We start from the raw sequence: 72,089 nt of genomic DNA, 5'->3' as shown, positions 1-72,089 counted from the left end.
ATGAACTAGATAACAAAGTTTATCAACCTTTTATAGATAATAAAAATAGTAAACTATTCATCTACCATCAAATTGCAATTAGAACTCGCAGCTCCCAAAGCCTGTCCATTGTTCAATTTGTTATACTTTTATGCTATATGTGTTTTCTCCTTTTTTGACTGCCTTTTTGTTATCAGTATGCTATTTAAGGTTGTAATCTCCTCCCAAACAGTAACTAAAACATACATTCAAGAAATGCAGTGGAGTTTATTAAATATAAGTCACTACTAAATCTTTAAAACAGGTATAAGTTAAAAGTAATATTGGAATGTTGATTATTTCAGGAAGTTGATATCCTGAAATTCTGTGTAATATAATTGAGCTGTAACAGAATTTACTCATAGGCATTTCAAATGATGCAGAACATAAGGTCTGAGCTAGTTTATTCTCTGCTTTGAAATATGCAAAAAATCTTGAAACTGAGCTCGTTTATTCTCTGCTTTGGAATATGAAAAAATCACCTGGACCTGCCATCACACCTGACACATTCTTGCTTATAGTATGGGCCAAATATCATCTGATTGATTGGCATACCAAATATAGGTACTACAAATACAGATAACTGCGTGAATGTTAAAAGGATGTTTCTAGTTAGTTGCTCAACTTCAGTTGAACAGTGACAATCATACGTTAACTTGAAAACTATTTTAAGATAATGCAACCTTTGTAGACAGCTATCTAATTTAAGTTACCTGATCACTGAATCTTAACTTTCAAATGGGTCCTTGGTTTCCCATTTTGTGTCACTTTAAAAAATTCCTTTCACTACCAAGACTTAATGGAGAAATCTCATGATGTTTTGATCTGTGGAAGATTTACAAGAAATGCTCAGAAACACCTGTGTTCACACACACACACACACACACACACACACACACACACACACACACCCTCAATTCATCATTGTCTAATGATTGCCTCCAAGCAATTCTCTTACCCAAGAACTAATAGCATTAGTGTGTCAGGAGGAACTCATATCTTCACAAAACAGCTATGTTGCCTCCAGAATTTTAATTTAAAAAAAGTAGGCTTTGTGATTATGTGCATATTCAACAGGTGACATTGGAAAATGTGAAGCACTTTCGCCAAGGAAGTCCTTTGCAGTTAAGTCCCTTGGTTTTTTCCAGCTGCAAAAACACAAATGTTGTTCTGACTTGTCCGCATGTTGAGAAGCATCCTTTGGTACTTGTTCCAACTGGGATTTTAACACAACATTGAGCTGCTGAATCAGGTGACTCGATCTAGAACAGTGCCGCCCCATAGAAGCAGAATGCTAGCCTAAAGTGTGAGGAACGTGTGCGATTTAAAATTTTCTAGTATCTACATTTAAAAAGAAAAAAAAAAGAAATATGACATTAGTTTCACTAACACATTTTATTTAATACGATATAGCCAAAATATTATCATCTCAACATGCAATAAATATAAAAATAATTGAAATATCTTCCATACTCGGCCTATGAGATCTTGCATGTAATAGAAACTTAAAACACATGTCAGTTCGGACCAGCCACATTTCAAGTGTTCAGTGGCCACCTTATGGTATTGGGTATCTCAGATCTAGAGATCCTCCTTCTCTTATCATCCTTCTAAAGAGCAGCCACCAAAAGCACTCTCGGACGATGCCGGGGACGCTGGTTCGTGCCCCGGTCTGGGAAGATCCCACGTGCCGCGGAGCGGCTGGGCCCGTGAGCCATGGCCACTGAGCCTGCGTGTCCGGAGCCTATGCTCTGCAACGGGAGAGGCCACAACAGTGAGAGGCCCGCGTACCGCAAAAAAAAAAAACTTAGTTAAAAGGATAGCCATCAAACTCTAATCATCAAATCACATTCCATCATTTCCTTCCCTCTCAAGCCAGTAAACAACAACAACAAAACCTAAGTTGTCTCGTAACCATGGCCTGGGTGTTTCCATATTGCTATAGAGACACATGTCAACAACTTAAATGATAGCCACACAGGAGAAATGGGAAGGAGTTGGGTGTGGCCCCTCTGTCTCAGCAACCAACGGCAGAGATTGTGAACCCATGCCATGCACAAATGCAGAAATCATAATTGGAAGGTGGATGGAATTTACTGCAGTCCATGTGTTCTACTTTCCATCCTCTCCTGCATGGAAGCATTGCTCCCCAAATACGCCTAACACGCAATACAAGATTCTGTGCAGGGAAAAATACTTCCTGATTTCATGCTCCACAGCATTAAGATTGATAGGTCTGTAATTTTACCCAAAGTGCAGCAACCACAAATGTTCTCTTTTTCACACATAAATATTTAATCCCTGTTAAAAACATGCTATGCTACATGCCAGAGTAATATCTTAGTGTCGTGGGTTTCACAGATTAATTGTAAATTGGCAGGATTGCAGTAGAGCCCAGCTCATTAGGTTGTGGATATAAGACATCACCAAGAAAACCTGTTTTCTATACTCCTGAGCAAGGAGAAAATGAAAAACTTTGGAACAGAAGTATTTGGGAGGTTGTGAATAGACACAGATTTGGGGTGTGGTACAGTTTTCACACAAGTGGGTAGCTTTATCTGATTTGAGTTAAAGTCTTAGACAAGTAATTTATCTTCACTCATCTCATCTCTCTAAATGTATAAGAGAGACAAGAGGAAGAGGAATTGGAGAAAGAAATTGGAAGAGAAACTTTTGAGTTAAAAAATCGGTCATACCCAATTGGAGATCTAATAAAATGACATGGTGGAATTCGGTTTGTTCCTGTTGTTTTTGTACTTGTACTGATTTAGGAAAAAGCCCATTAGCTACTCTTCCTTGAGTGGCAATACATCTGTTTGTTGTCCATTCTGATGAAAAGTAGAAGTATAGTCTCAGATATTTTTGTAATATTAAAAAATGACCATAGTGTGCCCATACTTTCTTGAATAATGCAATAGTGCAATGCATAATGTTTAGGTGAAACTTTAGGTGATTTTAATTATATTTAAGCCTTTGATCCTTTTCATCTTAGTACAAGAGATGAAAACAAAACCAACTTTCATAGAGAAAGATGTCTTGATAAGTCTGAACTCAGAGTTGAGATACTTGGTTTGACAAAGGATTAGTCTCTGATTAGAAATGTATTTTGTGAAAACAGAACTGAAATTAGGATTGTTCTAGAAATAAGAGCAAACATTTATATAAGCACACGCATCAGGTACTGATTATTCTAAGTGCTTTGCATTATATTGGCTTTGATTCTTACAACAACCATCTGATGTAGGTACCCTTGTTTTCTTTTAGAGATTAGAAAATGTAGGCACAGAGAGGTTAAGTAATTTGTTCAAGGTCACTCAGCTTGAAAGTTGGAGCTGGGGTATAAAATCCAGGCAGACTGGAACCAGAGCCTGACCCCAGCTATCTCTGTGATGTGTGATCAACATGCCCGTGGGTGGGCGGAACCGTGTTTCCACAAAGTCCTTACACTTAACATCCTATTGGACTTTAAAGTAACTTCCCCAATGCATCCCAAATTTCTGTCAATATAGAACCCCCCCAAAAAAATCCCCATAATTTTCAAGAGGCCCTAATTAAGTGCAAATATTATCAGAAAAACATAAAACCTATTATAGCTTACTTAGTAGCACAAAATGTTTGGCTGCTTTGATGACAATTTTTTAAAAATCCCTTAGCTATAAGGGATAGAATGGTGAAGAAACTGAACACAGGACAGATAAGAATTCCAGAAAAATATGAAATCAGTGTGAGGTTATCTGAGAAGAAAAGGATAATGAAGAAATACAGCATGTAAGCAGACTTAAGATCTGTCATCTATATATTTAGCCAAACCCAGCAAGGCATTAAAAACTCAAACCTGGGCTTCCCTGTGGTGCAGTGGTTGAGAGTCCGCCTGCCGATGCAGGGGACACGGGTTCGTGCCCTGGTCCGGGAAGATCCCACATGCCGCGGAGCAGCTAGGCCCGTGAGCCATGGTCGCTGAGCCTGCGCGTCCGGAGCCTGTGCTCCGCAACGGGAGAGGCCACAACAGTGAGAAGCCTGCGTATCGCAAAAAAATAAAAAATAAAAACTCAGACCTAATGAACATTAAACAAAAAGTGAAAGGTAACTTAATCTAAGCATCTCAGTTTTGCATTTCTCAATTTTTTATTCAGCAGATATTATGATATAATCATGGCAAACTTTGAACATATATAGACAAAACTCTGTTCCAAACATTGTGTTTGGATTATTTTATTGAATCCTCACATAAATCCTGTGCAAAACAGAGTATCATTATTCCCATTTTAGAGATGAGAAAGCTGAAGCACTTGATTTTATCACACCCTAAATTTTATAGAGCATGCAAGATGACTTTCTTAAGGTGAAACTTAGTAGACTCATCGAGTAAATAATAATGAAATTAAGTTGAGATCATTCAGATCTCCCATTTCTCTTCAATCCATCCAAAATTTGTTGCCTTTATGCAAGGGCCATTAACCTGCCCTTTTGACTATAGTATGATTTTAAAAATAAAGAATTCATATGTATATGTATAGCTGATTCACTTTGTTATAAAGCAGGAACTAGTAACACACCATTGTAAAGCAATTATATTCCAATAAAGATGTTAAAAAACAAGAGAACAGAAGTAAAAGAAAATAAAAAATCCCTGAATACAGTACATTTAATATTACTATATGAATAAATGCCATTATTCCATTCAAAAACTTTTGTTTTAATTTAAAAAATAAAGAATCCTTATATCAGAAAGTTTTATGGGATTGGAGAGGGGTAGGAGACATTTTTATATGTTTTGTCTTTCTACTATCCACTTTCTCCTTCCCCCTCCTTAAAAACTGACCGAGTCAGAAAGCACTTAAAAAGTTTTACTTTAAAATGGAGTGTGAGAGTTAATTACCATTGAACACCCTGCAATTGGTTCGTGTGGGTGATCACAGACCGCTTCACAGAATCTAATGCAGAGACAGACACCCCCTCAGGCTCAGGGGGTGGGGATCACCTTGCAGTTCCTGCTCAAATAAGAGTTTTGAGGAGGAAGAAACTTCCCTTTTAAGTTTAGCTTCCTTTGGAAATTAACTCCGAGTCTCCTTGAAAAATACTACTATTGCAACTCAGGATTAACTTTTTATAGACCAGCATGTTACGATGTATCATCAATGGCTCTTAATCTTCTTGGTGTCATAGAGAAGACAGAGAGAAAGCTCATGGAATTTAAGAAAAATCACCTCCTCAAAAAGGCACATATATACACATATGCAAATTTCAGGACTTTTTTTAGATGAAGGCTATCTGTGCTATGTCCTCTGTAAAATATCATATACACAGATCAAGACCCATTGAGTTAAACCAAAGGCTAGGCTAGGAGGTACTAAATGTAAGGGGATGGGGAGGTATCTTTGGAACATCTAAATTCATGGAACAGGAGAGTTCCTCACTCCTAGTTGGATGTTGGACCATATCATGAGAAACGTTGATTTTTAAAACCTCCGAGAACAATGGAGAGGAATTCTCCTTCAAGCACCTCACTAACGGCCAACTCTTCATTTTGTGATGAAACGTCCTTTTTCAGTGACTCTCTCTCTTAGGAATATAGACAAGAGAATGAAACACGTTCACCAGTAATAGAAGGGGAAAGGGATGTTGCTAATTAAGAGCAGGGCAATTCAAACTTCTCCTTAGCCCTGGGGAGGAATACCCAGGTGTGCTGAGATAGATATGCCTGGAAAAAGAAAAAGAGACGCCCTATAGTAAACGCACCGCGCTCGGCCTTCTTTCGTGAATTGATTTTCCCACTGGGTGACATCTTGGCAATTTCTGTTACCCAACCAATGATATAACTAAGTAGATGAAGCTGGAAGCTGGGTCAGATAAAAAAAGACTGTTTAATCTAACAAAAGCAGCCTCAGTCTTTGCCATGAAGGGAAGCAGATTTAACAGGCAGTAGCAGATTAAATAGGAAGCTGAAACAGGGGAGAAAAATCATATTAAACCATTAAAAAATGAAGATAGTAGAATGTCACAATGCCAATTATTTGGAGCGAAAGCACAACACTACCGTAGAACTTTCAACAATAAGATAAATTATATCTGCTTTAGATGTACAAAAATAGGTCTTTTGTTCTCTGTATATATTTTAATTTAAATGCTATTGTTTAATTAATAGACTGTAACTTCCTGCGTTCCAGAAAAGCGTGTAAGGTCATATGAGTATTTTAGGCCTCGGAGTCACTTTTGAATATCAAAAGCCGGGACAGCCAATGTGTTTCCGAGTTTGGAACATAAGTCCATATTTGAATTACCTGGGGTATTTTTTAAAATTCAGATTCTTAGGCCCCACTGAACCCGTTGAATCAGAAACATAAGGAGGAAGCTTGGGAATCCGCATTTTAACAACCTCCTAGTAATAAACCTACTAAAATATGAGAACTATTCACTCACACCCTTACTTGGAATGCTTACTCCTGCACTGTTCCGAGTCCCTACATTCACCCCACTCTTCACCCTACTGACAGCCCAGAGTGTAGCCAAGAGCACAGGTGAGGGTGGCCAGAACAGGGAGGGGGCGGGGAGAGCTCTTCCTCCCCGAATCTCACTACAGCTGCTTCCACTTAACGAGATGCTCCGTCCTGACACCCCAGCCCAGCTTCCACACTCTCACAGCAGTGCTGCGTCTCACCCCCAACGTGGAAACGCCCAGATAAAGACACCAAAACAAAAAGGATGTTTTATGTCCAGAGACCCACCCATCTCTCCTCCACAAAGGCAGGCAAACGTTTACCACATCGATGTGGAAAAAGGAAAAGGGAAGGGGCAGCATCGTAGAAACAGATCTTTTGAAAATCCCTGTCTGCTTCACCATTATTAAAACTATAGTCAAATTCCCAAGGGAAGGAAAAAAAGACTGTTGGGAGGCAACAGGATAGAAAAGAAAAGAAAAACAAGAAATCCAAGTCTGTCCACTCCGAATAAAGAGGTGGCCTTAGAAGACAAGCTTGACCAGGAAGGGTCATCAGGGGTTCCATTGGGAAGAGGTCCCACCCTGCCCCACCCCCAATTTCGTGCTCCACAGTGCAAACCCTCAGTTCCTGCTAATCACGTTGCACCCGCACCATGCTGCACACTTCAGCTGGCAAGGTGACTTGGAAGAACCTGGAGACCGTCCAGCTCATTGCTCAGTGGGGAGTGGCAAGTTCAGAGTGGGCAGAAGCCTTCGACCAGGGTGGAAATATTCTGCTGTCACAAGAGGAATTCTGTGCCTTTTCTTGTAAAGCCCCTCCCACCATCAGGATTCTAGAATTCCTAGAATTCTAGAACTAGTATTGTCACAGATCAGATGCAATCTGCGTTTTCAAGTCTTTGGTTAACCCGAAATAGAGCCATCACTGATTCCTTCACTCATTTAAATTACCTCTGTGAAATGAGTATCAGTTTTCTGAAGAATCGAACTGCTTTATCGTGACCAATTTTTGTGTGTCCAGCTGCCTCTAAACTCAGAGGTTAGTGGAGGTGTCGTGCAAACCAGTGGGCTTTGCATGCAAAGAAATCTGAGTTTCAATCAGAGTCTTGCCATGTACTAACTGCATGATTTAGAACAAGTTATTTAGTCTCACCAAGCTTAAGTTTTCACATCCATAAAATGAGGATGATAATATCTAACTGGCATGGGTTCTTTTGAGCATTTAATTGACAAATATTTATTGAACTCTTCTGTGTAGACTGTGCCACGGCGGGGCAGACCCACAGGAAATCAAGCAGTTATGTTACCATGTGCCCAGTGCTCTGATGGGGGCTGGGGGTGAATACAGAGCTACAGGACGTAGTGAGGAAGGTGGAGCATGGGTGGGAGAAATGGGTGAGCAGGGTCCAAAGGTACAAAATTCCTGTTATGAGATGAATACGTCCCGGGGATGTAAGTACAGCGTGGTGACTATAGTTAACAGTACCGTATTGTATATTTGACAGCTGCAGAGAGGAGACCTTAAAGTTCTCATCCCAAGAAAAAAATGGACCGATGTGTGACCATGGATGTTCACTAAACTTATTCCGGTAATCATTTTGCAATATGTCCAAACATCAAATCATTATGCTCTACACCTAAAACTAGTACAATGTGGGATGTCAATTATATCTCAAAGGAATAAAAGAGCTACAGGGACATGTGGAAGGAAAACCTCAACTGTTCTTCAAAAGAAGGAATGTACAGGGAAGACTTTGCAGAGGTGAGGGCGTCTAAAACAGAAGTCTGCATCAGGAAGGAGGGATGGGTCCAGGGAAGAGCAGAGAGGACATCAGAACATGGCAGGGAGGCAAGTCAGAACAGGGCACAGGGGTGGCTGGCAAGGGATCAGCAGACAGGAGAGAGGTCAGGGGTGAGGGTGGAGTGAGTGGGCGAGAGGAGACTGGGTTCCAGATGGTGGAGAGGTGAGAAGCATTCGGATCCAGGGGGGCATTTCCCACCAGGCTGAGTTAGGTTCATGTCCTGAAGACAATGAGAAGCCATGGAATGGTGACACCACCGGACTCTCCATTTAGGAGGGTGGCTCTATAGTGACGATCGGCTGTCCCGTAAAGTATCTGGCACATAGCAGCTTCCAGTAAGTGATGGCTGGTATTATTTCTGAAATCGTTTGGCCTTTTATTGATTAGAAAAACCCATGTGTTCTGTTTAGGGGGTATTTGTCATGTGAGTTCTTTCTCACTGAGGTATTATGTGTGTTGTTTTTAACTTGTCATAAATTACGTTATTGGCGTCCTACACATCGACAGGAACGGTGGAAGCAATTCTGCATAATATAACAATTTAACGTGGGAAAGACAGCTCTCCAACTATTGATGTTCTTCAAACACACCCAGGATTGAATGCACAGTGGTTTCTGGTTCTTGTACGTCTACCATTGTAAGAACCCCCTGCAATTCAGATTGATATTTTAAATACTTGACTGTTTTCAGTAACAGCCAGGAGAATTGACTGATCACCCTCATTACTCATTATTGTAACCTAAACTTGTCCCTTCCTTCTGCCGTTCACAGATGGAGTAAAACCTCAGGCGTAAGCCTTAAGCAGAACAAACCCACATGCACCCAGGTGCAGGTGGAAACTGAAGGCTGAGAAATTCCAAAGCTATTTTCTTGTCTTCTTGCGATGCTGGGTAGTTTTGCTTTTGAGTCAAAACAGAATCACTTTGGGCTGTAACCTTTTTTAAAATGTTGAGTCTGAAATTGAAATCCATCTACAAGGTACCACTCATAGTATACACAGGGGAGAAGTGTGCTTAGGTCATTTATTTTGTCCAGTAAAGTTCTCAAGGGATGGGTTTGCATCATTGAGCATCTTGATCCTTGGGGAAATGTTTGAGAATCATCTATTAGCTTGGAAACATTAGTCACAAACTAGAATCACCCCAAGAGAGACATGCGTGAGTCACTGACTAACTCCAATAGATAAGCCAGCATATCAACGGAGTCCTACCTGTTTCCTGGTGAATCACTCCACAATGAAGTAACTGCTCGTTTGAAAAGACTGCAACGCTCAAAAATCACCCCTTCTCCCTCCCCACACCTATTGTTATTAATTTGCACAGGTCTGCCTCAATTTTTCAACTCATCAGTGTTCCAATACCAACCAGAAAGTTATACTGAAAATTCCCATTTTCTTTCTTTTTTTTTTTTTTTAGCTTTTATTTGAGTATAGCTGCTTTACAATGTTGTATTAGTTTCCACTGCACAGCAAAGTGAATCAGCTATATGTATACATATATCCCCTCCTTTTTGGATTTCCTTTCTATTTAGGTCACCACAGAGCATTGAGTAGAGTTCCCTGTTCTATACAGTAAGTTTTCAATTTTAGACATAGTATCAATAGTGTATATATGTCAATCCCCATCTCCCAATTCATCCCACCCACCCTTCCCCCCTTGGTATCCATACATTTGTCCTCTACTTCTGTGTCTCTATTTCCGCTTTGCCAATAAGATCATCTAAACCATTTTTTAAGATTCCACATATATGTGTTAATATAGGATATTAGATTTTCTCTTTCAGACTTACTTTACTCTGTATGACAGACTCTAGGTCCATCCACATCTCTACAAGTGACCCAATTTCATTCCTTTTTATGGCTGAGTAATATTCCATTGTATATATGTACCACATCTTCTTTATCCATTCCTCTGTTGATGGACATTTTGGCGGTCCAGTGGTTAAGACTCTGAACTTCCAATGCAGGGGATGTGGGTTCAATCCCTGGTCCGGGAACTAAGATCCCACATGCTGCATGGTGCAGCTAAAAGATTAAAAAAAGAAAGAGAAAAAATTCCCATTTTCTGTTTGTTTTTTTTTTTTCTCTTACTTTGGTTACTCTTTGAGAGTAGCCACATTATTCACATGCATTTTGCAAATATGTAGCAAATGCTTTTTAAACTTTTAGCACTGTGTTAAGTAACATGGCTATACAGGCCATTGTAAATTAGTTTTTGAATAAGACAAAGAGACCTATGCACATTGAAAAGGTCTAAAGAGATAAGGAAAGATTTGTGGGTTGTTTTGTTTACTCTCTTATTATTATATAGTTTCCTATATTCTTTTTTTTTTGGCTAATAAGAATATTACCATTAATGATGATGATGATACTAATAATATTTAAGGGGTGCTTTCAATGTCTCATGAATGCTTCACATTTACTATGTTGTTTCATCCTCCCAACTCATCTATGAAGTGGTCGGTATTATTAGCTGCAGTTTACAGATGAGGAAACTACAATGTTGAGAAATGAAATCACTTGTTCAAGGCCACACAGTTAAAAAGTGTTGGATCCACTGACTTCCAGACTCCAGGTTCTGTTCTCTAAACCTTTACGCTGTGCCACGATAAATGCAAAAATAAATGAAATGTGTAAACCTGACTCAAAAAGAGAAAATTCTAGCTGTAGAGAGAAACATTTATACATAAAATATTGAATAACGATATGAAAAAATGCAAGAGCCCCAAAAAAGCAGATGCCCAGTGAATAGTAGAGTCATCAAAAATTCAAAGGGAGGCACGATTCCAGCAAACTGGAGAGGTCCGGGAATGTTTATGGCTTCGGAGACTGAGTTGGCTGGATGAGGATGAAAAACAGGGAGGACACTGCAGACGATGCAGGAAAGGGGGCTGAGCAGGAGAGAGAATACGGGTAGAGAAGGGGAAATAAGGTAAGAATGAGGGTAGCTGGGGTCAGGCTATAAGAGGCGTCCAATGTCAGGGCGTTTGCCTTTAGCCAATGGGAAGCCTGAGCGGACACCAAAAGTGGCTTTCTGGTGTCACTGAAAGACCACGGGCTTCAGAGTCAAAGGTCATCAACCCCAGATACCACGGTGTGACCTCAGGCAAGTCACTTCATCTTTCTACCCTTCAGTTTCTGTAAAATGGAAATTAAAATTAAAGTATTCACCTTGTAAGGTATTTTCTAGATAAGAGATCATTTACATGCAGCATAGAACAATGTACTTAGACTGTGGTAGCTTTCCAATAAACAACAGCTATCTTTATCCTAGTTTTAAGAAATTTGCGCAATGATGTTTCCATTGCCTAAAATAGTTTTGATCTTGCTTATAATTTCCCTCAGGCAGAGATTTGTATTAATTGCCAAAGATAATGCTACATTATTTTTCTCTAAACATGAATTGATTTTTTTCTAATAAATGTATAATAATTTGTTCATAATCCCATTGTTCTAATATTAACATTTTGGTGAGTTTTCTTTGATTGGTTTTTCCCGAGTGTGATATTCTTTTATTTACCATGATCATGATATATATCTATATATATAGAGAGAAAGATATAGATATATCTCCATTATTTTTTATTTATGTGTTACTTTTGCTAAACAATATTACAAAGATTGATCATTTATTTTACCAGACTCTATTCCAATACTTTTAATCTGTTTTCCAAAAGTAAAGTTTCACTCACAAGTTAGAGATTTTTCCATATTAATGCAGAAAACACTTTAAAAAAAATTCGATTAAAGTCCAATTCATTGTTCTATTCCTGAAAGGAAATTTCTAGACTAACAAGGTACAATTCCTGCCCTCACCCTCACAGAGCTTCCTAGGGCAGAAAATATAAGGTTATAAATGGTATAAAATGATGCACCACAGGATCTGAATGCAATTTCAGTGGGTGTCCAAAGCTATTTTTGCCCCACGTTGCACACTTTTGGATGTCTTGCAGGAAGCATCCCTGGGTTTTCTTAAGTGAGGGTTCCTACTCAACTGGATGGATAAATCCACGTGAATACGTGACCAGTGTTACCTTACTCTAGAGTCTTTCTTCGCCCAGGAGAAAATGTGTGCACTTCTCCACTCATCCACTTCGTCTGTCATTTCTGGTCATTCAAGTGAACATCCTGCGAAAGAAAGCAAGGCTTTGAAAACAGAACAGAGTTCTTTTTTGGGGGATATACCACATTGACAGAAATATACTCCAGAGAAATTGAATGAAGCTTTTTTTGGTTCCTGGCACAGCTTCTTTAGTGCATCAGTAAGTGAAAAATGAGCAGGAAAACTCCTGACAGTAGAACGGGGGCGAGGAGAGCCTTCGCCTCCAAGCCAGTGATTAGATTCTACTGTACAAACAGGGAACCGTCTATGAACTCCTCACCTTTGAAAGGTAAACACCGAGAAGGAAATACTCCTCCCACGTGCTTTGAAGCATTCACCTTGTAAAAGGAAAAAGGACCTCTTTAAAGAGTTCTTCATGCAGAGAGAAGAGGAAGTCCTTTGAAGTCCAGGATAATTTTGGGTCACCACGAAACCAACTGTGCTTCTATCTACAAGCCATCCTGACCTTTGGGACCCACGACAATAGAACCACAACCGGGTTATTTCTTTGCCAGTGTGAGCGAAACCAGAAAATAAAAATCTCCAGGAAAGATGCAAAAACTATAACCACCCAAGAGGCAGCTCTCTATACCCTCTCCCAGCTCCCTCTCATTCCTTAGCTAAAAAATAAACTATCCACCGTGGAGAGAGTAATCAATACATCGAGATTTTTTTTCTCATATAAAAAAATTATTATATGGTAGAAAAGATACACCTTTGTGGATTTAAGGGCTCTAGATAATATAACATGTCTTGGCTTTCGATTAATTAAGTCCTCAAAGTCAGGACCCGACCCAAGAGTTAAGTACCCCTCTGATTTAAATTTAAATAGTAAATTAAATAACCTATTGAAAGATCTCTAGGAAGAGCTCCGTAAAGACAGCTGGAAAATTCCTGGGAGGATGGACCACTTGGGAAATCTTCTATTGATCCTTCTATTTGTCCAAATGGTTCTCAGGACCAGAGCCCCAAAGCCTACGTAGCTAATTCAATCTTTGATACTATCTCTCCTTCAGAGATTCTAAGCCACAGTGTATGGTCACCTTTCCTTTGCCCACTCACAGCAAGGAGAAGAGCGTCTTAAACCATCTCAAAGATCTATGCATGGGTTTAGATGCTTTGCACCAGAAACTGTGAAACAGAAATTTTAGAGAAATGGAAAAGCTAAATATTTGTATTTTAATTTCACATAATTATACAGCTACTGCTCTTGCTAGAAAGGGTAAGTTTTATTTTGACAAAGTATCCGTGTGGCCCCCAGTCCTCTCCAGCTTCTGAATGTCTGTGGCACTGCCAGTGGCTTTGTTGTCACTGAGATAAGGGGGACAAGGTCATGGAATTATTTGCCTCAGTGACCAGAAAGCTTTGACTTGTGTGAAGTGATTATCAACACACAGTGCATCTCCTCATCCTGGCTAGGAGTCACCCAGTGTCCCGGGGATGGCAATAAAATGGGCAAATAGAACCAAATTAGACATGACATTTTTTTATCATACCATAGGGGCTTAGGACTTTATAAAGTCTATGATCATTCAATAAGTATCGTCTCTATTTTTAAAAATACCAAGCACTGTATGTAAATAAGTCAGGAGATATATGTAGCCTCTTGCTTGAGGACTTCAGAGAAAAATTCTCAAAACCTTCCTTAATGGTCAGTATGGCTTCAAATGATGTGGGTCACTTTTCTTATATCCTATTTCTAGGGAGAGTAGCCTAAATCCATACAAGGTGGTTATAGGACACATAAAAGTACATACTTTAGTTAGCAGAGAGGACTTAGATCATTCCATCTCAAGATGTTGTTCAGGTTGTAGATATAAAGAGGTTCAAGAAGAGGTTTTTTTTTTTTAACAAATTCCACAAATATTTGGGATTGATTATATGCCAGGCACTATCTTTTCACTCGTGGAAATTACAGATTAGGAATTCAGCTGAAAACATGGATGATCGATTCATAAAGGTTTACACAAGTGACGTGAGAAATACTCCACGGATATTTTCTGAGACTTTGAGAATAATAGAGGGATTTAATGAAGAGGCTATTGCTCAAAATACTGACAGTGTGAGAGGTGGAATACCAGCTAAATGGAGTAATGGTTTAGTCCTACGTGACATTTTTATTAGTCTGTTTTATCTGTTACATCCAATTGTATTCCTACTGTTATGAATTTAAATCTTTATTTCTCACCTTTATATAGTGTCTTCTCTCATCTGAGCCCCATAACATCTTTGGGGATAGCTATGTATACCCACATTTTACAAATGAGGGAACTGAGTCTCATAAATGCATAACAATTTTCTCAGAGTAAAAGTAGCTAATAATTTGTAGAAATAAAACTTTAGTCCAGTTAATCCAAATTCAAATCCTATCAATTCTCCTTTACATGCATTCTCCAAATGACAGATAGATCATATTCCAATACTTTGTTTTGGAATTTAAATCTGAATTTAATCTCTACAGAAACAATATTATAAATGACAGCTAAGTCCCTGTTTAGTTCAGGAAATTTATCCTGTACATTTATACAGTTTATCCTGTAAAATGAAAATGAATCATTGTAAGCTTGTTAGGCAGAATTCTGGGATCTGGAAATAAGAGACTTGTGATGACGGCCCTTCAAACTACCAGAGGTATTTGCATTTTTACAAAAGATACTTAGTATGCTAGAATAAAGCTGTAATTGGTGAAATTACATGTAATATTTCAGAAGGAGGTGGAAAGCAAACAGCTGGTGTGGGGAGAAGATAGTTTAGGGCTTACTTAGAAATCTACCACCAAGGTCACTTCCACTTAAGATACTCCTGATTTTTTGTAGCTTCTTTCCTCCCACCACTTAAAAAAAAAAAGTTAATTGCAAAATATAACACATATATAGAAAACACACAAAATACAAACATACAACTCAAGGAATTACCATAAATTGAAAAAACGTGTAAACTCTTTTTAATTTGTTGCTAAATGCTATAAGTTTCCCTCTAAATTCCAGTTGGCTCCATCTCACAAACTTATCTTGAGTTTTCATTTGAATTCAATTCAAAACATCTATTTTCTTTTTGATTACTCCATCGACTTGGAGGACAATCTTAAGTAGATCTATCTTGCTGTTTTATTGATGATGAATTATCCCCGCTTTTGTCTGAAAATATGTTTTACTCCTGAAAGATATTTTCAGAGGGTATAGATGCCTGGGTTGCCAGTTATATTTTTTTCAGCACTTTAAATATATCATTCTATTGTCTTTTGGGGTTTTTTTCTATTGAGAACTCAGTTGTGAATCTAATTGTTATTCTTTTAAAGGCAACCTGTCTCCTTTTTGTCCCCTCTGGCTGCGACTGGCTGTAAGATTTTTATGATATACCTAAGTGAGGTTTTCCTTTCAGTTATCTTACTTGAAGTTCATAGGGCTTCTTGAATCTGCATCATGATCCTTTTTATCTTTTTTCAGCTGTATCTTACCACTATTTAACCTAAAAATAAGTTGCTATTAAAACCATATATGATCATCTTCAGATACTTTAGTTTGAGTCTAGAATTTTTATTTGAATTCTTGCTACATTTCCCAGTTTTCTATCAAAGTTCTCAATTATCTTTTATCTCTTTGAACAAAGAAGGTAAAGCTCCACTAACGTCTACCTTTCAACACTCCAGGATCTGCAGCACCCACGGTTTATTTCTGTTATCTGATGCCTCTGCTGGTTTTCCTTCATGTTGTCTTATCTCCTCATGTTCGGATTGTTCTAGAAAAAACTTAAGACCAAGATTGATGTCATCTTCCTCCAGAAAGGATCTATTTGTTCAAGTCTGAAAGATGCCCAGAAGCACTAATACTCCAGGAAACTCTTAATCTGGTATTGTGGACTGAGATGGTACAAAGCTGAGCTTCTCTGATTATAGAACCTACTCTTGATTCATCCATATTCCCAGGATGCAGCCCTCAGGATCTTCACTAGTGTAAGAGTTGTTCACAGGTGACCATATCTGTTCATCAATTCCTGTTTCTGAGCCTCGCAAGACTGTCAAAAGTGTTACTTGCTCCCTTGATATTTGGGAGAGAAAGAAGGGAAAACAGTAGGGTTAAAAACAACCCCCAATATTGAGGTTATTACCCTAAATTTTCATCCTCTCCCAAATCCTGGCTTAGTAATCCATCTCCTATTTCTCTCTCCAGTGCATTCAAGCAGACTTTTAAAACTGTTTTTTCCAACTAGCAGGGGCTTGGTTTGAACTATTTATCATTAGCAGAACAAAAAAATAACCCTTTTCGTACTTGCCTTTGTCTTTTTTTTTTCAGTTGCTGCTGTGGCAATGGAGACTAAGAACATTGGCAAACTAAGTTTGCGGCTGGGAGTGAACAACTGTAGGAATACAGTATCATTTATAATTTGAATGTGTGCTGTTTGGAACCTTCCCAAATAATTGAAGTCAGAGTTACTTCTTACTTTATCTTAATTTAAATAAAATAGGTCAACCCAAGCTCAAGATTGCTCTTTCTGAAATCCCAGTGACTCCTCTGAGAGACCTATTGAGCCCTTCCTTAAATGACTTAACATTGTATTTTAATTGTATTGTGTCTATAAGTACTTACTCTTTGAGTAATTTTCAAGGTACTCTAAGAGTGAGACTATATCCTAAAATTTTGTTCTATCTCCTTCTGGTACTTAAGACCATCCATGTTATTAAAACGATAGGCACTCTTTTAAAAGTTCACTGAATGAGGCTTGAATACCCTCCCTGGCTCTCGGGAAGAATCCCAAGCTGACTTTGTTGCCTTTCAAGATCTACATGTCTGCCAGCCCCACCCTCTTCACCTCCATCACAGACCTGCTTCCCCAGTACCTAGCAGCAGAGAGTCTCTGTTCTAATCCTACTGAACTGCCATGCCATGAGTCCCCAAACTCACTACATCCTCACAGCTTATCTTTGTAAATTTGATTCCCTCTGCCTAGAATCCCTTTCTGTCTGTCCTACTCTTTCTCTTCCTATCACTTTCCCTAACACCTACGAATTCCAGCTCAGCCATGAGAACTCAGTTTAGACACTACCTCCTCTGGGAAGCTTCCCTGATTTATTGGAGTAAATGCCTATTGTAGGTGTTCCGTCTTACTCACCCCTATTACACTGCTTCCAGCACTGTATTATAATAATCTCTTTATCCGTATGTCTCCTGCGCTTGACTATAAATTTCTCAAGGGGCTTATAAATCCATTGTTGGTATAGTTATTGCTTTCTCAGGTCCTAGATTCTCAAAAAACATTGAGTAAGTGACTCAATAGAGTAATAGATGGAATGAATTAATATAGGCTGAATTAATGTCAATTGTTGAAAATTACGCAAATGACAGATTGTAACAATATATGAACCAATGTTTTAGAATATGTTGTCGGACCTCAACTGGCCATGATTTTTTTTTAAATGTATACATGTCAAGGAAAATACTTGAAGAAGAGAAAAAGGTAAATGCAAGTCCATTTTTAAAAGAAGGAGAAAGAAATATTGGTCAGCTTAAAACACAGTGCCAGGGAAGTTACTAAGATAAATCACCAAAATGATCAATTTGCAATCACCTAGGAGAACATAACGGACTGGGTAGCAACCACCATGGCTTTTAGAGGAACAAATCATGGCAAACCAATTTAATTTCCTTCTATGATAGAGTGACAGGCCTTGTAGATAAAAAGGATGCAATAGATGTAATCTCTCTAGACTTCTGTAAGCCTTTGATTCTGTCCTACCTGACATTCTCATCAACAAACTGGGGAGATCTAATCTAAACCACACAACTATTCAGTGGGTGCACAGCTGACTGGACAGAGGCATCCAGAAAACATTCGTCAGTGGCTTAACATTAACCCAGAGAACAGTATTAGCAATAAGCCTTGCTGTGGGACCCGGGATCATTTGAAATTTTTACAGTTAAAATGAAAGGTAAAATTATAAATGTAGACAGGTAAAATTATAAATATAGGCATGTGTGTAACAAAGAATATGTTTACACAGGAACTTCTGCAAACGTACGTGGAGTGAAAAGAACGTTTCTGCATAGAATTACTTGGCATAGAACACATGGATCAGCAAAGAAATAAATACTTTGCGAGTGACCTATCTTCAAGCTAAAGAGATTGCTTTAGATATGAATTATAGTCCCAAATCTGTTACAGTAACCGCAGGTGTTATAACCCTACCACCACCACTGCTTAAATTACTTTCCCAAGTGAAATCTCTGCTAATCAGTACCCTGACGTCTGCTTCTATCATCTGTTTGTTCTGTGTCTCCGTGGACTGCTGGTTCCATCTTTTATTCCTTTTCTCAGATTCCACAGCTGTTGAAATGATCATTTCAGCCCAATCGTTCTTCTTCTTGTTCTGTCTCATGATATCTGACCACTTGGTCTAGCCATGTTTTCCTCCCTTGCCCAATAACTGGAAGGTGCAGGTAAATGAAATACAGGGAGTGGAAACTCATGGTAATAAAGAAGATTGGGAACAACACTGAAAGATGAGGTGATCATCAGAGTCATCTAGGAATTTTTTTAAAGGACAGTTTCAGTTGGTTTGGGGGTGGGTCCTGAAAAGTGATGGTTGAGAGAGTGGGCTAGATGGAGTGGGCAACTGAAAAGAATGAGCAGAAAATAGAATAATGTTAGGAATCCTGTTTTTGAATTAAGACAAGAACTGGCCAGCCACCATCATCAAAAAGATAAGCAATAACAAACAGTGGCATGGAAGTGGAGAAAAGGGAACGCTTGTGTATTGTTGGTGGGAATGTAAATTGGTGCAGCCACTATGGGAAACAGTATGGAGGTTCCTCAAAAAAATTAAAAACAGAACTACCCTATGATCCAGCAATTCCACTTCTGGGGATATATCCGAAGGATACAAAAACATTAACTTGAAAAGGTATCTGCACCCCTGTGTTCATAGTAGCACTATTTACAATAGCCAAGATTAGGAAACAGTCTAAGTGTCCATCCTTGGATGAATGGATAAAGAAGTTGTGATATATACACATACAATGGAATTTTATTTAGTCATAATTGGGGGACAGATGACCTTCACACCTAGTCCCCAAATTCCTGTTCATTGCACATAAATTGAAATTATCTTGTCAAAATTGATTCTATTGAGCAGAGTTCTCTGTGCTATTTATTGAATTTGGTGAGTCTTGTTCTTTCTTCTTCCCTCCCACTCCCCCTTTTTAAAAAATTACTTTGCTTAAAAAAATAAAATTAAAAGGATTTTACACATTTTCAGAGTTGACAGAAGTATCCATTTTGTTTCCAATATCCCTAACAAGAATAAGCTTTTAAAAACTTAAGAAGGAACATGATTAAGATCTTTCTTGTCTTGGTACAAGTTTCTCTGATATTGAAGTTTCCAAAATCTTGGATACAAACAGATTTCCTGAGTAGGGAGTTTCCACATCCTGTCCTCTGGTGGCCTTTCTGTCTGGATAAGACTGCACCAACATTCAGAGAGGACAGTCCTTTAGGGGAGCGTGAAAGGCCTCCCAGCAGCTGTACTGCCACTATTTTTATGCAAACTCATGGACTAGAGATAAGGAGAGGTCTGCTCTCCTCTCTGGGGAAAGAATCTTCACTCTAAAATGGCCAATTAGATTGAACGTCCCTTCTGGAAAGAACAAACTAACAACTAAATGGAATTTATATTATGTAAAGAAGAACAAGTTAGATTTTGTTGAAGATAACTTCGGAATTCATTTATAGGACTCTTTCTTCCTGGAAATAGTTGAGCAAGACTCCAGAAGTAAATATTTCAGGTACTGATAGAACATAAGACCCGAAATAGAGAATTGAGGTTTTATTGAGAAAGTACAAGCCAAAAATATTTTTAAAGCACTCTGTCCTAGATATCTGATCAATATCTCAGTTGGTAGCATGACAGGAGAAAAAGGGGGTGGGTGGGTAATTCATTCAGATCTTCAATTTGCTTTGTACATATAGATTACAGTAGATGGTCCTAATTGTACTTGTGATAGGCTTAGTCATTTGTGAGTTACAACATTTCACCCACATACTTTACGTTAATGAATTGTCACACTATTCCTATAAAGATACTAAAAGTGATATTATCACTTCTAGTATCATCAACACAAGGTCACCTAATTGAATATTGGGTGAACTGTACCTAAACCCAGGCCTGTGCTTCCTAAGAGAGAGCTCTCCTATATCGTAACAGTTTTTATAACTGTTGATATATGTTGAATATAAGTTCTCTGTAAAGGCTGTAAATATCATTCTCATGAGGCTGCCTTGTAAATCCTAAATGTGCATTGGTAATGAATTTGATATTTATATGCTCTTAACAATATAAATTTGGGGGTGTGGGAAAGAAGTGGCTCTCTGTCCTTCAATTAGATGACTCAACAAACCCATGGCTGGTAAAGTCTGAGCAAGTGAAGCCTGGAGATGGTGAAAAGGTGAGATGGGGCCTGAGGAGTTATGTAGATAAAGCCAGTGATCTGGAATTACTACCTATGAATTAACCTGCTCTGGAGAAAGAATTATGTTTCAAGTTGTAAAATATGGTGACAGTTTTACTCAAAGTGGCCTTTAAGTATTCCAGTTGAATTCAGTTCACTTTATAGACCTGAATTAATTCATTTTAAACACAGTCCACAATAAAGTGTTATTGTACCATTTTGCTCCAAGGAAAACTGAGTTTCAAAAAAGGTAAGTAGATTAAAATATAATGTAAAGAATTGGATTTTAAAATGTATGAATCATAGTTATTAATTGGTAACAGTATTCAAAAGACAGAAGAAAAGTTTAACTCTTGGCTTAAACTTTGGTTAAGGACACAAAGAAATTCTAACCTCAAAATATAACTAAGGAAAATATCTAATGAGGTTTCTTTTTCTTCACTTTATAAAAGAGGGGGGGCACCTAACTTGGAGAAGAAAGAGGAAATAGCAGATATTGATGACAAAGAATAGATGAAGGAAAGAGATGGTAAAGCAATGTTCGTGGTCACCATTGTATTTCACACATTCAAAATTGAGCAGAAAAATCTCAGTTAAAGACAGGAAGTTAAAAACCTACCATCACCTTTGAATGCACTTTGATATTTTAAACTTCTTCTCCACCCCTGACATCCTCCCTGGTGCTTCCTTGGAATGCTGACCACACTGGTAAAGATTGGAGGCATCTACTGATTGCAAACTCAGCTCATTGCTTGGACCCAAACAGAAAACAGAGCATTGGAGTGGTGAGAGGTACCAGACCAAGGTGTTATAAAAATGCAAGTGTATTATACTGATGAGAAGGGAGGAAACAAGAAACTGGTGAAAGGAAAAACTGAACAGAGCTCAGACTCTTGATAGAAGGGAGAAAAAATGTTAAGCAGGAGACTGCATGGAGGATGCTGTCAGTATTTTAAAGATTAAAGAAAAATAAAATTAAGGATATGAACTTGCAACTAGTAGATAAACAAGTTCTGGAGCTCTAATGCGCAACAAGACAATACAGTAACTATAAACTTCACCGTTGCTAAGAGAAGAAATCTTAATTGTTCTCACCACAAAAAAAAGAAATGATAGGTGATGGAGGTGTTAGCTAATGCTAAGGTGGTAATCATGTTGCAATACATAAATGTACCAAATCAACATACCATACACCTTAACTTACACAATGTTGTATGTCAATTATGTCTCAATTTTAAAAAAGAAGGAACATGATTTGGTCAAGAATCAATGAGGTTGTGAGAATGAGGCAGGAATGCCTTAACAAAACACTCATAATCACTAACAAGAATTTACTCAATGTCCAGCTCTGCACTGAGCCTTTTCCATGCGTTACCTCCATTCAATCTTCACCAGAAGCCCATGTTTTTACAGCTTTGGTGCTGAGGAAAAAGAGGCCCAGAAGCATCACACAGCTATCCCAGAAGCACACAGCCACTCAACAGAAAACCCCTTCTGGAGGAAAAAGAGTAAAAATAGATAATAAGCATAGCTAAAATTTATTGAACGCTATTATGTGCCAAGCATCATTCTAAGCATTTGATTGGTCTTATCTCATTTAGGACAACAACATGATGAGGCAGCCACTATTTTATCAATGGAGAGACTGAGGCACAGAGAGGGTGAGTTGCCCATGGTCTCCCAGCTGATGTACAGCTGAACCAGGGTTTACCCTGACTGAAGGCCCTTCAAATAGTTTTCGCTATAATACCAACCTCACAGACCTGTGAGTATCTCAGTGATTTGACATATGTAAAATGTTTAGAAATGTGCCTAGCACATAATAAGCATTGAATAAATATTAACTAATTGTATTATTATGAGTAAGATCATACTCTGCTGCCTCTTCAAAATGCAGAATACAAAGCCGGTGATGAATAAAACCAGGACAAATCAATGTTCTAGAAAAAATTCATTAGAAGAGAATGGGCAACTTCTATAAAAAAGTGGAATATTCAAGGATAATGCAATTGAGATTTGAGCACCAGAGGGTTTGAAAGCTCAGGAAAATGTATACAGTATACTGGAACATGAAATTAAAGAGACTGATTGGCCAGGAGGAAACTGAACCAAAAGTTGCTTGGGACAGAGCCTGTGGTTGGAAATCTAGCCCAGGAAGATCAGCTTATGCAAGGATGTTGGCTTTTGAGGAAAGGAAAGCAGTGTAGCATATTCCTAGATCTCCCTTCTTCCCCATACCACAGGCTCCTCCTCATCTTGTCCTCTGAGTTCTCAGGAAAAAGAGACAGGAGACCTTCACTCTTTCCTTACCCTATTGTTACCAAGGAGGAAAATTCAAGCCATCCAGGGCGAAAAACCTAGAGGATGGACAGGAGGGTCAAATCTGTGTGTGCACACCTAGCTGGTCTCCTGCTCAAGTCCATCTTAATAAATGTTGGCCATGATTTATCTTTCCTTTTGAATAATCAGTGTGTATTCCTGGTTTGGATTTTTGCAAGATAAAGGATGGTTGATCTCTCAGCCTAAGAGTCAAAGAGCAGAGAATTCCTATTTGATCTTTTGACCTTGCTTTGTTGTCCAAGATGAAATTGTGTTGACAGGAAAGCTACGATCATGGGCTGGCAAAGCTGTACCTTCACCCCAGCCTCATGCTCAGAAGGACCCTGTGCTTGATTACAGGCTCTGCTGTCGCTGTCTTGAAATCTTAATAATTTTATCTTGGAAGGGGTGTTTTGTAAGTGGCATCCAATGAGACAATGGAGAATATATGTGAGCAGAGGTTTCCTCCATCCCTTGTCACCTCAAACGGTATCAAATTTGTGGCCCATGATGTACGGAATTCAGAGAGACTGAAGGAGAGTACAAGGTAAGCAAGATATGTTGCTAGAATGTGTACGTGTCAAAAAGTAAAATAAAAACAGTAAGCTACATACGCATATGTGAGTGATGAAATATTCATTATGTAATTTGGTGCATACTGGTCAAATGCTCTTATACTTGCACTGAAAGCTGGCATTGCACAATATAAAGATGAATGGTAAAATTCATGCTAATAGTTTAAATTTTTTATGTTTTCTTTACCTAGAATGACATTAAATAGCAAATAACAACACGACCAGTGGAGACAGAGAGTCTGTAGAAGAAAGGGGAAAAAGCTTTATACTTTATGCCTTTAATGACACTTTTTTCCTGATTTTTGAACGAGGCTCTTCGTGTTTATTTTGCACTGGATCTGCCCAGTAGCAGCCCTAGTTGACAACTTGCACGTGCCCGAGAGCGAGAGGGTTTCTGAGGCATCCCCCTTTCTTTTTTTTTTCTTTTTTTTTTTTTACTATACGTGGGCCTCTCACTGTTGTGGCCTCTCCCGTTGCGGAGCACAGGCTACGGACGCGCAGGCCCAGCGGCCATGGCTCACGGGCCTAGCTGCTCCGCGGCATGTGGGATCTTCCCGGACCGGGGCACGAACCCGTGTCCCCTACATCGGCAGGCGGACTCTCAACCACTGCGCCACCAGGGAAGCCCCCCCCTTTCTTGTTTGAGTTCACTCCCATGTGTCCTGAGTCACACTCAGCCCAGGGAACTCCTGGTGTGTTTGGGAAAGCAAGACCAATTATCCTCCCACTGCTTTGAAGCAACTGGATCCATCATACCTGTTACTTCATTCCCTACACCTCCCTCACCTTGGCTGGACTAAATCACCTTCCTCTGTATTCCGGGAGTCCTCAGTGAGCTTCACTACATCACTTCTTATTCGACGTTGGCTTGGTTCCTGCATTTTCCCTTCCTCACTGGACCATTAGTAGCTCTTGGATGATGAAGTCGAGGAACTGGTGTCATTCATCTTGTCACGTCCAGACCCTGAACATGGGGCCTTGCAGACGGCAGCCGATCACCGACATCAGTAAACTAATTTACATCTCGTCCTCCCAATGCCCACCTGCTCACCCACCTGCATGCACTTCCCCCAACATACATAATAAAATCTATTCTCCCTTAGTCCCTAATTGTAGAGGAGAGAACTATATTCTTGTCTTTTCCGTATTCTGTTGAACTAAATACAAGGGCAAATAATTTGATTCTACCTAAGAAACATGTCCTAGCAACAAACAACAAACCCCTTCTTCCTTCCCATGACACTTCTCAGTCTATCATGCCACTTATGTCAGAGGGAAATGGAAGACATAAATGACAGTATAGACTTCTACAGACCAGATTCTTAGATTGGCTTCTAGCAAATGCCTCTAGCCAAAGCACTCAAGTTTTCTGAGCCTCAGTTTCCTCCTTGTGTTAAATACATGTGATAATACTACCCTGCAGAGAGCGCATGGCCTTTCTATAATATTAGCCAATATTTTTTAGATTCATAATGAGTAACTGATATGTATTGCTATTCCTGTCTTCAAGGAGTTTATTAGTTTCCAAATCAGTGTTGCATCCTTTGACTGTCTAGTTAAGAGCACATAAAGACTAGAGAAGGCTGTTCCTTGAAGCGGCTAAGCGCTATGACTATCCACCTTGTTTCTCTTATTGAGAAGATTTCATGGAAGAGCTGGAGCCTGAAATAAGTAGTTCTAGTCTATGATGAGAAGTAAAGGGTGGACATTCAAGGCTGGGAGGAAGATGTAGGCAAAGTATGCACATGACAGTGTTCTTATTCACAGTTAAACCAATCTATGTGCGTAGAGTGGGCAGTGGGCAAAAGGGTGGGTAACCCAAGAGCATTTTGTGTTGGATGCTGGCCTAGACTGCTCCAGGCTCCTATTGCTTTGAAGCTGTACGAATCAGTCACTCCTAAGCCTTGGCCAATGACTACTGCTCAATGTGCATATGAGTCAATAGAGAAATTGGCATATATTTACTTAGAATCTGTGGTCTGCATCTGAACATAGGATATTTATAGGTAGGGACTGCATTTTCTTATTTATTGCATTTTTAAAAAATTCTATGTTTCCCTTCTAACAGGCCAAGAGCTGCTTGCCTGATTACATCAAGGAGTGGTAAGCATCAGCGTCCAGCAGCGCTCCTGAGACCCTGATGGCCAGGTACTCACTGTCTCTTAAAATTCTACTTCTCAGAGGAAGGCATTTCGGGGAAGAATCCTTTATTCCTCAATATTTAGTGAGCATCTACTTTGAGGCAGAAGGATCATAAGTCCATGTCCTGCCCTTAAGAAAACTCAGTCTTTCATAGAATATCAGCCCAAGGTACCAATTTACAGTTCTTTCCTCCTCTAAGGGGAGGATGGGCTTCTTACACTCAGCCTTTGGATTCATGTTGCAAACTGTGTGAAATTAATATTTTAAGCTGTGTGTGTGTGTGTGTGTGTGTGTGTGTGTGTGTGTGTTCATGAGAGCTGATGAGAGAAGAAGGAGCAGAGATTGGGAAGAGATAAGGTGACAGTGACCGTTAATGAGTCAGCAGCTGGTGGTGGCAATACCTTCAAGAACTGGGTACAGAAGCAGATGCTATTTTTAGGTTACACTTTCTTTTATTGCCAACTCTTTGCAGAAAAGCATCCATTTTTCTTCACGAACCGTGGGCCTTCTTTTCAGGCTTTTGTCTTCCTTATCTGTAAGTCATCTCTGGAACAACAAATATTTAAGACTCATCTCAAAATGTTTTCCAAGATCTCACTTCGCTGTGATTGGTCTGCTCCTTATTTTATCAGTTATTTATTTGGTTTTCTTTCTTAGCCCTCTCCAGGACAGCTCTAAGAAGGACAGAGTATTCCTGAAGGCCTTTTTTGGCCATATGAAGAGAAACTTCTTGACAGACTCTGTTCTGTGTACACTCACCATTCCTATAATGGAATGCCAGCTATGTTGCCTGGAGCGACCTGACACATGCAACAATATGCGTATTCACTGGAATATGAAACAGTTCTACAGCCCAGGCTTTGTGGTCTCTTGATCCCAAGAACTTAGAGTCTACCTCCATCCCTCTCCCCACATCACCCTCTACTCCCGGAAAACGCATTTGATAGCGCATTTTGTGGCAAGATTTATGACAATTATCGCCCAAATCCGTAATTAGCAAGTGGTAACAGATAAGCAGATACATCCACTTATAGTGACATCTCTGACAGATTGACATTCCCCCCCCCCCCAACCCCTTGAAAAACACCTGAAGGCTTCTCCTTTTCAATGTGACCCTGCTCAAACACTGGGCCGGCAAGCCTCGTCTCGTGCTCGGGGAGGGGGGAGGGGGCTATAAAAGCGACATGTTCTCACAAGCATAGCAGAGCCCATGCATAAACCATTTGGCTTTGCAATTAAAAACAGGTTTGGCTTCCCTCTGCATCAATAAGGCAACGTCAAAGCAACATTCATCCCGAAAATGTTCCCTTGTGAATTCAAATGAACTGTGAGTCTTGGGTTTCTCTTTGTTTTCATGTGCATGCCTTGAGAGTGAACTTTTGGGAGGGTTCGGTGTGTTTTGGTCCGGGGCGATGAGTGGATATGTATGCGTTGAATCACTGCTACCAGATTGGTCTCGGTGACACTTTCCATTTTGTGTCCTTGTCTACGACGTGGTTCGCATTTCGGATTCATTCCGTCAGGCTTATGACTACAGGTTAATTAGTTCTCCAAGTCCGACCCTTTCGCCTTGGGAAACGATCGCTTATTCTAAAGATCTGCCTGAGGAATTGACTCTCACAGACTGGACCTGAGTTTCAAAGATACTGAAAAATATAAATAGGTTTACTACTAGGAAGGGTAGTAAAGTTGGCTACAATGATGCCAAATTATATCTTTATCGTTGTCTTTCTCGTAGGATGCATGAAACTATTAGATCCCACGATGTTGGGAGAAATAACTGCTTTGCAGCTAAAATCCTTCCCCTCACCGTACAATGAAGAGCTTAGAAGGATCCTATGAAAGTCAATCCCAGCTGCAGTGAAATCACCCAATTTCTACAAGGTAGTTTGATTCAATTTTCCTTTTTGTCATTCTTTTCCCCGTTCGATTGAATGGAAAGAAATAGTGTCCTTATTTCAATGTTAACTGTTAAAAGGTAAGTTCCAAAGTTCTGCCACAGAAGAAATTTAAGAATAGTCAGACCTGAATCACTAGTCATGAGGCAAAAACTGTCAGAGTCCAGGCCACACTGACATGAAGAGGTCTTCGCAATAGAACAGGTCACCAGCACTCAGGCCCATCCCCTGATGTACAAGGAAAGTTCTGTAAAAGGTCACGTATTAGGAATGTCAATTTTTCAATAATAATGGTGATGATCAGTATTAATTAAAAGAGGAACAGACAAAAAAGAAAAATTCATCTCAGTGCGGTATCCTGGATCTAAAAGTCATCATAGAAGGATTCTGTCCCTATTTAATTTTAAAAAGTCTCACCAAACCTCACGTAAGAAATTTTACTTTATTCATGTTTCTTTGGATGAAATGATCTTATCTCACACTATTCCCCCAAAAGTTGTTCAAAAGAGAGTAATTACTAAAATATAGATTGACTTTTTATTGCATCATTTCAAATCCGTAACTTGAGGCAAATATAAAACAGTTTTTACAATGTGTGAAGTAAAAATATTATCAGCACAAAGTAAATAAATATATACTAATTTACATGACAGCACGTGTAGTAGCACTGAAAAATTCAAAAGTTTGTTTAACCTGTTTTGTCATATATTGTACCTTTATATAAGAATATGGATGCAGGCACATAATTTGATATTTCTCAAAAATATATGTCTTGCTTGCTTTTGATCTGTGCAGTCAGAGAAAGTACATTTTTCTAAATATGAATTTTTATTTTTGCCTTGATAAAGGAAATCAGTTCCCTCAGTTAACAAGTTATTAAGCATAAATAAACATTTTCCGTTTTCATTCATTCTAGGTATTGGGTATTTTTCAGTGACTTGGTCTCCCATTTGCTGGACTATGTGTTTTATAACCTTATACAGAAAAGGCAAAGCGGAAGGAACAACTTTAAGTTCAGTTCCACGAGGGCAGAAAGAAATTCAACTCTAAATGTCACAAAGTAGCACTACGGTTTTGTTTTAAAAACTCATACACATAAAAATAAAGTAAAAATATATATGCATGATAAAAATAATTTAGCAGATCTTTATGTAACTTGAGTCTTCCCCTCCCTTTGTCAAAATATGGCTTCTTATTGAAAACATTGTTTAATGAGCAAGGAACCAATTAATTTAAATATTGATTGGAGGGGGGAGAAAGTCTATGCTTTTTATAAGCTTATAAAGCTTATAAAACAGAAGCTACTTTACATGAGTCTATTCTTTATTAATTCGGCCTTAATAGCTTTATTTCCTACGGTTATGTATCTGAAGTGTCGTCAAAGAGAAAAAGGTACAAAGGGGGTTATTAGGTCTTTAAACTCAACTTTTCAAATGCCCAGTAAATGATGCAATTAAGCGATTAGCGGATGTTTTGAGTTAGAGAAGGGTTAAATAATGACATATTCGGAACTCATTTGGAACTGTGATAATTAGTTTTTGAGAGAGCTCCAGCAGGCCAAAGGTAAGGGATTGCTTCTAGAAGTGGGTTGAAGAATCAGAAAGTTATTAATGAAAAGTCTTAGATCTTAATCACGAGCTTACATTTCAGTAAATTAAACACCCTCCACGCAAAGAAAAGATGTATACAAATCATTATATCATTATACTAATTTGTCATGCGCCTGCACAGAAAAATCCCAGTGCCCAATTTATTCTCAGCAACTAGAATTCCATAGTCATTTCTAAAAAGTTTTGAAAAGTTTGTTGTTGTTTCATTTTGTTTTTTGAAGTCATGCAATCCTTCTTATGACTTGGAGAATTTACTTTCCCAGGTTTACCATAAACCGTATCTCTGAGGAGGCTTTCTGTATGGAAACAAAATGACATTAAAGCACCTGCATGTTGGAACCACATTACTTCGACAACTTATATAACCCCAAACAGGAAGAAACAGGCAAGGCCTCCTGTTTTCTCCCTGTGGTTTAGAGCCAGGAAAAAAGTGAAACGCTGTCTCTCCTCGTTGCATCTTTGGTTACACATCTCCTGCAAAAACATGGCTGAGAGCACAGACTTCGAACATGGGTGTGTTTTGGAAGTCGCTAGTAAAAATGATTTTAAAACACGCAGACACTGACAAGCTCTGAGAAAATGCTTATTAAAGACTCATAAAATTGTGAAAATTGAGAAGAAAACAGCCAGTCAACTTTTTCTGTGCGCTTTAAGGAAGTCGGTTTAATCTCCTCTCCACGTGGGCTTGGCTGTGGTGAACTTAGGCAGGAAAAACAAGCTTGGCCACGATTTCACAATAGAGGGCTAAGGAGAGAGAAACAGCAGCTCAGTATAGGTCACCCAGGAAGGCAGAGCCATTTCTATTCTTCACCGTAGTAATTCTAGATTTTCACAAGGGATTAAAAATTATGCAAACAAATCTCCCAGTGTCCATGCTTTTGATGATAAACTGAGCATAATAGTATCAAATAAAATTTAAAATCACCATTGAGTCTGTTTCTGCCAAGATGTCTGGACCGCGAGGCAAATGATTGAGGGAATTTGGTCATTTTAACATCCAGTCTGGGACTGTTTCGACTATAGTAACTGTAGGCAGAATCAAAGTTGTGTGGTTGTATAGTTCCTGATGCTGTCAGTGGATATCCTTCCAAGAACTTATGGTTTTGCAAAGATCAAAAGGAAAGAATTTTTTCCCCAATTTTATGACACGTGTAGAATGTTTAATTTTTTTATTTAAAAATTATTTTAAGCTAACTCAATTAATCAGCTAAATTCTGTGTGACTATCTCATTTCTGAGGATGTAAGGACTCTGGTCTTTGCTCAGTAGCACTGTTTTCAAACCTGCTTAAGCCTAAGAACCTCCTAGGATGCTTTTTAAAAATATATATTCCTGAGCACTGCCCTTAGACCTATGGAATCAAAATCTCTAAAGAAAACTCCTAAGCATAGGCATTTTTTAAGGTTTCCCAGGTGATGCTTATGTTGGGCAAGTTTGGGAAACCCAGCTTAATTTCAATAGATTTCATATTGAAAAACAAAATGTCCAAGAAGAATAGAGAGAGGAATCTGTACCATAGCACCCCCAAAACACGGTGATCCCTCTCCTTAGAAACCTTCTGAGGTCTGGTGTATAGGTTTAGACAACCAGTAGTTGGCGTCCAATTTGAATATACTCAAACATACATACAGCAATATTTTTAAAAATTATCTCAAAAGCTTTAGGGAGGTAGATAGGATCAAAATTTTCAAACGTAGCAGTCAAAAAATTGTTCAATAATGTGAAATGAAAGAGAAAAATTATTCAACACCTAACGGTATCTAATTATCCAGGAGCTCCTCAGCATTTTCTTAGAATCCATCCCAATGCAGTGAATTCAATATGTCATAAAGATGTGAACCTAAGAAGACTATGTCTTTGTGCAGATATCCGGGTAGACATGCAAGAATACAACTTCTAAAGGTAAAAGCGGGTAACTTACTTTGAGTAAGATGGATTCGTGCAGTCACAAAAACATAGTGCTTTCTCTTCTTCTGTGCTGAAAATAATATTCATTTTGAAGCCACAAAATGTCAATAAATATAGTAACATGAAAGTTACGTTAGTTTTACCTTTTGATTGAGAAAACTGCACCCAACTTCCCCACACACCTCAATGGTTAATAACTCTGAGTTTTTATAGAGAATATGAAGTCATCCAGGCCGCCTATGTACTAGTTTAAAAAACAAACAAGTGGGGGGAAAAAAAGCGTTAGTTCAGTTGAGCCAGTTGATTCAAACTCTGTGTAATACAGGCTCCTCTACTGTAATAGAGGAGGTTTATTTCCATCCCCTGTCTCCACCAGGTACACCTAAAGTTGAAGTAGTGGGGTGGAGATAAACAAGCTTTTATCACGTCATGCAATTACTATTCTAAATATTTTTCCCAGCGTATTCTTCTGAATAAGTTGCTACTACCACTAATCATCATACAACTCTGTTTTCTGCACCAAAAAGATAATAATATTAAATAAATCAGTGACTTCATATCACCTTATTACGAAGAAAGAAATTGAGGCACAGTTGGCCGACTTGCACATGCCCACGGGTGCTGGAAAAGGTTGTATAGGATCAGTGAGGCTGGTGGATAGCCCGGAAAGACCCAGTAGCCATCAGGGAGAGAAGAGTAATGACTATAATTATTAGTTTTATCTGTATATCCAATTAAATAATTGTCATTTCCATAAAACTGCACAAGTGAAAAGCCATAATGAATAATTTAATGCGAAAGTAACAAAATGAAATTTCCACCTCCAGAAATTTTAGTGACTTTGACTGCAGTGGCAATCGGTACCACAGATCTTTGCTTGCCCTTTCACTTAGCTTAAATGCCTCTAGGGGATCCTAATAGCTAGATGATATGTTTGCTTTGGAATCAGATACCTGGAACGGTTAGCAGATGACCTGAACACTCAGTGATAAATTCAGCCTTGTCTGTTTGCTTATTCGTTAGCTCTGTGTTTGATTGAACATTCCCACTCAAAGATTGGCTTTAAAATTAAAAGCTAGAGTCTGGAAAATTGTCCAGATGGTGTGCATAGGTTGAAGTCAAGGGTAGTATCTTAATTCTGTTTCCAAAAAGAGATAAAAAGAAGCTGTAGTTGCCTCTCTAGCTTTTTTCTTTCCCTCTAGACAGAAAGAATACTTGAAGACCTCCAGAGAGCCTCAGTGTGAGAATAAGGTTTAACCCTCCAGCTATGTCTGCCTCTGTCTCATTTCCCCGGATTCGGCTGCAGGAGAGTGGGAAGCAGGTCAGACAGGAGCCCAAGGAGCTTAGTCTTCATCTGCTCACACTTCCCGATCCCCACCCCAACCAGGCCACTGGTGTGAGCCAGGCAATGTTGTAAAAGCCAGCGAGAATTTATAGGCAAGAACGTAATTTCTCCTGGACTCCCAAGTAAAACAAACTGGGAATTGCTCCGACTGTAAACAGTGCTGTCTACGGAGACATCACATCACTAGGACGAGAGAAGTTTGACTCAAACGGGGGACCCAGCATCTCACACCACTAGGAGAGAGGAGGGTTGAATCAGACTCAGCATCTCATCCTCCTTTTGTGGAGAACAGAAAAGTCCAGTAAGTGGCAACCATGCAGCCCCCAGAAAAGAACTCCATCCTGAGTTCAAACCCACACAAAAAAGGTCTAAATGTACCATCACTCAAGCATCAAACCCCATTGAGGACTGATCATTGTATGTAGGTGATTGCCAGGAGTACAAAAATCAGTATAAGGTACCACCCATCCTTCAAGGTGTTTAAAATCTCCATGAGCAGATGAGATTTCAAATGAGACTTTGAGAAAGACTCACCAAAAAGAGTGACACATGAAAGGTCTACAATTTAAGTGTAACTAAAATGATAAGTACATCCTGCAGGATTCTGAGAAAAGTGAGATCACAGGCTCCTGAGATCGCTGGGAAAGAAAGAAATCATAGCTTGTGAGCATTTGAAGATCTGAAGGACTTTGGAGGTGGGACAATAATTATTTCTGATGTTAAGAATTTACCCAGCATCTTATTGCTCCTGACTCTCCTTAATTCGTTTAAAATACTCTCTAACCAATGAAAAGCTTTCGAGATGAGGTCATCACCATAGAGGAAGTGGCAACAGAAACAAACATTAAAAGGTGTTTATTTTTCCTTTTGTTGGGTTTTTAATTTGTTTAGTTTGATTTACTCCTTTCCTGTAAAAATGTTTGGGGATGAATTTGCTGACTTCTATCTGAAGCATAAGGCGGGGGTGTTTAAGAAATCTCTGAGCACACTGAATAATTATGCTCTGTTTTTCTTTGTATACCATTCCCATATTACCGTAATGGTAGTTCTAACAAGTCAGTGCAGATTCGCAAAAACAAAGCTAATGAAGAAGTGAAGACTACATTCGACCTGTCATTTTTTTTTAAACTTCCTTTGTTATGTCTAGCCATTTTAGCCCAAACTTTCTGCACAATTCGACGCTTGTTATAACACTGATTTAATGTGTTCCGACAATTTATCCACCATACGTTTTTCACAATTCGGTGCTGACAGGAATGTCTCTTTAATCCTGCAGCAGATAGAAACCTATGCTTTTGGAGCTGCCTACAATGCATGGGTTACCAAGGTCGTTTCTGCGGCCTTCACCAATGCAGGAGAGCAGACTTCCCATGATAAAAACAGTAACAAGAGAAGGGACAAGGAGGGACAAAGCAGTGAAGGATGGAGAGAGAAAGAGAGGGTGAGGGAGAGGGCGGGAAGGAGGAAGGAAAGAAAAAGAGAGAAAGAGAGAGAGAGAAAAGAACAATAAGCACGTATTGTTTCAGAGCTCTATCTTGGCTTGTCCCAGAGCTCTTTCCCTTCACTGAAATAATAGTGCAATAAAGTTAGAACACCAGTTACTTCACAAGCTTCCCACGCACACAACCTTGCCACTCAAATGCCTTGCTCATTTTTCTTGTTACATTATGATGGTCGGTCTCTGAGTTAAGTCTCCATTTGACTAACCTATTGCCATAGGCTACTAGTTGGTCAACCTCCATCCCACTGAACAAAAGCAATGAAATGGCCCTGACCACTCCGGTGGCTTTCACTGCTCTCCCAGGCTCCGCCAGACAAGCCAGCTGATTGGCTCTCTGAGACCGAGGGGCCCTCTAGGACCATGAACGCTTTTTCTTTAGTCCTTGGATAATGAAAGTGCTGCTTGAGATATGTTCTCAATTTAGCATTCCATCTCTTAAGACATGTATGAAAATATATGTTATTTTTTTCCTTCTTCACATTTAAATTTGGAAGCAGGACATTCCAGTAACTTGTAAAGAAATGAGGAACCAAAACTGTGACTGAAAATAAAAATAGTAATAACTGACCTTAATATTTTGCTTACTACATGTCAAGCACAGTTCTGAGAATCTCGCCCAGATGGACTTGTCATAAATCCATAAGCTGGGTGCTATAATTACTCCCATTTTATAGAACAGTACATTAAGGCACAGAAAAGTTTATTGTTTTGCCCAAGGTCACACAGCAGGTAAGTGGCAAAGTCAGAATTGGGATCCAGGCAGCTTGATTCCAGCTCTACATTCTTAATTCCTATTGTTCCACTGAAAACAATACAGGAGCATTGCTTAATAAAGTCCCATTCAGTCAACACACTTGTAAAATCTGGTCCAGGTAAAAACTGTAAATACAAAGAGTTATGGAAAAGGTGGCAGATTGAGTTGAGGAGTGATTTCCCAAAATCCATAATTAAAGTCTGCGAATCTAAATTCATGGATCGAATTTTGTACATCTGAAGCCACCTATGAATAACTATGCTATATATCCAAGAAGTATGGAGAGCCCCAGTTTCCTCATCCACGTCATGGAAATAGCTACCCTGCCTTGTAGGGTTGTTGTGAGGATTAAGATAATGGTGTAAAACTCCTGGCACAGAGGCCGATACAGGATAGATGATGGATAAGGGGAAGCTACTATTTATAACTGTTATTGGGTATTTTCCCTGTCTTCCTTACTATCAGATCTATCTTGCCCTTAGATATCTACTCTCACTTCAGAAAGGAAATCCAAGTTCCCACTCACCCATCAAAACAAACCACGATGCTATGACATGATACCTTGAACAGAACTCCAGATGAGAAATAGCAAATGCATAAACTAATACTCCCTGGACGTAATCATCAGCTTTCAAAGGAAGTATTTATGGGTGATGGTGAAAGTTGTTTTAGAAAGATCTGTTAGAGCAGATACAAAGATGGAAACTCGGATAGGCACGCTCATTGAAAGAAGAAAGTTACAGCCATGTAGCTATAATTAGATAAGGCCCATCCAAATACATTTACGATTCAGTAACCTAAGTCCGTGTGTCTTGAGAACGTTGAGAGCACATTTTACTGTGTATTCTTCCTCTCATCCTCTCTCCCCTCCCGCCCCCCCCCCCCCGCCCCCCGTCAGAGAAGGAATGTGGTTCCAAGATTTGCATAGAGAGAAGCTGGGGGTAGGGCAACCGCTCACTCTCCAGGTGTTTGTCTCATTGCTCTGGCCCTAGTTTCTCTGTGCTGCTCCTGAAACAAAGCTGGAGTTCTGCTCTCCATGACCACAGAGGTCACTGGCTTCCAGGAGCAATCCTAGAGGCTGGTATTTCTCATACCATGGTATGGAGAATGCAAATGGTAAAGGGTTACACCTGACCTAATTCATACATCCTGATTTCTGACTACTACTACCATTTCTAACACTGAGAGCAATGAGTTTCACTGAGTAGTTGTGACCAACATAGAATTAATAGGTAGGGCATACACATGTGTGTCTTTGTCTTTATTTGTGTATTTGTTTGTCTAAATTTGTATGTGTCTGTATATGCATGTGTCCAAATATATGTGTCCATCTGTAGGTATGTCAGTGTCTGTCAGAGGATGTATCTATCTGAGGATGTGTCTGTCTATACCTATAGGTCTGTGTAGCTCTTCATAAGTTGTGTCTGTATGTGTCCATGTATGTGGCACAATGTGACTCTGTCCGTGTCTGTATGTTTGTGTGTTGGCATGCTTGAACGGATCTGTGTGTCTGTACATGCATGCGTGTCTGTGGGGCATGCATAGGAGTTATAAGGAAATGAACACAAACGCATTCTAGAAGGCAATGTTTCCTTTTAAGGAACCAGCCCCTTATGCACATTTGAACCGTGTGTTGGGTGCAAATGTCACCTGAACAAGGTAGAAAAAGAGGGGAAAGAAGAGTAAATGGGCCACAAATGAAACAACCAAGGACCGGTTCTCTAATGCTCCTGTGACTGTGCGTGATCTAGGCTACTACCAGCCACACTGAATCGACCACTTTTTTGCAAACTTTTGAAGTGATGGGCAAAAGAGAGCATATCACTGGGGCCACAGGAGTTCCCATTTAAGAAAGGCAATATACTCCAGCAGGACAGAAGAAAATCTTTCCGTCTCCCTCCTATAACATATAATATATGACAGCCCATAAGCCCAAAAAAAGAACTATATGCATTAATTCACTAGGTGATTTCAATAGATGTTTCACTGACGTTTTTATCCCCGAAGCTGGTATGGTTTGCTTAATCAGACTAACATTTTCTAATACAAACAATGATATTTGAGACCAGAAATACCAAACACGAGTCCTGCATACATCCTAAAACTGACCAAAGAAATATTCTACTGGAAACCCTGGCAAAATTTTAACACTATTAAATGAAAAGTAAGTGCACAATGCAAATGCAAAATATTGATTTGACAGAATGACACCTTGCAGAGTTGCTAACTTAAGTGTAATTTTCTTCAAGAGTGGTAACCATCCTATGCAATAAGGATCTTCCAAGCTATGAATAAAAGCTCCTAAAGAAATGTGAATGGTGGTTAACTGCCAGTTACTCTGACAAATAAGCTTTAACCTGGCACAATAAGCCTGATGACACATACGACACCGCTGACCATCTCGGTGGAGGAAGACGACCCTGAATACTGCCTTTCGTTTTGGGAATGTGATCAAAGAAATAAGGTGACATCTTGAGAGACTTCTGATCAAGCTCTGGGAAAGACTGGAAGAGTTTAATTAGCTGCTGATTGACTTTGGGTTGGAAAGAACTTCTTAAAAAATATTTGAATTTACTAGCTTGATGAAAACTTTTACAGGCTGATTTTGGTCCCTCGTGAAACTGATACTCAGGGTGGTTTCTCCAGTTTTTTTTTTTTTTTTTTCTTCCAAAGTGTTCCCTAATCATTATCCTCAGGGTAATTCTGCCAAAGAGCAGAGTCCTAAACAGCCCAAATCCCTATCCCAGCCCTACACCCGCGCTGAGAATTATCACAGGATGATATGAAGAGGGGATGAGGGAAAAGAAAGCAGTGATATGGAAAAGCACCCTGGAAAGATCTGTAAGCCAGCATGACCATGTGTGTGTGTGTGTGTGTGTGTGTGTGTGTCTGTGTGTGTGTGTGTGTGTGTGTAGTTACACGTAGTTACACTTGACTTAGATATCCGGGCACAGTGTACACACCCCGTGCTGATATCAGAAGACCCTAATCCTAATCTTTTCCCTTCGCTGATTTCCTGATTGAGCTCAGACCAGTCACTTCAAGTGTCCCCATCATCTCAAGGGCTCTTCTTGGCCAAGTTGCGTTGACTTGAATCCTTTCTCAATCACTTAATAGCTGTGTAACTTTGGGCAAGTTACTTAACCTTCTTACCTTTGTATTCTTATCTGGAAAAGGAGGATAATCATAGTTTCAGGTTCATAGGACTGTGGTGAAAGATAAGAATGTAAAATACTGTTTGGACCATAGGAAGTCCTCCATAAATATGAACCATTGTTATTAGCTCTGATTCACTGTTTCCTCGTGTAGAACAGGAGAGGGTCAGAGGAGGTGACCTAATGAATTCTTTCAGTACATCCTCAGGAAAACCATCATTTAGGGTGCAGCTAATAACCCAGCCTCCCCAAATCTCTGTAGCTACAAAGAGTCCCCGTCAGAACTTATTTTCATCCACCCTGCTGCTGGTCAGTCACTTGGGCCTTATTGCTTTCTATTTTACATGCAGTTCTAACAACCATGTTTATCTGATTTCTCAGAGTCCAGCAAGTTGGAAGCCCAAATTAGGAAGGAGAAAGAATATTGGCAGAAAAACACCTTGTATGCAAGGGTGATTGCAAACAATCTGACATCAGGCGTAAACCATTATATGGGGCTTCCCTGGTGGCGCAGTGGTTGGGAGTCCGCCAGCTGATGCAAGGGCCGCGGGTTCGTGCCCCGGTCCGGGAAGATCCCACATGCCGCGGAGCGGCTGGGCTCGTGAGCCATGGCCGCTAAGCCTGCGGGTCCGGAGCCTGTGCTCCGCAACGGGAGAGGCCACAGCAGTGAGAGGCCCGCGTACCGCAAAAAAAAAAAAAAAAAAAGAGTAAACCATTATGATCACAGAATGAAGTACACTAACGCCACCAAGATTTCAAGTCATTTAAAATGTTTGGATCACATTTAGTGAACTGGTCAAGGTAGCCACCAATTTTAGAACTATTTCTAGCCAAATTATTAGCATTTTCCAGGCTTGGGGATGAGCAGTTTTCTGATCATTTTCCTTCTGGGCAGAAGGTCACTGGTTATCGTTGAAGCCTTGCCCCAGCCTTTCTGGCCCTCTTGCATCTCTCCTGGTCTGGCAGCTCCAGAACCACGGTGGAGGTGGTATGGCTGTCCAGAACTGTTTTTGTCTCCCAACGGGGAGTTGGACTAAGGGTGAGAGCGTTTGGGGCCAGGTGATCAGCACAAGCTTTCCTGTGAAGCCTGACTTCAAACTCCAGTCACATGTGCTTTCCTACATTTTCATCTACAGTAGTGATTTCTTCCCTTGGCTCTCACATCCTCTGGCTCTTTTTCCAACCAAGAAAGTAATGGGTTCAGAAATTAGGACTCAAGCAGACCTCAATGAGGTTTCAATCCTGCCTCTGCCACCTGCCAGCTATGCAACTTTGGGCAAAACATTTTCACTTCTCTGCACATCTTCATCAAATCTATAAAATGTGAAGAATAATAAGAACCCCAGGGATGTTGAAGAGAATAAGTGAGGTCCTAGAGGCAGAGCACAGGACCTGGTACAGCTTGAGGTGCGTCAGCCATTCTGATGCCCGTTTCAACTGCATCTAGGACTTTAATGGCTCTTACTCAACCATAATTTATCACATCCCATTGGAGCATAATAGGTGAAGTATAGGTTTGGAGCCAGAGAGACCTGGATTGGAATCCCCTTCCCTCATCTGCCATCTGTGTGACCGTGGGTGGATTATGAAGGCTTTCCAAGGTTTGCCTCCCCTGCCCTGACCTGTATATTGGGGATACCACCACTTACCCACAAGATTTTTTGATGAGATTCAGATAACATATTTAATTATATTATCTTACTTCATAATGGCCCCAAAGCCCAAGAGTAGCAATGTTGGCAATTTGGATATGCCAAAGAGAAGCTGGAAAGTGTTTCCTTTAAGTGAAAAGATGAAAGCTCTCAATAAGGAAAGAAAAATATACACTGAGGTCAACCATAAGAATGAATCTTCTATCTGTGAAATTGTGAAAAGGGAAAGAGAAATTTCTGTTGGTTTTGCCATCCCATCCCAAACTGCAAAAGTTATGACCACAGGGCATGATGCGCTTAGTAAATAGGAAAAAGGCATTACATTTGTACACGAAGATATTTTGAGAGAGAGAGACCATATTTACATAATTTTATTACAGTGTGTTGTTATACTCACTCTATTTTATTATGTTACTGTTGTTCATGTCTTACTGTGCCTAATTTATAAATTTAACTTTATCATAGGTATATATGTAAGAAAGAAACATAGTATATAAAGGATTTGGTACTACCCACAGTCTCAGGCATCCACGGAGTCTTGGAACTTACCCCTACCGTGGAGAAGGGGGGGCCACTGCACATGAAAATATGCTTAGAACGTATCCCCACAGCCAATAAAGATTCATCATATTATCAACATATCAAGAAATAAATGTCTTTCTTCAGAATTACTACTTGCCAGCTACAGTCGAAAGACTGTTTATATAACTCAAGTCAAAAATCTTTTATTACCCTGTATTATGTGACCCAGATCTGTTAGAAGAAAAAAAAATAGAGTAGTGTTTTAAAGGAACAATTCCTCAAATTGGCTATTCTCAGATTTTAATTTCACTTCATGCTGGAGTTGAAAGAAATCCTTCCTTCTTTAGAGTCTGCCTGTGTTCTGGAAGTGGAAATTACCTCTTCCATGGAGTCAAAAGGATCGGACATTTATACATATGGCTGCCTCTTTGACTCCATTTACTTGCAAAAGAGCACCTGACTCAGTTTCGTCGAGTGATAGGGAAACCTTTGTCTCGCTGGGAAGTGTCTTCCTTTCAAAGAAGTACCACCAGCCACGACCGCTCCCGTGGACCCACGAACTGTGTTTCCTGATGCACATCTCAGGACCCAGGACAGATAACGCATTTTCCTTTTCACTGCTCAGAACTCATTCATCAGGATTAGATGTTTTGGGCACATCTTGAGCATTACATAATCACGTGTCAGTACAGAAGCTTTTAGCTTCTCGTCACCATTCACGCTAAGCCATCCTCAATGTTGTAATATCATTGATATCACTAAGAGATAACGCAAAGGTGTCTACTGGCTATATAATTTGCCAGACGTTAATAGAGACTGGAGTGATCAGTAAACATGTACAGCGTTTTTTGTCATCTTTTCCTGATAGTGGTTTCGATAAGATTTTAAATAACTTCAGGCTTAAATTCCTTAAATACTGGGGTTTGTTTATGGGTTTGTTTCTTAGTTTGTTTTAAACAAGTGACTTAAGCTGCTGGGTGTGTTTCTGTAACTAGAGGCCAAAGGCTTCCTAAGCTTTGTGACTTTACGGTCAGCTTTCGACATTTGCTTTCCCTTGATGGAAAAGTTGCCGATTTCAAGGTATTGCTCCTTGATCCCAGTGAGTGTAAGGAGAGCTAACCTCAAGGAAATTCTCAGGGAAGTCCCAAGAAAAGTCTGAAGTCTGTGCCTCCATTAGCAGATAAAATAGTTTCCAAACATCTTCGGTAAATTGCTTTTCGAAAACCTTAGTGACAATAGAAACTAGCACATCCATTCAATATTAAACTTTCATTGGTACTTAAAGGAAGTTGATCTCACCCAGAACCTGAAGGTTTTCCCAGACTGTGATTAGGAAAGTGAACCAAAGTGGCCAATTTGACCAAATTAATCAATTAGTGCAGTGGCATTTCAGAAGTCTTTCACTGAATTGAATGGCTAATTTTTAAACTAGGCTGATAAAATAATTCAGGGAAAAAAAAATTTTATTGACTCTCTTAGATGGATATTTCAAAAGCCACTACCATCTGGCCCACTTGACCTCTACAAGGTTTTCAACATGGCATTGTTGTATAAACCATCTATTCCCGCCAACCTGGTCCACTGACTGCCAAGAATGCCTTCCCCTTCCCCACCCTTTGCCTTTGTCTCCACTGTGTCCTGGCCCGAGGTGCTATCCCTTTTCTCTCTGCTCACCTCCTAAGCTAAATTTAAGTCATGCTTCCTCCATGGCGTTTTTACAAGTGGCTTCTTCTCCGAAGCCCCCTAGAGTCCTGATCATTCATTCCACACGTTTTAAAATCTCTTGGATTATTGCAATTACTGTGTATCTCTATTACTACTTAATTGACCTGGCATTTCTATTTTATATGTCTCAGGTAGGTTTCCAGTTCCCAGAGATGTCCTCTGTGTCTTTATGTCTGTCCAGTGCCTTACGTGTTGCCTTGCATGTGATCGATGTTGATTGTACTAGGTAATCTGGATCGTTTCACTGATCTACTGAAATCATTTAATCTGAATACACAGATAGAGGCAGGGACTGTTAGGGAGTAGTTGTAAAGATTATAATCAGGGACTTCCCTGGTGGTGCAGTGGTTAAGAGTCCTGCCAATGCAGAGGACACGGGTTCGAGCCCTGGTCCGGGAAGATCCCACATGCCGCGGAGCAACTAAGCCCGTGTGCCACAACTACTGAAGCCGGCGTACCTAGAGGCCGTGCTCCACAACAAGAGAAGCCACCGCAATGAGAAGCCCACGCAACGCAACGAAGAGTAGCCCCAGCTCACCGCAGCTAGAGAAAGCCCGCGTGCAACAATGAAGACCCAACGCAGCCAAAAATTAATTAACTAATTAATTTTTTTAAAAGATTATAATCATATTTGTGGCTCAGTCACCTGAAATTGATCTCTAAATCTGCCACGTACTTGTCTAAGACAAGTCACTTCACCTACCTTAACTTCAGTTGTCTCATGTGTAAAACTGAAAGAATAATAACAACTCTCTTACCTATTTCACTAGATTGACTGTGAGAGTCAAATGATGTAACATCTTTCAAGGTGTTTGTACAAAGGTAATTACCTTATGAATATGAATGTCCATTGTTAGGCAAAGGAAACACAACCTTTGGAAATCCCATATCAAATCTAGTGGAGAAGTCCTAAAATGATCATGACTGCTGTTCTTTTAAGGTAGATTGTGATCCCTGTTAAACAGTGCTGTAGATCAGATGGTTTTTCTCACTTTACAGGTGAAAGTTGGAAGTTACCTAGAAGCTAACGATTGAAGTGAAATTAATGACAGCACCAAAATGAAATGCCTTCACTGTTCTAGTCAGTAGGTTTGGGCCTGATGTTCGCTACTACTTCCTTTTAAATTTTTCCTTAAGCGCCACTAACACTCTGATTCTTGGGGATTCACATAAAACAGCACACTGAAAATATTAAGCTCTCTCCTCCATAGCTCCTGCATGAGCATAAAAAACATCTCTGAATCCATAATTTGGTTCCATATCTCTTCCAAGTTTTCCCATATCCTTCCCATAGTCCGCAAAGCCATGTGCCTTTTTTTCATAACTTGAGATCTTTACTGTCTTAATTGCTAACTTTTTTTTTTGAGACAGTTCCATTCGGATGGCCCCTAAGAATCTCAGGTTTCAGAAAACCAAAACTAAACTTGTCATCTCTTCCTTTCTCACGCCTCCCATCCTGAAACCTACAACTCTTCCCATGTTGTCTATCTCAGGATGTGTGTAACCATCCACATGGTGGCCAAAACCCAAAACCTGGAAGTCACCCTTGGCCTTACTCTTCCACAAGATGAACTACTTCCTGCTAATTCTGTCTCCTTTCCATCTCATTGAACCATGCACCTCCATACCCAAGACCTTGAGTTAGCCCACCCATTGCTTAGATGACTGCCACAGTGTTTTAACTACGCTGCCCAAATTCAGTTCTGCGTCGCTCCAATTCATGGTCCATTCTGCAACCAGAGTAATTTCTTTAAGATGCAAAGTTAATGCTATCCCTCCCTGGTTTACAATCTTTCGCCGACTCCCCGTTTCCATCTGCAAGGAAGATGTAAGATGAACCACACATACAAACTCCTTCCCACGGCAGCCAGGGCCTCCCTCACCTAGGTCACCCCCTCTGCTGCCTTCAAGCCTCAACTTAGAATAAGGTCTCCTGAGAGAATTCCCTATTTACTCTCTTCTGAAAAGTGGTTAGCACCCTACACTTAGCCCGATTGAACCTTCTCCCACTCTCTTGTAATTGCCTCCTGCTTGCCTGTACACTCCTGTAGCTTGAAATCTCCTTCAGGAAAGGACCAATTTTTCATCATGGTGTCTCAGTTACTCCTGCTTCCAAGTACCATCTATGGTGCCTGGTATATAATATGCACTCAATAAATTAAAAAAAAAAAACAACAAGTAACTTTCCCTTCCTCTGTGCATACTTTTCTTCACCCTGAAGTATTTGCCCCTTCTGCTATGTTGGATATTATGAATCATGTTTATTTCAGGAAATCTTCCGAAGGGAATCTACTCTGGGCAGTCCTTACTCTGCATCCCTTCTCAACGTAGTTGTTAAATGGATGTGCAATAGTTTCACTTTGGGGAACGTTGTAGATAAATATTGTGAAGTTGAGGCATGTGTATATACTGTCTCCCAACTTCAGCTCTGAACTCCTTGGGTAAACACTGCTCTTCTTAAATCTTCAATTACCCCTGACCCTTGTGCATTCACTAGCAGTCAAATGATGCTCAAAAAGTCTACGTAGGATGTATCATCATCTCTCCAGTGTTCACATCCTAACCTCCTGTGAATTATGGTTCATTGTGCATCTTTCTCCCTTCACTCTCATGTAACAGGGACAGACTGTCATTATATTTCCATCTAGCAAGGAGCTGGAATGTTTACTGACAGGAAGCAGAGTGGAATATGCCCTACCAAGAACCAATCAGGACTTTATGACCAAAGATGTTCTGGCTCCCTAATCTGGGGCTCCTTCTTTTAAGTGGGACGAGTCATTTTCAACACTTTAGTTTTCTCATCTCTTAGGAGAAGGACTTGAAAGATTCCTACTAGCTCCATACAAGAGTATATTACAAAAGTAATTATCAACAAAACAGATGACTAATCTGACAGTCAGTCATGAGCGTCAAAATGGATTGCACCAGAATAGACAAAAATCTCTTTAATATGTTTGAAACAAGTTTTGAAAGAAAGAGGATAAAAAGGATAGAGCTAGAGCATCAGATATTTCAGATTTAGATTCATACAGCCTGTGGCCCTTAGCATGAATTTTCTTAGGTAATGTCATTCCAATGCTTCCTACATAGAAGAAATTTGAATGGCACTCACCAAACTAGCACAGTCTTCCAAGAAAGAGGAAGGACCTAGAATCAAATAGAAAACAAATATTCAAGCAATCATGAAAACTTTTGAAGAAAATATATGACATTGTCCTATTTGGATTAAAATACATATTCAATTAATTTGTTTAAACTATTCTACACAAAATCTCTGGTCACTGAGGTAACATACGTATGAGAAAAGAGGTAGTAAGAAGATAAGGAAGTTGATCTGAAAATTCTATAATGTTAACTCCATTTTCTTTTGATTTCATACAGATAGTCACTTCCTTCACCACAACATCAGATGGTGTGGTTTGTGTTCCCAATGTTCTTTTGTTCAAACAGAGCTATCTACGTTAACATCAGAATTGTCATTGCCACAAAGAGATTTTTTATCTTACTTTAGTAATAATATTTGAGTATAATGCGGCTAATAAAAATGTGTGGGGATACCTATAAATACAAATATAATTTAGGGAAAGAACTTTGCAGGATATATTTCTTTAATTACAAGCTGAAGTATTTACAAATTTTAAAAATTACTAGAACCTTACCAATCCTCAATCACTTTGATCGCCCTTATTTTCATACATTTGTAAGTAACAACGGTCCTGTTATCTTCATTTTTAATCTACGTAGTATTCATTTATTCTGTAATATTGTAGTTAACTTACAAATTTCCTAATTTGAAGGTTTTTTGGATAGGGTGGTATATATAGTGCTGCTATGAATATCTCTACTCAAATTTCTCTTTTGTGTACATGTCTGACAATCAGACGACTGGCTCTAGGTCTAGAAAAACGTATATCTCTTATTACACCATTTCAGGTTTGTGGCCAGCAAGATTAATGCAATTTATAAATGCCACCAATGGCCGTCATATAATCATGTACATTTCCCTGTAGTCCAGGCTTCACTGAGTTTTAAAAATTATATTCCTTTGTTTGCCTGGGTTAATTGGCATATGACAATATCTAAAATTTGGATGATATTCACGTCTTTTTCTATTGATGAGACTGTATATCGTTCACCGTGATCCTTTACTGCTTCATCCATGCAATGGAAATCTACAGACCACAGCTCTGTGCCAAGTGCTGTGTCAAGACTGGAGCTCATGAAGGTGAACAGAATGCCGTCTGTGCTCTCAGCACAGATCGTAACGAGGGACACGAATATAAACATAAAGCCACAGCAAAAAAATATGTTATATCCATACAATGGAATACTATCTAGCAATAAAAAGAAATGTACTATTGACACAGTTCAAAAGCTTGATGTGAGGTGAACGAAGGCAGACTCAAAAAGCTGTATACTGTATGATTCCCTTTATGTGATATTCTGGAAAAGGCAAAACTATATTAACCAAAACACATCAGTGGTCACCAGGGAGTGGAGGAGAAGAAGAGATTATCTAGAAGGTGCTAGGCAATAGAATTCTTCTGTATCTTGACTATGGGGATGATTGCATGACTCCATATATTTTCAACGCGAAAGGAGCTATACACCTAAGAAGGATGACTTTTACCAAACATAAATGACAGTGTCAATGGTGAAAAGTAAAGCAATTTAATTTGATAAGAGTGAAGGTTCTCAGGTCAGGCTGCTGGAGTTTGTATTTCTTCCACCTTCCTTCCTTATTACATCACCCTATGCAATTATTTAAACTCTCTGTGCTGCAACTTTCTGATCTTTAAAATGGGTGTGTTTTAGCGCCTGCTTCCTGAGGTTGTTAGGAAAGATAATGCAACGTCTCTGGAATATCATAAGAGCTCAATAGATTTTGTGGTTTTTGTCCTATTTGAGTGCTGCAATACGCATCGTGCCATGGAAAATGGGAAAATGGGGGGAAAAAAGCCAATTCATGAAACAAGGGATACAAATGCTCACTAGTCATAGAAAGATAACTTTGGCTTAACTACTAGTCTGAGAAATAAATATTAAATATAAACATCATTTTTGTTTACAAAATAAGCAAAATTTTTCTTTTTCTATCTTTATTTTTTTAAGTGAGACCCAGAGTCGAGGCAGATCTCTTGAAGCAAGTACTGTTATGTTACTAGTAGACAAGGAAATGTCATTATAGAAAGCAACTTTATAGAAAGCAATTTGACATACGTAGCAAGGGTAGGAAAGTATTAAAACCCTTCAAGCCAATCATTTTACTTTAAAAATTATTTCCTAAAAAAGTATCAGTAAAGCAAAGAAGGATTCATGTACAAGGTCAATTATTGTGATATATTTACAAAAGGAAAAAAAGAGCAACTTCCCATTAGAGAAAAGGTTAAATAAAGTTTGATATATGTATACTGTTACGTAACCACAGAAAGTATGATTAGGGAAATTACTACATGGGCATAGAAACAAATGCAGCCAAAACACACATTCTTTGGAAGGGTCAGAATCTGGCTCTTGAAGAAAAATAGAAGTTTCTCAGGTGGGAAAAATGGGGAATTACATTCCAAGCAGAAGGAATATAATGTGTGGAGAGGCTAAAAGCTTAAGAACACTTATTGTGGCCTGGAAAAGCCAAATACCTCAGAATGATTAGAGCATAGAGTTTGAAGGAAGAAGGGATAAGATACAAAACAAAAAACCAGCCACTACCAGTCTTTACAAGATCTATATAAGAATGTCTACATGTGTATAATTGAGTCGCTTTGCTGTACAGCAGAGATTGGTACCACATTGTAAATCTATATTTCAATTAAAAAAATAAAATTAAGATCTATACGTCACGCTAATAAGCCCAGACTCTATTTTGCAACTGCAAACCATTAGAGCTTTTTTAACAGAAGTCTTAACACAACTGTTTTACTTTAGAAAACCAACTCTGGTTAGTAGGACCATCTCACTTTTCTCTTTTGGATATTTACCAAATGGAATAAGATATTTTAAAATTAGCTTATTTAAAAATGAATAGCAGGGGATGTCTCCCAAGTTCAGTACCCTATATAGGTTATTATAAGTACAGCAAGGTTCACAGTGATTTAAAACCTCTCCCTGTGGACTCCCAAGTGCTCGTTGAATCCATTATTTTCATAGGAAGACAAGTCCTTATTGCCATCATTGTTTTTTGTTGTTTGGGTTGGACTGTTTTCTAACAAAGGCTGCTTCCCTCTACTTGGATCTGTTTTTCTACCTTCTGATCTGCTTTTCCCCTCTTTTGGAATGCAGTTTAGTTCCTGGGTATTTTTAAATCTTTTTTTTATTATTATTTTTTTAACTCTTAATAGGGTAATCAGCTAAAGCTTGTGCCATCTGGAGTCCTAAACCAACATTCCAGTTATGATGAGCCATTCCCCTTGGCTTTTCAATCTGTGAATCATCATTTTGCAAGATAGCAGCCGCTGCTTCTAAATCGTAATCAAGGCTCAGAGTGGTTACACCCTGAACAAAATATCGTCTCCTTGGCCCAATTTTTGTCAGGAGGCGTTGCAGAAGCTCATTAAGACACTTGAGTCAAAGATCCAGCTGAATCATTCTGAACCTCCACCCAGTTCACCTTTTCCCTCTGGTAACAGTTAATTACATTTTTCTCTTTTCCCACTCCCACCTCCACCAACATCCAATCACGTGTTCTACACGGCCACACACACTCACTCTGATTTTACAAGCTCATCTAAGCTTCGCTTGGTTGGCACTCAGAGGAGAGAGATAAGAAATAAAATATCTATAGCTTTTCTACTGAGTACCTGGAAGTAGAAAAAAAAAACAAGAAACCTAAAACTAAAAAAGTAGTCCCAAAAGTCATGTGGCTTAATCTTAAACAGCATTCGCTCTTCGATTTCATATTTTACTCCTTAATATAAAGAATGTAAGGCAAATACTTTACATGACAACATTCAAGGGATAGTGTGCGACCTTATTAATTATTCAAGTAATTAACATAGCTTGCATTATGAGACCCAGTCTAAGTGTAGGATCAATGAATCTTAGAACGGCAAGGGTATGCACAGAAAGTGCCTGGGCTCTGCAGTTCATCAGACTGGGTTTGAAAACCAACTCTCTCACCAGCTGTGTGGCTTTAAATAAGTTACTCAACCTTGCAGAACCATGATTTCATCTATTGGACTAAAACCTATCTCAGAGGGCTGCTGTCTGGATTCACTGTGATAATATACTCCATGCTAAGCAGAATGACACTACTTGGGAGGTAATAAGGCAGCATTAACAAACAGCCTGATAACACTTACCATTCTAGGCAATCCCTCTAAATCAGCTCACTTAATCCTCTCAACAACCTCAAAGTGACATACTACCATTATGCCTATTTTACAGTCAGGGAAACTGAGGCACAGAAAGGTGAATTTCTTTATGCAGCATCATGACAATAAAAAGTGGTTATAAATTGGATTTGAACCCAGAATCCATGCATTTAACCATCAGGACTCTGCTACAATTCCCTTATCTCCTTAAAGATTAAGAAGAGGGTTAACTGACAAAAATTCAGAGCCAGCTTGAAGGTTAGTAATTGAGTCGCAAGCTAGGACCTGTAAACCTGTCTCCCAATTGCATTCTGGTGTAATTTCCCTAAGAAAAAAACACAGAATAAACCACTGGACAAATACAGATTGTGGGTTTTGAGAAAGAAACTAGAATGTTTCACTACTGCTTTGTGATAATGTCCAGTTAAATGACTAATTAGTTAGTAATGCCCTGCTTTGAAATAGTCATGTCAGGGCCTTACCTGCTTAAGGGTCAGATTCATAAATGCTCTAGAAAGGTCCTGTCCTGGGAGCTCTTAGGAGGAAATCAGCTTTGCTGCTAACACCTTGGTCTACATTCTCTTCACCGTATGCCACATCCCCTTCTTTCTTCCTGGTGTCCCCTCCTCCTAGACCCCAGTCCCCTCAGGCACACTCTCTGTTGATGAAGTAATGAATTCCTAAAAGAAGAATGACAGTCAATAAAGTTGGTATGGCCCAGCTGGTGATGGACACCCTAAAAGTCACCTCTTAGAAACAGCTTCCCACCCCTCTCCCATAAGCCAGCCCACTTCCTTCGGTATAATTTGCAGACCCAAGCAAAGCCTTCTAAGCCTCCTAGCCTTTTGGGGTCATGAACAGACTTACCGAGCCATGCTTCAGTCTCCAAATCCACAGGGATTTTCCCACACCCACCCAAACCGTGGAGCTCAAAGCCAAGGGCAGAGAGGCTAGAGCCAGCAGTAACTGAAGAGATGGGAGGTGTAGATTCGTTATCTGTGTCTCACCAGCTCCTGACCCAAGGAAACCATTCCAGCTCTGATAAGGGAAGGGGCAAGGCAGGCTGAGGAGATGCGCGAAGACCGCTTTCCTTAACTGGACTCATCAGTGGTGGGCCTACTAGGTGTTAGAAGATCAATTAATATCTATCATAAGTAGCATGATAAGGGTAATATTTAACAAACATTTGTTTGAGCACTTACCATGTACCAGACATTCTTCTAAACTCCTTCATGGAGTATCTCATTTAAGAGCTCAGTCCTCTGAGGACTGAGTTGGTACTCAGTTGGTACTATCATTCCCATTTCACAGATGTGGAAAGTGAGGTGAGGAAGAGTCAAACCATCTTTTCCCGGCTTGCACAGCAAGTAAGGGATACAAACCGAGCAGCCTGAAGTCAAAGCCCTTGCTCTAAACTCCTTTATCACGAATAATCAAAAAGCAGAGTTGGCAAGTTTTGTACGTGAAGATCCAGATAATAACTGTTTTATTTATTTCATTCGGGTTTTTCCACAAGATCTTACAGAAAAACCCAAATGGGCTTTTTGGCCAACCCAATAGTTTCTGCCACAGCAACTCAGCTCTGCCGTTCTAACCCCAAAGCAGCTTAGACAACACCTAAACCAATGGGCTTTGCTGTGTTCCAGCCAAACTGTATTTATGGACACCGAAATTTGCATTTCATACTATTTTCATGAGTCATAAAACATTCTTCTTTTGATTTTGTTTTCTCCCAACCATTTAAAAATGTACAAACCAAAAAAATAAATAAATAAATAAAAAATAAAATAAAAATGTACAAACCATTCTTATGTCACAGGCCATATGAAAACAGGCTGCAGGCCAGATCTGGCCCATCAATGCCTTGCTAACCCTCGATCAAAGAGATGAAAAACAATTAAAACAAAGACATTTGGAAAGAAATTGGAATCGTGATGTTATTTTTTCGGCCATTTTCACATTGTATTCATTTCAGTCTCAAAAGCACTGTCTGTTGTTCGTCTTTATATCACTTGAATGAAATGTAGTTCAGCTCCAGAATCTAGTTCAGCCTCCGTGTTGAGCAAGCTGTGTGGCCTTGGGCAGTTCACTCAACCCTAAGCCACAGCTTCCTCATTGTAATAACAGTAGTTATCTCACAGGGTTGGTGCTGTAGGCATTCAGTCAACTAATGCATGCTAAGCAATTACCCCAACTCCCAGCACACTGTAAACTCTCAATAAATGTTCACTCTTAGGACTACTGGCATTATTATTATTATTAACACTGCTATTATCCACAACACCATCACCCCAGGTAAAAACATTAAAATACCACATCTCCTAAAGTTCACCTCTGCAATTCTCTATGGACTGACTCTCTACCTCAGAGGTGAATTAAAAGCCCTTTAAATACCCTCCCCACTCTCCCCACTATACTATCACCCTCCCCACTCTCCCCAATATACTATCACGCTATTGATTCCACATACAGCCCCCAGAAAAAAAATTTCCACCTTACTCCATATTCTTACCGTTCCAGAAAACAGAAGATCTCATATGCACAGCACCTAACAGAGTTCTTGCTGTCCCTCTGCAGAACGCTCTCCTACGGTACCTAGCTACATTCTAATCTGCAGTAGGCACCGATAAATTACTCGCCGTCTTTAGCATTTTGGTGTTTGCTTGCAATACTCGTGGGTCACAAGAAGAACAAGGAGATAGTAAAGCCTTCATAAAGAACCTCTGTGAATTAGAACAACCCCACGTTTATCTTATTTAATCAGGCCATATGTATGTGGAATGTCACTTAGCTTTTCTGCTTTATTTATTTATTTTTAATTTATTTTATTGAGGTATAGTTGGTTTACAATGTTGTGTTTGTTTCTGGTGTACAGCAAAGTGATTCAGTTTTATATATATATACACATATATATATTCTTTTTCATGTTCTTTTCCATTATGGCTTATTACAGGATATTACATATAGTTCCCTGTGCTATACAGTAGGACCCTGTTGTTTATCCATCCTATATATAATAATTTGCAGAGAGACTTTCAAGATGGCAGAAGAATAAGACGTGGAGATCACCTCTTTCCCCACAAATACATCAGAAATACATGTACATGTGGAACAACTCCTACAGGACACCTACTGAACGCTGGCAGAAGAACTCAGACGTCCCAAAAGGCAAGAAACTCCCCACGTACCTGGGTACGGCAAAAGAAAAAAGAAAAAACAGAGACGAAAGAATGGGGACGGGACCTGCACCAGCGGGAGGGAGCTGTGAAGGAGGAAAGGTTTCCACACACTAGAAGCCCCTTCGCGGGCGGAGACTGCGGGTGGTGGAGGGGGGGAGCTTCGGAGCCGCGGAGGAGAGCACAGCAACAGGGGCGCGGAGGGCAAAGCGGAGAGATTCCCACACAGACGATCGAAGCTGACCGGCACTCACCAGTCCGAGAGGCTTGTCTGCTCACCCGCCGGGGCGGGCGGGGCTGGGAGCTGAGGCTCGGGCTTCAGTCGGATCCCAGGGAGAGGACTGGGGTTGGCTGCGTGAACACAGCCTGAAGGGGGCTAGTGCGCCACACCCGGAGGGAGTCCGGGAAAAAGTCTGGAGCTGCCGAAAAGGCAAGAGACTTTTTCTTCTCTCTTTGTTTTGTGGTGCACGAGGAGAGGGGATTAACAGCGCTGCTTAAAGGAGCTCCAGAGATGGGCACGAGCCACGGCTCTCAGCGGGGACCCCAGAGATGAGACCTTAAGGCTGCTGCTGCCGCCCCCAAGAAGCCTGTGTGCAAGCACAGGTCACTCTCCACACCTCCCCTCTGGGGGGGCCTGTGCAGCCTGCCACCACCAGGGTCCTGTGATCCAGGGACAACTTACCTGGGAGAACGCACAGCGCTCCTCAGGCTGGAGCAACGTCACACCGGCCTCTGCCGCCGCACGCTTGCCCCACACTCCGTGCCCCTCCCTCCCACCGGCCTGAGTGAGCCAGAGCCCCCGAACCAGCTGCTACTTTAACCCCGTCCTGTCTGAGTGAAGAACAGACGCCCTCAGGCGACCTACACGGAGAGGCGGGTCCAAATCCAAAGCTGAGCCCCTGGGAGCTGTGCGAACAAAGAGAAAGGGAGATCTCTCCCAGCAGCCTCAGGAGCAGCGGATTACATCTCCACAATCAACTTGATGTACCCTGCATCTGTGGAATACTTGAATAGACAACGAGTCATCCCAAATTGAGGAGGTGGACTTTGGGAGAAACAATATATATATATATTCTTCCCTTTTTCTCTTTTTGTGAGTGTGTATGTGTGTGCTTCTTTGTGTGATTTTGTCTGTATAGCTTTTTTTTTTTACATTTGTCCTAGGGTTCTGTCTGTCGTTTTTTTTTTTGTTGTTGTTTCTTTCTTTTTAGTATAGTTTTTAGCGCTTGTTATCATTGGTGGATTTGTTTTGTGGTTTGGTTGCTCTCTTCTTTCTTTCTTTCTTTTTTTATTACTCTTTATTTTTAATAATTAGTTTTATTTTTTATTTTAATAACTTTATTTTATTTTTTTCTTTCTTTCTTTTTTCCTCCCTTTTCTTCTGAGCCGTGTGGCTGACAGGGTCTTAGTGCTCTGGCAGGGTGTCAGACCTGAGCCTATGTGGTTGGAGAGCTGAGCTTAGGACATTGGTCCACCAGAGACCTCCCGGCTCCACATAATGTCACACGATGTAAGCTCTCCCAGAGATCTCCTTCTCAATGCTAAGTAAGACCCAGCTCCACTCAATGACCAGCAAGCTACAGTGCTGGACACCCTATGCCAAACAACTAGCAAGACAGGAACACAACCCCACCCATTAGCAGAGAGGCTGCCTAAAATCATAATAAGGCCACAGACACCCCAAAACAACCACCAGACGTGGACCTGCCCACCAGAAAGACAAGATCCAGCCTCATCCACCAGAACAGAGGCACTAGTCCCCTCCACCAGGAAGCCTACACACCCACTGAATCAACCTTAGCCACTGGGGGAAGACACCAAAAACAATGGGAACTACAAACCTGCAGCCTGCGAAAAGGAGACCCCAAAGACAGTAAGATAAGCAAAATGAGAAGACAGAGAAACATACAGCAGGTGAAGGAGCAAGGTAAAAACCCACCAGACCAAACAAATGAAGAGGAAATAGGCAGTCTACCTGAAAACAGAATTCAGAATAATGATAGTAAAGATGATCCAAAATCTTGGAAATAGAATGGAGAAAATAAAAGAAACGTTTAACAAGGACCTAGAAGAACTAAAGAGCAAACAAACAGTGATGAACAACAAAATAAATGAAATTAAAACTTCTCTAGAAGGACTCAATAGCAGAATAACTGAGAAAGAAGAACGGATAAGGGCCCTGGAAGATAAAATAGTGGAAATAACTACTGCAGAGCAGAAAAAAGAAAGAAAAGAATTGAGGACAGTCTCAGAGACCTCTGGGACAACATTAAATGCACCAACATTCGAATTATAGGGGTCCCTGAAGAAGAGAAAAATAAAGGGACTGAGAAAATACTTGAAGAGATTATAATTGGAAACTTCCCTAATATGGGGAAGGAAATAGTTAATCAAGTCCAGGAAGCAGAGAGTCCCATACAGGATAAATCCAAGGAGAAACACTCCAAGACACATGTTAATCAAACTATCAAAAATTAAATACAAAGAAAAAAGTATTAAAAGCAGCAGGGGGAAAATTACATACAAGGGAATCCCCATAAGGTTAATAGCTGATCTTTCAGCAGAAACTCTGCAAGCCAGAAGGCAGTGGTAGGACATATTTAAAGTGATGAAAGGGAAAAACCTACAACCAAGATTACTTTACCCAGCAATGATCTCATTCAGATTCGATGGAGAAATTAAAACCTTTACAGACAAGCAAAAGCTAAGAGAATTCAGCACCACCAAACCAGCTTTACAACAAATGATAAAGAAACTTCTCTAGGCAGGAAACACAAGAGAAGGAAAAGACCTACAATGACAAACCCAAAACAATTAAGAAAACGGTAATAGGAACATATATATCGATAATTACCTTAAATATAAATGGCTTAAATGCTCCAACTAAAAGACACAGGCTCACTGAATGGATACAAAAACAAGACCCATATATATGCTGTCTACAAGAGACCCACTTCACACCTAGGGACACATACAGACTGAAAGTGAGGGGATCGAAAAAGATATTCCATGCAGATGGAAATCAAAAGAAAGCTGGAGTAGCAATTCTCATATCAGACAAAATATACTTTAAAATAAAGACTATTACAAGAGACAAAGAAGGACATTACATAATGATCAAGGGATCAATTCAAGAAGAAGATATAACAATTGTAAATATTTATGCATCCAACATAGGAGCACCTCAATACACAAGGCAAATGCTAACAGCCATAAAAGGGGAAATCGACAGTAACATGATCGTAGTAGGGGACTTTAACACCCCACTTTCACCAATGAACTGATCATCCAAAATGAAAATAAATAAGGAAACACAAACTTTAAAAGATACACTAAAGAAGATGGACTTAATTGATATTTATAAGACATTCCCCAAAACAACAGATTACACTTTCTTCTCAAGTGCTCATGGAACATTCTCCAGGGGATCTGGGTCACAAATCAAGCCTAGGGAAATTTAAGAAAATTGAAATCGCATCAAGTATCTTTTCTGACCACAACACTATGAGACTAGATACCAATTACAGGAAAAAACCTGTAAAAAATACAAGCACATGGAGGCTAAACAATACACTATTTAATAACCAAGAAATCACTGAAAAAATCAATGAGGAAATCAAAAAATACCTAAAAACAAATGACAATGAAAACACGATGACCCAAAGCCTATGGGATGCAGCAAAAGCAGTTCTAAGAGGGAAGTTTATAGCAACACAATCCTACCTCAAGAAACAAGAAACATCTCAAATAAAAAACCTAACCTTACACCTAAAACACTTAGAGAAAGAAGAACAAAACACCCCCCAAAGTTAGCAGAAGGAAAGAAATCATAAAGATCAGAGCAGAAATAAATGAAAATGAAATGAAGGAAACAATAGCAAAGATCAATAAAACTAAAAGCTGGTTCTTTGAGAAGACAAACAAAACTGATCAACCATTAGCCAGACTCCTCAAGAAAAAATGGGAGAAGACTCAAATCGATAGAAAAGAAAAAGAAGTAACAACTGACACTGCAGAAATACAAAGGATCATGAGAGATTACGACAAGCAACTCTATGCCAATAAAATGGACAACCTGGAAGAAATGGACAAATTCTTAGAAAAGCACAACCTTCCGAGACTGAACCAGGATGAAATAGAAAATATAAACAGACCAATCACAAGCACTGAAATTGAGACTGTGATTAAAAATCTTCCAACAAACAAAAGCCCACGACACGATGGCTTCACAGGTGAATTCTATCAAACATTCAGAGAAGAGCTAACACCTATCCTTCTCAAACTCTTCCAAAATATAGCAGAGGGAGGAACACTCCCAAACTCATTCTATAAGACCACTATCACCCTTATACCAAAACCAGACAAACATGTCACAAAGAAAGAAAACTACAGGTCAATATCACTGATGAACATAGATGCAAAAATCCTCAACAAAATACTAACAAACAGAATCCAACAGCACATTAAAAGGATCATACACCATGATCAAGTGGGGTTCATTCCAGGAATGCAAGGATTCCTCAATATATGCAAATCAAACAATGTGATACACCATATTAAAAAATTGAAGGAGAAAAACCATATGATCCTCTCAATAGATGCAGAAAAAGCTTTCGACAAAATTCAACACCCATTTATGATAAAAACCCTCCAGAAAGTAGACATAGTGGGAACTTACCTCAACGTAATAAAGGCCAAATATGACAAACCCACAGCCAACATCATTCTCAATGGTGAAAAACTGAAACCATTTCCACTAAGATCAGAAACAAGAAAAGGTTGCACACTCTCACTGCTATTATTCAACTTATTTTTGCAAGTTTTAGCCACAGCAATCAGAGGAGAAAAAGAAATAAAAGGAATCCAAATCAGAAAAGAAGTAAAGCTGTCGCTGTTTGAAGATGACATGATACTATACACAGAGAATCCTAAAGACTCTACCAGAAAACTACTAGAGCTAATCAATGAATTTGGTAAGTAGCAGGATACAAAATTAATGCACAGAAATCTCTGGCATTCCTATACACTAATGATGAAAAATCTGAAAGAGAAATTAAGGAAACACTCCCATTTACCATTGCAACAAAAAGAATAAAATACCTAGGAATAAACCTACCTAAGGAGACATAAGACCTGTATGCAGAAAGCTATAAGACACTGATGAAAGAAATTAAAGATGATACAAACAGATGGAATGATATACCATGTTCTTGGATTGGAAGTATCAACATTGTGAAAATGACTCTACTACCCAAAGCAATCTACAGATTCAGTGCAATCCCTATCAAACTACCAGTGGCATTTTTCACAGAACTAGAACAAAAAAATTCACAATTTGTATGGAAACAAAAAAGACCCCGAATAGCCAAAGCAATCTTGAGAAAGAAAAACGGAGCTGGAGGAATCAGGCTTCTGGACTTCAGACTATGCTACAAAGCTACAGTAATCCAGACAGTATGGTACTGGCACAAAAACAGAAATATAGAGATCAATGGAACAGGATAGAAAGCCCAGAGATAAACCCACGCAGATATGGTCACCTTATTTTTGATAAAGGAGGCAAGAATATACAATGGAGAAAAGACAGCCTCTTTTCCAGAAAACTGCACAGCTACATGTAAAAGAATGAAATTAGAACACTCCCTAACACCATACACAAAAATAAACTCAAAATAAACTTTAAATACATTTAAAGACTTAAATATAAGGCCAGACACTATAAAACTCTTAGAGGAAAACATAGGCAGAACACTCTATGACATACATCACAGCAAGATCTTTTATGACCCACCTCCTAGAGAAATGGAAATAAAAACAAAAATAAACAAATGGGACCTAATGAAACTTCAAAGCTTTTGCACAGGAAAGGAAACCATAAACAAGATGAAAAGACAACACTCAAAATGGGATAAAATATTTGCAAATGAAGCAACAGACAAAGGATTTATCTCCAAAATTTACAAGCAGCTCAATATCAAAAAACCAAATAACCCAATCCAAAAATGGGCAGAAGACCTAAATAGACATTTCTCCAAAGAAGATATACAGATCGCCAACAAACACATGAAAGGATGTTCAACTTCACTAATCATTAGAGAAATGCAAATCAAAATTACAATGAGGTATCACCTCACACTGGTAACACTGGCCATCATAAAAAAATGTACAAACAATAAATGGTGGAAAGGGTGTGGAGAAAAGGGAACCCTCTTGCACGGTTGGTGGGAATGTAAATTGAGACAGCCACTATGGAGAACAGAATGGAGTTTCCTTAAAAAACTAAAAATAGAACTACCATGCAACCTAGCAATCCCACTACTGGGCATATACCCTGAGAAAACCATAATTCAAAAAGAACCATGTACCACAATATTCACTGCAACTCTATTTACGATAGCCAGGACATGGAAGCAACCTAAGTGTCCATCGACAGATGAATGGATAAAGAAGATGTGGCACATATATACAATGGAATATTACCCAGCCATAAAAAGAAACAAAATTGAGTTATTTGTAGTGAGGTGGATGGACCTATAGACTGTCATACAGAGTGAAGTAAGTCAGAAAGAGAAAAACAAATACCGTATGTTAACACATATACATGGAATCTGAAAACAATATGGTTATGAAGAACCTAGGGGCAGAACAGGAATAAAGAAGCAGACGTAGAGATGGACTTGAGGACATGGGGAGGGGGAAGGGTAACTGGGACGAAGTGAGAGAGTGGCATGGACTTATATACACTACCAAATGTAAAATAGATTGCAAGTGGGAAGCAGCCGCATAGCACAGGGAGATCAGCTCGGTACTTTTTGACCACCTAGCGGGGTGGGATAGGGAGAGTGGGAGGGAGACGCAACAGGGAGGCGATATGGAGATATATGTCTATGTATAGGTGACTCACTTTGTTATAAAGCAGAAACTAACACACCATTGTAAAGCAATTATACTCCAATAAAAATGTTAAAAAAAAAAAAAAACAGTTTGCATGTGCTAACCCCAAACTCCCAATCCATCCCTCCCCCACTTGCCCTCCCCCTTGACAACCACAAGTCTGTTTTCTGTCTATGAGTCTCTTTCTGTTTCATAGATAAGTTCATTTGGGTCATGTTTTAGTGGAATGCCTCTTTGGCATGGTAGTTAAGGCAACAGGTCTAGTGAAGCGTGTTGCTTAAACCACTGAGAAGAGCCATGATCACCATCGTGAGCTACATTCTGTAATACTGATTGAAAATTGACTGCATTTCTGGCATTGCACAGTTCTCTAGTCATTTCTGTTATACCAGCATTTGCTGTGTCAGATGAAATGTACACATAGGATGCTGATGAAGACCCGGAAGTCACCGTTATCGCCGCGCAGGCCAAGGAAAAGCGTGACTCTGATGTACATCCTCATTATCTCAGGCTCTGGCCGTTTTGTTCTCAAAAGAATTGTGGGCAGGTAGCCTCGGTGAAGTTCATCACTTATCAGCGGGCAAATCAGCTTAGCATAACTTGGTTATCTGATTCTCTGTTTCAGAGGACTGATGGGTTACTTTCTCAGAAGGGCATGACAATTCATCAGGAAAAGGAGTGAGCGAAGGTTCCCAGAAAATGCCTTGCTTGTCCTCCTGAGGTTTCCCTATCACTGGAGCCAAATGTTAGCCCAAGTGGTCTTGACTAACAAGAAGGGTCCCGGCCCTTTGGGGGAAAGAAATAGGCTCTTTGTAATTTTTAAAGTGTGCTGATAGGAAATCAAATAATTATAGCCCAAATCATTTTAACAATTAAGTGTCTCATTTGGAAATGTTTGCAGCCAGTTCTGAGTTTTCCATTAGGAGACAAATGCCCAGATTCCTTGGTAGGGTAGGACCCTGTCATTTCAAATGTCTTCGCTACACTTTGTTTCATGGTTAATTAGGTAAGAGCTTTTCCTGTTTCCCAAACCAGTTAGTACATATGGGACAACTCTATTGATTAAATATCTAAAAATTTTTTTCTACAGCCACAAAATTACTCAATGAATTGAAAACCTACTTGTCCAGCTAATTTCTTGATTTGGTTGTAAAACTAAGCACTCTAAGACTGAAAAGCAAGATCACTGGACACAGAATTCTGTCTCCTTTTACCCCAGGAAATCGATCTTAGGCAAAAATGTGAAGTAAGCATGGCTTACCTCAGCACACAGCAGCCTCTAAGCTTCCAATACAATTGTTCTCTTTTCTCCTCTCCATATAGCTACTTCCTTAGATTTGCTTTCATGCCCCTAAACAAGAATAGGAGAATGCTGGAGTATGCATGCTCTTTTCCAGTACAATGTGATGTTTTATTTTTTAAATTATTTATAAGAATGCTTGATGCAAAGCAACAAATATCTAATAGCATCTCACACGTTTATATACAAGACAGTGGGGATAAAATTTGCTCTTAGGATCCTTCCAAGGTTCTCTCCCCTCAAACCAATAAGCAGCCCCCCTCCTCACTTACCTTACTGAAACACCATTCGGCTATAGGTTCACAAGCCACTACCCAATTTGGGGGCATAATAAGAGAGCTTAGTGCTTGCTGTAAACAAGGCTTTCTGAAATCTTCAAAGGAATTAACAGAGAGTAGAAATGCAATACACCATTCCCTGCTGGAAGATACAGGGGATCTGTGAGAAAGTCTTCCCTCTCTCTCTCTCTCTCTCTCTCTTTCTCTCTCTCACATACACACACACTTTAAGAAAGAATAATAGGAATAGAGAATGCTGGTGTATAAGGCAGCAAATGTGAATCTTTTTTTGTTCAGAAACATCCTTCTCTCTTACTTCATTATCAAAAATAGTACCTAAAAAAAAAAAAAATAGTACCTAAAGTATGGCTGGCACACAGTAGTCGCTCAAAATATTTGTTAAATGACTGAAAAAGTGATTATCATGTGTTTGGATGCAGTCTGAAGACACTTTTTTTTATTGAAATATAGCTGATTTACAGTGCTGTGTTAATGTCTGTTGTACAGCAGAGTGATTCAGCTATACCTATATATACATTATTTCTTAAATATTCTTTTCCATTACAAGGTTTATCTTAGGATATTGAATATAGTTCCCTGTGCTATACAATAGGACCTTGTTGTTTATCCATTCTATATGTAATAGTTTGCATCTGCTAACCCCAAAATCCCACTCCATCCCTCCCCCACCCCCTGCCCCCTTGGCAACCACAAGTCTGTTCTCTGTCTGTGAGTCTATTTTGTAGATAAGTTCATTTGTGTCACATTTAAGATTCCGCATATAAGTGACATCATACAGTATTTGTCATTCTCTTTCTGACTTACTTCACTTAGTATGATAATATCTAGTTCCATCCATGTTGCTGCAAATGACATTTTTTCATTCTTCTTTATGGCTGAGTAGTATTCCATTGTATATATATGTACCACATCTCCTTTATCCATTCATCAAGACACAGTGTTTTGTTTTGTTTTGTTTTGTTTGTGGTACGCAGGCCTCTCACTGTTGTGGCCTCTCCCGTTGCGGAGCACAGGCTCCGGACACGCAGGCTCAGCGGCCATGACTCACGGGCCCAGCCGCTCTGCGGCATGTGGGATCCTCCCAGACCAGGGCGCGAACCCGTGTCCTCTGCATCGGCAGGCGGACTCTCAACCACTGCACCACCAGGGAAGCCCCAAGACACAGTGTTTTTTGATCTGGGGGACTTGTGAGTTAAGGTCTAAAGACATTCTTATTCAAAAAGTTTAAGTATTAGGAGTCAATCATAATTTCTCATTACTGTTTGAAGTGACATATCCATCCTTATTTTCTCACCTAAAAAAATTTTTTTTAAGTATCACCCCAGCCAAGATAAATGAAAACTTACGTTCACACAAAGAGCTGTACACAGACATTTATAGTGGCTCTATTTGCACTCACCAAAAACTAAAAACAATCTAAATGTCCCTCAGACACAGAAGGGATAGACTAACTGTGGTACATCCCTACCCTGGAACACTACTCAGCAACAAAAATGAGTATATTAATATACGAACACACACAGCAACACGGTTGCATACAAAAGCATTTCCCTAAGTGAAAAGAGCCAGAGTTAAAAGGCTGTATGTTATATGATTCTATTTATCTGACATTCTTGCCAAGACAAAACTCTAGGGACAGCATTGCCTATGGTTGAGTACAGGAGGAGGGGTGGCAGGGAATTGGTAGGTGTGATTGACTTGTTTTATGTCTTGATGGTGATGGTGGTTATTCAACTGTCTGCATTTGCGAAAACTCTGCACAGATGCGTGCACTAAAAAGGGTGAATTACACTGTATGTAAATTACACCTTAATTGTTTTTTTAATTAAAGGAAAACTATAACACTGCTTGCAGCTCTGTGAGGTAGATAGGTATTTTACAGGTATTCAGTGTTTGGTCTTTCCAAAATACATGTTTTGTTTGTTTGTTTGTTTGTTTTGAGGTTTAAATTTGGAACCAACTAAGGCAGCATCTGCTTTGGGAGAGGAACACAATGGAGGTCACCGCTGAAGGGATTCCTGTTTGGAGGCATTATTGAGGGGCCTGAGGGTCTAGTACTGCAAGGACTTTGAGATTTCCTAATCTTCTAATTCACCACGATGGTAACTTTTACCTGGCAAGAGCGTCATAAGGATGAATTAGTCAATGCATGCAAAGAACTTGGAAGATGCAAAGCACCGGATGAGTTCTGGAGTGCCATGGTCAATGCTCAGACTGGACTGAAGACAAAAGCATTTTCAAGCCAGTACCTGGGCAGGTTTTGCTATCACTCCATGTCAACTGGCTCCTTGCACAGTGATCACACAGCTCTGCATCTTTGTACCGAAGCATGGAGCTTCGAGTGAAGGAAGAAAGGCCCCGTGCAAGTGTTATAAAAACAATGGTGAAGCGGCAGCTTGGCTGATCGGACATTTCAAAGCCAAGAATTTCAAATCCAAGAACAAAGGTGTGAAAGTAAATACCTTAGAAGTAAATAGACCAAAACACATTACTGATGACCGACCATCTAACCCTATGGAACAGATGTATGTTTCAAAGTATATTTCATACAAAGAATTATTCTACGGAGAATTTATTTTGGATAAACAAAGAATCTCTTTATATTAAGGAATCACATCTGAAAGAATATGATGGTTATAACGGTTAGGTACAGATTAAGTCTAGACTAAGTGATGGTTAAGAATTGTATAGATTCAATTTTCTTTTTTCAACATCTTTATTGGAGTATAATTGCTTTACAATGGTGTGTTAGCTTCTCCTGTATAACAAAGTGAATCAGCTATACATATACATATATCCCCATATCCCCTTCCTCTTGCATCTCCCTCCCTCCCTCCCTATCCCTAAATTTTCTTACAGAAGGCCAAGGTCTTTACCAGTAAGGTCTGCAGCTCAAGATTGATGCAGCAGGCTTTGAATTTTAAAAAACATTATATCTAGATAAAGAAGAAGTGGTATATATATATATATATATATATATATATATACAATGGAATACCACTCAGCCATAACAGAGAATGAAATTTTGCCACCTGCAGCAACATGGATGGACTTGGAGGGCATTATGCTAAGTAAAATAAGACAGACAGAGAAAGATCAATACTGTATGATATCACTTACATGTGGAATCTTAAAAGTACAACAAACTAGTGAATAAAGCAAAAAAGAGGCAGACTCATAGAAATGGAGAACAAACTAGTGGTTAACGGTGGGGAGGGGCAAGCTAGGGAGAGAGGGGTAAAAGGGTTATTATGGGATTATAGGAAATCATGTGTATGAACCTTTTGAAAATTGTAAAGCACTATAGAATTGAAAGAATCTGTCGTTCAATAAAAAGAAGAAAAAGATAAAGAAAAATAAACAAATAATTCAAAGACAAAAATTTTAAAAAATAAAAACATTGTATCAACATTTTCTATCTTCTCCCTCTCTCTTAACTCAAAACTCTCATGCATGTTTATTTCCTTGTGTGTCTTGCCCTATTTCCGACATGTGACGCAATTCTTAAGAACTGTAGAAATAACCCTGGCTCTTCCAACCCATCAATTCAGCCTGAATGGGTGAATCAATTCACACTGTGTTCTCTCTTCCTATTTCCACTTCTGTTCAGCTCGTGATTCCCTCAGTTATAGTTCCTACTCTCACCTTCTAAGGCTTTTCGGTTCAAAGGAATATTCTAAGGGATGCTAGCAGTTCTCACTAGTCCTGACACAAATAACTCCCGCTGCAGTGCCCTTTACAAACATGAAATGCAAAGCGCAGGGTCTCTTTCTCCACGTGGAGCGTGGCATGTTCATGTCACTGGCACCGTCTGCCATGCTCTGGCATGGCAGACAGTTAATGTGCTAAATGTGGCACATTAGCAACATAAATAAGCAACATAAATAAAAGTCGAATCCCAACAAATCTCTTTCAATGGAATCCCTTGGGAGCATCTTTCTGTAGAAGAGAGTCCAGGACTTTTTCCTTTAAGGAAACACATGTATTGTGCACTTTCCTTCTTCCAATATTCAAAATGAAGCCCCTCCAAATGGCTTACACACTGAAGTTTATAACCTCGGCTTACACAAGCCCAGTGCATAAAGATCTACAGCCCGCAGGCTGTAGAGCGAGGAAGCTTTTTAAAGATGAATCATTTTCATAAATGAGTGCAGAGGAAGGTCAGGCCAGGGGACAAGGAAGGTTACATGTGTGCCCGAGATAAGGCCCCATCCATCCTCCTCTTACTGTCAGGGCTTGATGGGTGAACACTGCCTTGAGCTTCCATAAAACATGTTGTTTGCAGAAAACTTGCAGGTGGTTCATAAAAAAGTCCAAACTGTTACCATGAAATTTATCTCCCACTGCGGGATCTGTTTATAATAGAAACGAAGGATCTCAAGTAGAAATTAAGTATCTCAGACTGACTTATATTGGCTGGGAGGACTGAAAAATTCAACCTGCTTCTCAATCGTTGCACTAAAAACATCAAAGTCCTTGTACTGATGACATCTTGACAAGATACAAGTACGTTCAAAAGAAAAATAATGTCCATTGTGTGCGCAACCCTTTATCCCTGGGGGAAGAATAGGCTAGGTGAGATTTTATTGGGAGAATTTAATCAGAAGACTGAACTCTTCATCACATTTTATTTCTGAAGAGGGTCTAGCATCCATTACTTACAACTTTCCCATCTGTATGGTCAAAGTGAAAAGGGCATCTCAATTTTTTTAAGTTGTTAGGAGATGTTTATTATCTTGAAGCTTAAAAGAGATTGGGGGCAATGGTAATGTTGGCCATAATTTGATTTATCTCCATATAGAAATTGAAGGGAAATGCTGAGGCAATTCGTGTAGATAATTCAGACCCTAAAACCACGGGTACTTGAAATCAAGAGATAAGTGAGGAAGACGTGCTGAATTCTGTTTGGGTTTGTTTTTCCCATGTTGTGCTGGTAATTGGCTCCATTTCTCACATCACATGCCCGTATACCTGGACAGTGGTTTTAAGTTGCTGGAAATACTTAGATCATACATTTAAATCAAATTGATGAACATAGCACATCTCCAAGGCAGAATGTTGTGCTGAGTTTACAGAATCCATGCATGTTCTAGCTGGAAGGGATTGCAGCCCAGGGTTCCAGCCCCCGAGCACAGGCATAGAAGACGAAACCTCTACAAAAATAAAGAGTCATGTGTTCTCTCTACCTTGACAGTAGCAATGGTCCAGGTCTTTATCCCACCCATATGTACACCCAAACCTCTCCTCCATTCTTTCACTCAAGATGGTTGGAGGTGTAGGGTCTGAGTATAAGGTGGGCTGAGAAACACTGTGTCTAATCCAACACCTTCATCTGAATTATGAGAGTCATGAGACGTGGCTTTCATAGTGAGAAACCATAGTGAGAAACCAAAGATGTTTTACTTCAATACCTTCTCAGTCCTCTTGTGTCTATTTTGACCTGCCTCCAACCTCTGCCATCCAAGCCACACTGAGTCACTGTGGCCTCCGCTCCTAACAAGTCCTGTGTCTTCCACCCAAATAGTCTCCCACTCCTCCCAATTTCATGTAAAAGTAACGTTTTCCCCATGCCATGTTACCCTGTCTCCCTGCTAGGAAAATGCACCTAAGGTCTTAACAGTTCTAGGATTTAAGGTTTCCCTCATTTTTTTTTTTTTCTTTTTGCAGTACTCGGACCTCCCACTGCCTTGGCCTCTCCCGTTGCGGAGCACAGGCTCCGGACATGCAGGCTCAGCGGCCATGGCTCACGGGCCCAGCCGCTCCGCGGCATGTGGGATCCTCCCGGACCGGAGCACGAACCCGTGTGCCCTGCATCGGCAGGCGGACTCTCAACCACTGCGCCACCAGGGAAGCCTCCCCTCTTTTTAATAATAGCAAATTGAAAGGGGAAAGATGAGTCTGGTCAAATATGTTGTCCCAAAAGTATGGATGTATAACTATGAAGTTCTAGACATTGTGGCAACAAGAAGAGGAGTGTGTCTGGAAATAAGGTGCCTTCTCAGCACTTTAAGCAACCATCTATATTTTTTTACACATTATTTTTGCCGGTTCTTGTCTTATGTTTTAATATTGATGGCAAGTTGGAGCCTGCTGTGCTGTTTGGAATGTTAGGTTGTAGTAATCTAGCAAGTGTCATGCCCCCAAAGGGATTTAATCGATATTCTCCGAAGCAGGTAACTTGGGTATGAGGAATATGCCAGGAGGCAGCGTTGTCTACATGGCGAAATGACTGATATTTGCAATTTTAAAATCATGAACTAGATATGACTTCGCCTGCCCTCTCATCTTCTCTTGGCCTTCTAACAGGATTCTATCTAAGATGACGCAAATGAGTTCCTATGCTAATCCTAAAGGTCTCAGTGAAGAGTCCTCCTGAATCTCTCTCTCATTTCAGTGTTTAATGTCACTCACTGCCATGGGATGCTTTCCAGTATAAGCCCCTCCATGACAAGACACGAGGGAAGGCCTAGCCTCACTTATTTTGTCAACAAATACAGTTTAAGCACGTCCAACACACAAATAAAGCCCCAAATCAAACTCGGATAAAAGGAAAATGTAAATATTTTGTAAGTCATGATATAATAATAATAATAGTAATAATAGAACTTATATAATGCTTACTAGCATAACAAAAAGTACTGTGCTAAGAATTTAATTCAAAATAACTAATTTACTCCTACAAAAACACTCTGGAGTATTATTATTCCCATTTTACAGATGAGAAAATTGAGGCTTAGGTTAAGTTAAGGCTCTAGTTATCTAGCTTATCTAGTTATCTAGTTATCTAGCTAGAGAGGCAGAGCTAGGAGTTTGTTTTTTCTAAGGTTTCTATTTTCCACTTCCATGACCTGAAGGTCCCCATTAATAACCTTTACTTAAAAGAAATATGAATCTACTCTGCATTTCAATGTACCAAGCAGGCATCTCCATTTGTTATCAACTCACCTTGGTCTTAGCTCAGCTTCCATAATGGTAGATCTCAAAGGATTTGGTTATGAAGGACACTAAACTGGACTATAATACCTCTATACCAGTCATCTTGGTATTTTATCAATTGAAGCTTGGTGTTGAATTGCTAATTTAGTACTCTGTGTTGATCCAAAAGGAAACCATCAAAAACAATCTCACAAGACTCTATTCTCCCCTGCTCAACCCAATGGGCCATGAGTTCTGTTTGTTCCCATAGTCACAAGTAGGCACAAGATAAAACATTCCTGAATTTTTTTGATTCATTTAGAACTGTTTTGATAAAAAGTGATTCCTTGTCCTAATTTACTCATCCGTTCTCCAAACTTTTATTGACACCTGTGATTAACTGCAAAGCATGTCGGAAAATAGAAATATAAGCCAATGCCAACCCTGTCCTCAAACTGTCTTATAGTCAGTGAAGGAGATAAGATATATAAACATAAGTAAAAATAACATAAGATAAAAAGTGAGAGAGTCCATGAGAAAAGAAAACCCAATTTGGAGGTGATCAAATTTGGCTTTGTGGTAAAGAAGAGTTTGAGTTAGAACTTGAAGGAGAAAGTCTAGCAAAGCACTGTATCAAAGTCTAGCAAAGCAAAGAGAATATTCAGTGTATCAGAAGAACAAAAACACTTTTTAGTTTAACAAAAAATGTAGGCTGTATAAGATCTTGTGAGTGTCATAAAAAGGAGTTTGGATTTTATTCTCTTAGAGGGAGGAATTCATTAGGGTTTTTGAACAGGAAGGAGGCAGCCAATAAAGCTTTGCTTTAATACTATTGGTCCATCCCAAGCCAGCTCTCAACACTTCCTAGAGCAAAGAATATAAACACATATTTGATGACTTGTCCAATATGCACAGGTATTGGAAGTAGAAACTATTAGAGCAGTCAATGAATATTTTATTAGAACCTAAACTAAGAAGTGTAAATACAGAGGGAAGAACAGTTGAGAAAGATTTTATAGAAATATACTTGCTATAATTAAACATCAGATATCAGGGGATGGAGAGAGACACGAAAGAATCAAATATGAATCCACCATTACAGGTAGGATTGTAGTAACATTATCCAATAGTACAAAATATTAGAAATATGATTTCTTTTTACCCAAAGCGTGTATCACTTTTGTAAATGTTGGTCTGAACCTTCTTAGCCCACAGTTTGCACACTCTATCTGCAATAAAACATCTTATGATACAACAAGACACAGTAGAGGCAAACATGTCAGTTTATATTTTGCCCAGGACATTTGCAGATCAGTGTCAAAACTCTACAATGATAAAGGACAATAGCTGGGGGAATGAAGAAGAGAAAAACCTGCAGAACAATGAACTCATTATTCAGAAGAATCATTCTACTCTAGCAAGGTTGGAACTATTCTCTTGAAAAAAAAAAAGTTAAAAAGATAGTAACATTGAGAGGAGATTGGGTAAGTAGAAGACTTAATTCTAGCCATACATTTGAGGAGAAACATGGGAAATATAATTTCAGATAAAGAGAATCCAACCAAGAGGTAATAATGGTGACCAAATTTCCCTCCCACCTGAAACTGGTGACTGGCCCACAAATCCGTATTAAAATAATAACCTCTATAATTTGGCATGACGTAGGTGCCCAGGACACAAAAATATGATCTTTAAGACCATGCATGTCAGACAATGAAGGACAGTCATCCTTAAAAGATGAGAAGCAAACACTGAGCCTTCTAACAGCCTAGCTTACTGTCTTGGGAGGTTTCCAGCCCACAAGACTTGAAGGGGTAACTCAGGTGGAGCTTGGCATGGAGATGGAGTTGAGGCTCTGGAGAGACCAAGGCAGCCCTGTTCTAAGGACAAAGTATCAGAAAAGAGAGAGCTGCTCAGAGAGAGAATGACAGATATTCTGCATGGAAACCCCCTCTGGTATTTAACTTAGTACTGATCAGCTCATGCATGTGAGGAAACTACTAAGGCTAGAAAAAGAACCATCCAAAAGGATTTAGAGGAAGAGTGCCCAGTACTCACAAAAAGTTGGGAATAGTTCCCAAAAGTCAGATTGGAAAGCCTCGAGATTCACAGGTCATTGGGTAGAGAGTTTCATAATGAGGAAACTCAGTAGTGGGGAATAATTAGCCCTAGAATGAGCATTGATCCGATGCACCTAACAAATCTTAACAGCAAGACCCGGAAGGACCAAACTGCTTCTAAGTACTCGACGGCACCCCACAACAAAGTTCAGGAACACTTCTGAGAATAAAATATATCCAGCGCCCAATAATGTAAGTTTCACATCTGACATCTAATCAGGCAAGCAAAGAAGACAGAAAATATGATCTAAAATGAAGAGAAAAATGTATCAATCAAAACATACCCAGAACAGACACAGATACTAGAATTAGCAGACAAGGACATTACAATCATTACTATAAATATATTCCCTTTGTTCAAAAAGTTAAGTAGAATGATGGAAGATATAAAAAAAGACCCACATCCCACTTCTAGAGGTGAAAACATCAATGTGTGAAATGGAAAACTCACTAGATGAGATTAGTGTCAGATTAAATATTATAGGAGAAAAAAATTAATAAACTTGAAGACATAGCAATAGAAACTACCCAAAATGAAACACAGAGACTCAAAAAGAATAGTTCATCCTTGAGCTGTGAGAAAATGTCAAGCAGCCGATACATGTAATTGGAGTCTCCAAATGAGAGGAGGAGGGGGGAAAATTATGTGAAGAAAAATGGTTGAAAGTATTGAAAATCTGATGAAAACTGTAGACCAATAGATACAGGAAGTTCTACAAATCCCATCTCTAGAAACATGAAGAAAATAACACCGGGACACATTATAACCAAATTCTTCAACACCAGTGATACAGAGAAAATCTTAAAAACAGAGGAAAAAGATAAACTCCATATCTTAATATATGAAAAAGGATCAGAGATAAAGAATCAAAGATGAAGAAACAAAGATGAAGATCACAGCAGGTTTCTGCTCAGAAGCAACTCAGTGAGGAGATGGAAGAGAAAATCTTTGAAGAAAAATAGACAAATCTATATAAAGGCAATCATGTATAGTTAGTAACATGTATTTAGAAAAGAAACTAAATTATTTAAATACAGCAAATTGTATTGGATGCTAAGGAGACTACAAAAACTTTAGACCCCTCAGCTGCATTGCAAAAGGCTTATATAAATAATCACTACTTATTCTTCTAACTCTAGCTTTTATGGCTTTATTTGTTTTAACTGGTCCACAAATCCATATTAAAATAATAATAATAAATTCTATAATTTGGTGTGACCCAGGTATCCAGGGTACAAAATAAAAAGTACCAGATTCCTGGGCTTGGGAAATACACAAATCTACCTTAAATCTTTTTTTTTTTTTTTTTTTTTTTTGGATCTGGGTGTCTGTAAATAAATAACAATGAATAGTACAGCCCACATGGTAAGTACTAGAACAGAGGCATGTTTTACCTGGGGAGATAAAACTACACAGATGAGGTGGCACTTGAACACTGAGGTTAAGGAGATCCCTCCACCCTGCAAAGGATACAGGCAGGGATGCAGGCAGTGCCAGGACACAGATGCCAAAGAGCCTTCAAATCTCTATGGTGAATGCAAACGTCAAGAGTGCATCTTGGAAACTGGTATCCAAGGAAGCTTGACCTTCCAACAGGTCACCGATTCAATTATGAAGGGATTTCCATGTCATGTAAACAGACTGGTTTCCAATCTGTAGGAAGCAAGGAACAATGAAAGGATTTACTTGTAGTATAAAAAGAATTTGTGTTTTTATATAAAAATATGAAGGATAATGCAATAGCTTCCCCTGACTCATCCATCCAAATTTTCTCGTCTTATGACATGATTTTAAGTAGAGGAGTAATAAGTAAATGATCATGTTAGCGTTCTGAACATATCACAAGGGTAGCAATATGTGTGGATGATTGGAAGATGGAAGATAAGGAATAACATTTTGCAACACTGCAGAGAAGAAATCATCCCCTAGGACTTCCCTGGTGGTGCAGTGGTTAAGAATCCACCTGCCAATGCAGGGGACACGGGTTCGAGCCCTGGTCTTGGAAGATCCCACATACGGCGGAGCAACTAAGCCCGTGCACCACAACTACTGAGCCTGCGCTCTAGAGCCCGTGAGCCACAACTACTGAAGCCCACGTGCCACAACTACTGAAGCCCACGCGCCTAGAGCCCGTGCTCCACAACAAGAGAAGCCACCGCGAGGACAACC

The 72,089-nt window shown here is 39.5% G+C and overlaps 1 long non-coding RNA gene across 2 annotated transcripts; it reads left to right on the top strand.

Moving 5' to 3' along the window:
- Positions 1-27,070: 27,070 nt before the first annotated feature.
- On the top strand, positions 27,071-66,964 carry LOC132419878 (uncharacterized). Of its 2 annotated transcripts, none has more exons than XR_009518269.1 (4): positions 27,071-27,163; positions 27,575-27,720; positions 31,116-31,245; positions 66,552-66,964. It is a non-coding gene; the product is annotated as an uncharacterized lncRNA (long non-coding RNA). The 2 variants fall into 2 exon arrangements; XR_009518268.1 differs by lacking the exon at positions 66,552-66,964 and adding an exon at positions 62,827-63,013.
- Positions 66,965-72,089: the final 5,125 nt, after the last annotated feature.

The sequence above is a fragment of the Delphinus delphis genome, chromosome 2, assembly GCF_949987515.2.
Source record: "Delphinus delphis chromosome 2, mDelDel1.2, whole genome shotgun sequence".
Taxonomy (NCBI): Eukaryota; Metazoa; Chordata; class Mammalia; order Artiodactyla; family Delphinidae; genus Delphinus; species Delphinus delphis.
The sequence above is the reverse complement of the archived record's forward strand: the minus strand, read 5'-3'. Positions and strand labels throughout refer to the sequence as shown.